This window comes from Argentina silus (assembly GCF_951799395.1).
Source record: "Argentina silus genome assembly, chromosome: X".
Lineage (NCBI taxonomy): Eukaryota > Metazoa > Chordata > Actinopteri > Argentiniformes > Argentinidae > Argentina > Argentina silus.
Window position 1 is genome coordinate 19,058,947 of NC_139653.1, and position 72,089 is coordinate 19,131,035.

Consider the following 72,089-nt stretch of genomic DNA (forward strand, 5'->3'; position numbering starts at 1 on the left):
CCAAGGCCAGGTCTGACGCAGGGAGTCAAGGGCCCCGCAGGCTGGTACAGAGCAGGCCTCTGTGCGGCGAGCCAACCACAGAACCCTGTCACCTCTCAGGGCCGCATGGAAACCCCTCTGTGGTGCTCGCGCTAACTGCCCCTTTGGAGCAGGGTCACACACCAGCAGTCAGAAGGACATGTTTACTTTGTTAATTTGTAAAGCATCACCCTAATTTTGTTTGCAGTACATGTAAACATGGGTATGGAAAGATGGATGCTCTCTCTCTCTCTCTCTCTCTCTCTCTCTCTCTCTCTCTCTCTCACACACACACACACACACACACACACACACACACACACACACACACACACACACACACACACACACACACACACACACACACCATTGAGGTTTTAACCTTCAAGCAGATGGGAGTCACCTAAAAGACAATAAGAAATTCTTCATGCAAGAACAGTAAAGTACAAAACTGTGAAAGAAAATGCTTTCATAGCTGCTGCTGGATACTGTCACCATTCAGATAAAGGGACAATTCAGAGTTTCACAGTTAAAGAAGCAGGACAGACTGCAGGCCAAGCTCAGATAGAATCTGTCACATGTTCAGACAGCATACCAGAGACCATGTGAGGTCTGACCCATCAGAGATTTCTCTGATAGTTTAAACCACCAGCACTGATTAGTTCCTATCAGACCTTGGTGTGATAGTGAGGTCTGTAGTGAGTGCCCTGGGTATCTTTCTGGGTATCTGAGCTATGTAAACTCACCACTGTGGGCCATTGAGCAAGACCTGCTGCCCGTCTTCCTGCCTGGAAAAAAGATGGCATAGATGGAGAATGACACATAACAACTAGAAAAAGAAGTTCCAGAAGAAACTTTGTGGGCTTGCAGTCTTATTTTAGTAGAACAAGAAGTTTCAAGATGGTTAACTGTGACAATAGATAGATAGACCGATTAGCTGGGTAGTTGAAAGAAAGTGAGAAAGTAGGATGGACCAAAGATGGCTAAAAGATGGTCAGATGGTAAGTAATGGGACAGTGATTTGGCTCTAAACTTTTGGTGGCCTGAAATAGGGGGAATATGTCCAAAAAGTGTTTTTTCTGAATGGTGAAACCATTATACACACATAATGATTTCAAATCCAAACTTTTGGAGTGTAGAGCCAAAAGAAGAAAAATTGCTCCACTGTTCCATGCAGGGCACTGTACATACTGTAGACAGACAGATAAGTGAAGGTTGGACGATAATTAGATAGATAGATAGATAGATAGATAGATAGATAGATAGATAGATAGATGGATAGATAGATAGATAGATAGATAGATAGATAGATAGATAGATAGATAGATAGATAGATAGATAGATAGATAGATAGATAGATAAATAGATAGATAGATAGATAGATAGATAAATAGATGGATAGAAGAAATGATGATGGCTGGGTAGTTGAAAGAAAAGTGAGAATAGGATGGTCGGACGGTCGAATAGAGAGAGATGAGAGAAGGATTGTTAAGGTAAGATCGATAGAGAGAGATATAGTGTAAGGTTGTAATCACAGAAATATAATGAGTAGAACGGACATGCCCATTTAAATCAACATTCCATGGTGGTTGTACTGCAGCCATCTTTTGCAGTATCATTTGGAAGTTTGATTTTACAGCTTAATTAACAACCAATTCAACTCATCTGACATTGTAATGTTCAGTCAAATGATGCTTAGTTGCTATGGTTCCACCTCTGTCTTCTACACATGCAATAACAGTGATTACCATGGCAAGATGCCAAACAAGCACACAGCACTGTAACACCAACATGATAATGCAGATATTTGTCTGTAAAACTTCATCCCATCGTAATAACATTTACTAGTGTTCATTGTTTTGCTTTCTCCATCATCCCAGAAATGGAGCCAGTGTGAAAAACTGCACAGATTAGAAAAAATATTTTCTGATGTTTTCAGCTATATTAGCGACTGGTCACTTTAGCAACTTACTTTTACTAGTACACATGATTTAGAATATCAAAATACAAATATTTGATCATGCAAAAAGTGGTTAAAAAATTCCATCTTTTGGTTTCCATAGACCTCCATGTTAAAATGTGCACATTCAAGTTTGAATAGTATTACTAGTAGTAAAAGCAGTTTATGTAGTAAAGTAGTAAATGTAAAATGAGTTTGAAAAAGTTGAATACAAGCAACGCAAGTTAGACGTCACTGCACGTTTTGAAGTTGGATTGGTGTAAATCTATTAAAAGTTCTAGGAGGTGTTGCGGTGGAAAAAATCTGAAGAATTGGAACTAGAAAAATATGTTTCTAAAGAAACATTGTGGGATTGCAAAGTCTGATTTTGTCAGTTGATAAAGTATAAAGATGTGTGCCTAATTTGGACATTATATGAATCTGTCCTATTACTTTTGGTGCCCTGAAATAGGGGGACTATGTAAAAAAGTGTTGTAATTTCTGAATGGTGAAACCAACACATAAATGCCCTTAAATAAAAGCTGACAATGTCTACTTTAACCACGTAGTAACTGCTTGATGCTTATGTAGGGCACTGTAGATCAATACAATGAATCATTATGGGTTTTGAATAAAGCAGAAGTTACTGGTGATAGGAAGAAAGAATGATGACTAGGTAGTTGAAAGAAAGTGAGATAATAGGATGGACAGACGGATAAAAGATGGTTAGAGGGTAGGATATCCAGATAGATGAGAGGTTAGATATAGATAGACAGACAGACAGACAGACAGACAGACAGACAGACAGACAGACAGACAGACAGACAGACAGATAGAAAAACAAGCTGAAGCAAGCCCACTAATTATTATGTATGAGGAAAAACCATAGTTGGACTTGTTGAAGAAGGCCACTAACTTATAGATGGACTTGCTGAAGCACGTTTTTCATTAGCACTAGTGATATTAGCTGTCTTCCGAATAGCAGTTCTTATCAGTTAAAAAGCAATTGTAAGACTATTGGCAACATGAGATTTTGAATTTATAATTTTATTGTGACAACATTTGCATAATTCAGCTTATAAAACAAACTAGAAAAATAAGTTCCAGAAGAAAGTTGGATGGTTAAGTGGCTGAGAGTGGTTTCAGTATGGTAGAACTGGTAGCCAAGAGAGTGCATTGTTGTGTAATCATTCTAACAATGGAGTTAAAGTTTAAATAGTATAACAAATCTAAATGAAAGTTCTTTAAGTGTAGTCAGTCTACACATTTTACATGTTTTCATTCAAAGCAAATGGCTATAGGAATTAATAGGAATTATGGCAAACTATAGCTCAAAAAGTATAATTAGCATGAAAAAGTTATTTTCAAGTTAGTAAAGTTACACAAGTCTGGGATTTAAAAGTTGATTTTAAGTGACTTAGGCTGTGCACGCGGTGGTATAGGCATGATTTCATGCACATTTGAGTAAAGCTGAGAAAGTGTAAATAGCATCAAAAAGCTTCTATATGTGGAGTAAGTCTACACTGTTTTGATGTGTGTTTTTAAAAAGTATAAATGATATGAAAAAGAGAGAAGCTCATAGGATAGATAGATAGATTGATAGATAGATAGAGACGATGGATAGATGAGAGATAAGTATAGATAGAAGTTAATCAGTATGAGTTAGTTAGAATGTTGTAAGTTTGGGAAGTTCAGTGGAGTGGGTAGAGCATTGGTTGGTTGAGTGGTTGACAGTCGTAGAGTTGGTAAAAAAAAGTTAAATATATATCAGAAAGCTTTTATCAGGTTAAAAGATTTTCTGGGTAGTTGAAAGAAAGTGAGTTAGTCTTATTATGGTAGTGGATACAGTTAAAGATGATTTGGTTGGTTGGTTGGTTCGATGAATGGATAGATGAAAGAGAGGATGGATAGATGAGAGACAGGAGGTATAGACTGGAATAGTGACTGGTGAAAGAAAGAAAGGATGATGGCTAGGTACATGTAATTAACATGTAAGATATATTGTATATAAAGGTTGGAAAGATAGAAGGTTAGATAGATAGTATGTTAGAAGGTCAAAGATAGATAGATAGATAGATAGATAGATAGATAGATAGATAGATAGACAGACAGACAGACAGACAGACAGACAGACAGACAGACAGACAGACAGACAGACAGACAGACAGATAGATAGATAGATAGATAGATAGATAGATAGACAGACAGACAGACAGACAGACAGACAGACAGATAGATAGATAGATAGATAGATAGATAGATAGATAGATAGATAGATAGATAGATAGATAGATAGATAGATAGATAAGCAAGCCCACTAATTTCACAACTCTGAGGAAATGACTTAGAGGAAATGTTACTAGGTTAATCATATGCAATACCGTCATTCTGCCGAGACAAAGGGAGAGTTAAGAGAGGTGTTGCTAAAAATGCCTTGTTTGCGCAACTACTTAAAGATGTAGGAATGTGTTAGTGAAATATAGATGCAATCAAAGAGGTGGACCCAGTCCCATCCAAGTCAAGCATCTGTTTGTAATGTCATTAGAGACAACGTGGTGGTTATGTGGCATGGCTGTAGTATGAGGAACATCATTATCTTCATTGTCATCATTGTCAGACTTCATCAAAAGGACATTACTTAGGTTTCTTGTCTATGTAAATGAGTAGCCAGATAAGAGATCTCTACCTCTCTATGACAATCTCAATTGTTTCAGCATTGAAGTCAAAAGAAAGACCCCTCCACCCAAAACTATTTATAATCTCAGACAGAGAAAATTAGTTCATGCACCATATGAGGTCAATTTGAAGTATAATGATGTATTTGTGTTTGAGCTCTGTCAAGTTGCTAAGAGAGGATCTTGTTTGTTGTGAATTACTGATCCTAGTCCAAATCACCAGCGCAACTTGATATACACGCCCCATGCCCTGTGGCACTGGGAGGTGACGTCACTCAGCCAGTGACTATATACAGCAGACAGCTACATAAGGTTTAGGAGTGAACTGTGTATAGGTGAGTACTGTGATGAATTCAGTCTTGGGTGCTACAGTATCCACCATAGTTACTGGACATGTGCTGAAAAGGACAATACCCTAATTTACATTAAGCCGTTTTTACATTTACATTAATGCCTACTCCTTTTCTCACTCCACTAGACTCTCTGGTAGAGGGGGTGGCACAGGGCTCCTCGCCTCACCTAAGTGGTCACATAATGTCCTTCTCCTGTCACACCTGTCCATATCCACCTTCGAATTCCATGCTGTTCTGTCACCTTTCCTGCCAAACTTCACATCTTATCTATCGTCCTCCAGGTCAGCTTGGTGACTTCTTGGAAGAGATGGATGTCCTTCTCATATTCTTCCCTGAGGACACCACACCACTCACACTACTGGGTGACTTCAACATCCAGTCAGACAAGTTTCACTTGTCTGGCCTTCTTAACCTTCACTGCTCGTTTGACCTTACCCTTTCCCACTCTGTCATACTTACCTGGCAAGGGAGACACCATGATCAAGAAGGTGGTTCACCCAGGGCGAGGCTCAGCCATTGCACTCCGGTTGTGCTGACCCCTGCGAATTCCCCAAACATGGGAATCTCGATTGCATCATTTCTGGTAGTGGGGGACTGCGTTCGCGCTCTCCCCTGATTTTTTTTTTGGGGGGCGGCAGGTAGCCTGGAGGTTAGAGAGGCCGGCCAGCAATCGGAAGGTTGCTGGTTCGATCCCCCTCCAGGAGGGAGCCGGATGTGAGCTGGTGACTGGAGGGTTACTGGCATCATATCCAGGTGCCTACCACTGCCGTTGTGCCCTTGAGCAAGGCACTTAACCCCTAACTGCTCCAGGGGCGCCGGAATATGGCTGACCCTGTGCCCAGAGCCCAGCGCTCTGTTCTCCCTGGGGGTGTGCACGTGTGTTGTCTCGGAGGGGGGGTGTGCAGTGCGTGTGTGTTGTCTAGGGGGGGGGGGTGTGCAAAAAATTACATTCCAACAATTGATGACAATTGATTGCATGGCCAATAAACTGTCTTTGTCTTTGTCTTTGTCTTTGTCTTGTCTGACTCATAAGGCAGGCAATCAGCTTGACCTTGCCTTCACCAGATCCTCCCATGCCTCCAACCTTACTGTTACCCCTCTTCCAGTTTCTGACTATCATTTTGTATCCTTCTCTCTTCCTCTCAAATGCCCCCCCTCCCAGTCAGACTCTACCCATACTGTATCCATTCGTCACAACCTGCAAACCCTCTCCCTCACCTCTCTCTTCCTCTGTCTTATCCTACCTACCCTCTGTTGAATCATTCTCCTTCTATCTACTGATGCAACCTCCTCCACCCTCCTGTCCACTCTTTGCTCATCCTTTGACTCTCTCTGTCCACTGACCACAAGGCCAGCACGATCCTCTTGCTCTTCTTGGCTGTCTGAAAACCTGCGGGCTTGTAGATTAGGGCTCCAGGCAGCTGATAGGACATGGAGTAAAACCAGCCTCCCTGATGACCTAAAACCTTATCTCTCTCTCCTCAACTTCTTACTACCATTCCAAAATTCATCCTCTGCCTCTGACCCAAGGAAACTGTTCTCTACATTTTCCTCACTCCTCAACCCCCCTCCGTTCGCTCCCTCCACCCTGTCTGCAGATGACTTTGTCACCTACTTTGAAAAGAAGGTTAATGACATTAGCAGCTCCTTCACTCAACCTCTCGCCAACACTGCTACCACTCCTCCCAAACCCACTGCGCTACACTTGGTCTCTGGTTTATCAGCTCTTGCCCACCTCTCCCCTAATGATATACTAAAACTTGTCAAATCCAAGCGGGCAACCACCTGCCCTCTTGATCCTCTCCCTCACCCTTTCTCCAATCCATCTCCAAAGACCTCCTTCCGTTCCTCTCTATCCATAGGATCTGTCCCAGCTGTCTTTAAGACAGCCAGAGTCAAGCCTATTCTCAAGAAACCAACTCTTGACCTGTCTGCTGTCCTTAACTACAGACTGGTATCCCTTCTCTCCTTCTTATCTAAAACCCTTGAACGTGCTGTCTCTAACCAACTGTCTCACTATCTCCTTCAGAACAACCTCCTTGACCCTCACCAATCCGGCCTTAAGGCTGGGCACTCTTCTGAGACTGCTTTCCTTGCTGTCACAGAGACCCTCCACTCTGCTCAAGCTTCCTCCCACTCCTCTGTTCTCATTCTTCTGGACCTCTCCGCTGCATTCAATACAGTAAACCACCAGATCCTTCTCTCCCCCCTCTCAGAGCTGGGCATCTCTGGCTCTGCACTCTCCTGGTTTGCATCCTACATGGCTGATCGCTCTTATCAGGTGACGTGGAGTGGGTCGCTGTCCTCTCCATGCGCCCTGACCACTGGGATCCCACAGGGATCCGTTCTAGGGCCCTTACTGTTCTCCCTTTATACCAAATCTCATCTCATCCAGAATGCTGCTGCCCGTCTGGTGTTCAATCTCCTCAAATTCTCCCATGGCATCCCCCTCCTCCGCACCCTTCACTGGCTCCCAGTAGCAGCTCGCATCAGATTCAAGACCCTGGTGCTTGCCTACCGGGCGGTAAAGGGAAGAGCCCCTCCCTACTTGCAAGCAATGGTCAGCCCCCAAACCCCTGCCCAATCACTCTGTTCTTCCACCTTGGCTGGCCGCCTGGCATTGCCACCTCTATGAGGATGCAGCGGTCACGCTGTTCAGTCACTGTTCAGCTTTTCACTGTCTTAGCGCCCCGGTGGTGGAACGAGTTTCCCACTGCTGTCAGGACTGAAGAGTCACTACCTATCTTCCACCATAGACTGAAGACCCATCTCTTCAGGCTACATCTTGGCTGTCCCTCCTAAAGGCCTCTTCACCCCCCACTACCCCTCTGTACTGTTCCTGTACTCTACTGTACTCTGTACTCTACTGTTAATAATAACAATAAAATAATAATAAAAAAATAAAAAAATAAAAAATAATCCTTCCTTCTTCTAGCATTGTGACTGCCAATGGCACCTGTTCCTAGCATAGATTCTTGCTTATGATGACTGATGTATAGATGATTCACTTACTTTAGACAAATGTACTTGCTGTAAGTCGCTTTGGATAAAAGCGGCTGCTAAATGTCAAAAATGTAAAATGTAAATGTAGGGTCTTTAGGGCCGTACAAAGCTGTACTACATTGAAAGAAATGTTTTCCTTTCACATTGCATTTTTCCAGCACAGTTCGGGTTGTTAAAACATACAACATATCTGGTGTCAGCCCACTTGTCCCTGTGTTGAGGGTCAGGCAAACATGACAATGGCCAATCAGGGCTGTAATAGTCAATGTGAAATAAAAGCAGGCTATTCAATACCAAGCTGTACTCAATGAGGAACGGGACAGAATAGCACAGCTCGGGTCTGCCCCATAGTGTGTAATAGAATTTAGAGAGCCGCACCGAACTGAGTGATGCTGAGCTGTACTGGGCTAGCCTGGTTTCACTGGTTTCAATCCACCATATTAACAATGCTGAAAGTGACAATGTAAAAAGAAAATACAAGTCAGCACAGCACGGTTCTGGTCGGTCCTAGTCTGTGTAAAGCCCCAATGTTAAAAGGAAATATCCGAGCTAGCACATTTTGGTTCAGGTCGGCACAATAGTGTGAAAAGGGAGTCCGCATGCCTCATGCATTTCCTTCGTCAGAATGTTGTCAGGGATCAATGACATGGCATTTCTTTCACCCTGTCTCATTTATATAAACCTAGACCTAACACAGTTACTACTGAAGAGTAAAGAGTTAACATTGGCTGCTTTAAGCAAATAAAATAAAAATGCTAATGAAAAAGTATTAACGAGATGCAAAGACAAATATCAAGATGCGGGTTGGGGAGAGGAGGGGGAGCCACACATAAATAAATCAAATATAAAAAGCCAATAAAAACTCAGCAAAAGGAGGCATGAATGCTTTCTTTTGCCATGAAATACGAGATTATGTAAGTAATCTTTTCAGACGGCGACGGCTTGGAATTTGTAGTAGCACTGATGGCCAAGTTGTGTCAAGTCGTCAGCTCCTTTCGCCAGCTCGTCGTTGTGCGCAGCCTCTGCTTGTCGTGATTGATGACTGCGGACCATAGTTGACCCAGTCGGCCCAGCAAGTACCGAATACTGACCAACACTGCCCGAACACTGCTCAATTCTGCACAGTCTAGAGGTGGAAACCAATCATCCAGAGAGAGTATTTATGTGTGAAGGAATTAGGCGTACGTGTATAAATGCTGACAACATTCCTAGCTGCAATCCAAGGAGTAATTAAGTCCACACATAATTCATAGGTAAATAAAGTGCTCAAACTGATTTCTTTTTACTGCTGTCTTTATTTTCTTTTACCAACATGTCTTTTTGAAGATTAAAAATCTATAATAGGCTTAAATGTTTTCAAACCCACACCTGTGTATAGGCTACATACAGTAAATGCATATGAGGAATGCATTAGTGTATGCCCCTTCAGGCCACTGTTGTCCACTTTTGAGAAGTTCAAAATGTAGGCCTTCAGTAGTTGGCCTTCAGTTGTGTGGCTTGCAGTCCATTTGGACCAGGTGACCGACCATAGGCATAAATCATGGTGTGCACATTGGTGGACATAGCACCAAACCCAAACTTGTCTGATGTTGTCTCAACCAGCTCAATGACAATTACTAACCCTACTGAGAGAGAGAGAGAGAGAGAGAGATGATTCACTTACTTAAACAAATGCATTGTTGTATGTCTCTTTGGATAAAGGCGTCTGCTAAATGCCATAAATGTAAAAAATGTAAAAGAGAGAGAGAGAGAGAGAGAGAGAGAGAGAGAGAGAGAAGGGGGAGCGGGGGGTGGTGTTGGTTGGCCCTCATAACAGGCCTCTTCCCTGAAACACCTCGCTGTTATTGACAACTGTAATGATTACATTTGGTTCAAATACCGCAATCAAAATATTGTTTTTGTAAAGCTAGTGCAAGTGTACAGAGTAGGGGCTAAACAAAACACTCCTCACAAGAGAGGGTTTGTAGATGGATATCTTGTATGTTTGCAGTGCAAATGTTAGCTTTAATAATTATTGTAAGCACAGCACACCATGCACATTTTTTGCACCAAATCAATCAGTCTGAGTTGACAAATTGCTCACAGAAGAGAGAGAGAGAAAGAGAGAGAGAGAGATGCTTCCTTGTGTCCAATACACCTACATTTTAGTGTGTCTGCTTGTGTGTAGTTCGGGATGTTTGAAGACTGAATTATCTGCATTGTTAAAAATCCCCATTCCTCATGTTCTTTGGCAGACAGTACACGTCGCGTCTGTGTGGGTGAGTGTAAATGAAACATTCCGCACTGGGTTCAGGACGGGGTTTCCCTTGAGTCATTGTCAGTCATTTTTTAAAGCTTGCACTCCGTTGTGAAGCAGCCCATTCTTTTGCCATGGCGAGTTGGGCAGTAACTTCCCAGGCCCCTTGTTGAAAGCTCAATCACCTCTTCTCTCTAAGACTCCACCCCCATCCCTTCACCAACATCTGCAGCCACAATGTACACTGACAGCCTCCGCTCAACTGTGGCTGATGTGTCCATGTTCACCTAGGGAAGGATTATCTCTTTGTGCAATGTTGAATTTAAACTTCAGCACCGGGAAAATTATGGACCTATGCCATTTTGCCTGATAGAAAGGCTCCCCTGTTGATCAGTACTGCTTGGTATTACACAGAGGAGAGATTTGAGGCAAGATTATGGAAGTACTGGGATTTGGTATATATATATAAGGCCTTCAGTATGTGGTGTATAGAGAGCTGCACTCTCTGTTTAGTACACTACATATGCTTGTGAGGGACTCTCTCTCTTTCAATCTCTCTTTTGCAGGTGTTTACAGTACCCTGCGTACGTAATGGGACAGTGAAGCATTTTTCTTCTTTTGCCTCTATACTCCAAAAGTTTGGATTTGTTTGGAAATCATTAGTATGAGTAAAAATATAGATTGTCAGATGTCAGTTTTTATTTAAGATTATTTTTTTATATGTTGGTTTCACCATTCAGAAACTATATATATTTGTATACATCTTCCCTCAATTTCAAGGCAACAAAAGTAACTGGACAGATTCACATAGTCCAAATTAAGCACACATGTTTAGTATTTGGTCTACAATCCTTTGCATGCAATGACTGGTTGAAGTCTGCAACCCATTTATCCCATCGGATGCTGGGTATCTTCTCTGGTGATGCTCTGCCAGGCCTGTACTGCAGCCATCTTCAGCTGTTGATTGTTTTTAGGTCTTTTTGTCTAAAATCTTATCATCAGGAAATTAAATGCATGTTCAATTGGATTTAAATTTGAAGATTGCCAGTCAAGAACTTTCCACTTTTTGGCCCTGAAAAACTCCCTAGTTGCTATGGCAGTATGTTTTGGGTCATTGTCTTACTGTATGATGAAGCGCTATCCAATGAATTTGGAGGCTTTTGCTTATACTCAAGCAGACAAGATGTTTCTATACACTTCAGAATACATTCTGCTGCTGCCATCAGAAGTTACATCATCATTTAAGACAGTTGTTTTCGGGTGAACATTCTTCAGTCATCCACTGAAGAAGTCTTCCTTGGCCTATTAGGCTGTTTGTGATTGCTAAGTTCACCAGTGTTTACTTTCTTTTTAATGATGTTACAAATTGTTGTTTTTTGTAAGTTTAAGTCTTTTTGGCTATATTCCTGATAGATTTTATTCTGATATTTCAGCCTCATAATGGCTTTCTTGACTTTCATTTGGTCCTCATGTTGCCAGACAAGAGTAGCAGACACCAAAGACAAATGCAAATGCAAGCCTAGAATCAATACTAGACATTGACAGCTCTGTTATGCCTGCCCAAATGATGTGATGGAACACACCTGACTAACCAGAAACCCATCAAGACAATTGTCCCGTAACTTTTGGTGCCCTGAAATAGAGGGACTATGTGTACAAAGTGTTGTCATTTCTAAATGGTAAAACTTCAAATAAAAGCTGAGAATATCTACTTTAACCTCATAGTATAGTAATGTTTGATTTCAAATTCAAACCTTTGGAGTGTAGAGCAAAAAGAAGAAAACATGCTTCACTGTCCCATTACTGACGCAGGGCACTGTATGTGTCTCATTCACCATAATGCATGGCTGAGAGGAGTGAAAAGCTCCCCTTGGGGAGCACATGGGCCCCCGTTGCCCTCACATCTGAAGAGGGGGCTAATGGGAAAGCAAACATGGTGATTACCACAGCCCCTTCACCAGGAGCAGGCGCATACACCTGAATGTGTGTGTGCGTGTGTGCACACATTTTTCTGACTATGCATGTGTTTGTATACAGTATATACAATGTGTGTCTCTCTGTGTGTATGTGTGTATGCGTGTGTGCGTGTGTGCGTGCGTGTGTACATGTGTAGAAAGGGTACTCTATGTTTGTATATGATTATGCATCTGCATAAAGATGTGATTATGAGTTGGATTCAGTCTGAATGCCCTTGAGAATGTTATGTAATGTATCTACAAGTAAGGGGCATTCTATTTATGCTATCAAATTCATGATTAAGCTGTTTCCCTGTGCAGAATATCTAACATTCCATGTTTACAGCTGTGTCTGCCATCCTAGCATCTCAGACACTTTCCCCAAATGCAAAACATTCACATCTATATCCTCTTGTGGTGGCAGCACTGATCATTTTAATAGTGGGACATGTGGTTATTTTTATATACAGTACAGTATGTATTTATTTCCATCTTTTTGTGTGGCAGTAAGGTGTCCATTTCATAACCTTTAAAGCGGTTCATGTCTCTGGTTTCCCTCTCCTCTCTCACTCCCTCCTGTGCTGGGGATGTGATTCCCAGCATGGCAGTGGTGTGCCATGTGTCCACTGGGATAGAGGCACAAACACACTGGGGCTTTCTCTGCTGCACACCGGCCCTCTTCAGTCTGTGTTGACTCAGTAAATTACCTGGGATGTCAGGGCCTGACCACAGCTTATCCACAGAGGGAAGGGAGGGGAAGCATGAAGAGGCTGTGAAAGAGCGTGAGAGAGACTGAGAGAAAAAGAGAAATCCTCTGCTTTTCAAACGAAGCCAGTCTTATGAGATACTGATATATTTTTTTCATATCATTTGCAGCCCTGCAGTATATTCTGTTACTGAGTACTGATGAACATTGGAGCTCGTTGGGAGGCCTGTCTCAGATATGAGCTCTGAGGTGGGTCATGGAGATGATGGTCAGTGATAAACAACCCTAGGTCAAGCCACTTTCTCCATCTTAGCCAGTTTTTTCATTTTATTTGGTACATAGCTCATTGTAAGTTATGGGTGATGGAGATGGCTGGAGAGGATTTGATGATTTCTCCAGTGCCTATCCAGATTGGAGGACACAGGTGGTGTAACCACACAAATGTCAAACTCATATGATGATAGAATAAAATGATACTGTATAAAACATTAAGGAGAGCCAGGTAAATGATGTAGGTAAGTGGTGAGGGTCCTGTCTGATAGTAGGCTACAGTATTTATGCTGTGCGCTCATGAGTGTCTTTGCTGGAGCCTGTCTGCAGCTAGGTGAACGCACTGCACATTCCTGTTTGCTTTGACACCCTGGATGTTGTCTCCATCAACATGACCACCTTTCATCATCACAGGCATTGTCATCAATCCATTTGACGCTTTCTCCTGTTTCTCTCTGTGACCTCAACAAAAGGCATGGTCCACTTTTTTTTTTTTTTTTTTTTTTTTTTTACATTTCTCTTAATTTCTTATTTTCTATGTTTCCCTCTGGCCTCCCTCTGAATTGGAAAAGGGTGAGAAAAGAATGCCAATGCTTTGCTTAACCATTTCCCCCCCCACTGTGTGAATTATTTTCTCACAATCCTTAGTGCCATGGTCCATGAATTGTACAGAGTTATGGGCGAAACATGCCTTTGTTTCATTCTGAACGAGTTGATTCCATTGGCACTCATTTGGCAATTCCCTATTCCCTATTCCCTCACACTTGCATTCTTGCATTTTTCCTTTTAATTTTTTTTTCAAATCACATTTTTCTCTTCTGTTTGCAGATCACGCTAATCCTTTGATAGGGATGGTGGTGGTGGAGCATGGATGTGGGGGAGGGATGATGGGTGGTTGTGGGTCGGGGTGTCAGTGGCTGCCCAGGACCTCCTTTGAAAGGATATGACTGAATCCCAAGCCAAAAGAAAAAAAAACACTTTCAAAGAACTGCTTTGTGTGAAATCATCAAGCCATGATATTGCCACAATCGTCTTGTCTAATTTGTCATAACATGCTTTACCATTTGTTGACATACCCGTCCAGTTTTAAAGGGAAGTTTCATCACCTGACTACACCTCTGCACGTCTTTGAACCAAAGTGATGGGAGCAACACTGTGATTTTTCTACCAGCCTTAGATGCATTCTCAAGCTTTAGATCTACAGTAAGGTAAAAAGATCCATGGAGCTGGTATATTTTGTAGAATGCGCGGGTCTTTGCGAGATAAGCAGGCCCTGATACAGACATTCAAAACTAATGCCATTTAAGCAACCCTCTGACAGAGGACACACACATAACCTGACTTCTAACGTTTTCCAGGGAGTGGAGGGAAGGGGGGCAACAAGAGCCTCTTTCAAGGGCTTTTCAGCGCGGATTACAGCGGCTGACTGCTCGCCGAGTTTGAACAATGTGACCATAAGGCCTTCATGATTTGTAGCTTTGCTGGATTCGGCAGATCTAATAATTCATTAATTCACCTTATTCAAAAACCAAAAGGAGGGAAAAAAAAAAGATTAGAGCAGCATGAGAACTGTGTACAAAGACAGGGGAAGGGGGGCAACAGACAGGGGAAGGGGGGCAACAGACAGGCTGAACTGCAGCTTAGGGTGAGAGCCATGCTTTGTAGGACATGTCTGTCAGTCAGTGGAGCTGTCCCTCACATACATGTAACATTTCAGTGTGAGATTTCAGAGACGCAGGGATGAATATTCTTTGAAGATTGATACCCTTACATGTCTACATTGTTTTTGCTCTGTGATGTGATCATTAGGTCGCCCTTGCTCTCTACCTTACAAATATTACCAATGTGACTGGTATTCAGTGCATGATGATATCAATCAATTTATGTGATGCACAGACATATAGACATAGTTATTTATCCCACTAAAAGATGAGATATTATTCAAATGTGGGCATTATTACATGTTTGTGTGTGTGTGTGTGCATGCATACATTCCTATGTGCACGTGTGCTTGTCTGTCTGTCATTATGTGTGTCCGTGTGTCCGTGTGTGTGTGTGTGTGTGAGTGTCTAAAAGACTAAATCTGTAGGATATACCGTAGAGCACACAGCTACCTTTTTATAGTTGATTAATTCAGTCTTGTATTCATAGACAGTAAACAATTGGGGCTGAAGTATCTGACAGGGTGCCACATTGCCACATTGAACTTGTTTGAAGCCACAGCTCAGTAATTAGACAGACTGTGGTGGAATGGAGAGTGCCTGACTGTTGCTCTTCCAGGGAAAGTACAAAGCCCTGCCTGGTGGTCTGCAGACATGCCAGTATGATCTCCCCATAACAACTGGATGGTAGGGCTACAGGGACACACCTGCTTTGTCAACACCATCCTTCCTCATTACAGCGGCCAACGGAAAATCCATCCTGTATGACTGGAAAGACTGTAAGGCACTACAGACAACAAAGTTAACTGTATTCTTCCTCAGTGTATGTCACAGTACATCCAGCGATTCAACTGGGATTTGGGGGTGATGGAAGTGTCCACAAAGCGTATTGCTTTTCTATGATCATTTCTGGACAGATATAAGACTTGAGTTTGAGATTGATTTGGCACAGCACATACTCCCCTCCCCCATTACAAACTCAGGTCTTAATTTGAGCCTAAGGCAGCTTCGACACATGATTCACTAATACATGATTTGCTAACTCTTCAAATCCAGTGCTTCCACCTGGATTCCAATGTGACCTTGCTGTGTCACCTTTAACCTCTCTGTAACAAAAGTCAGTGAACATGAGTAGGATGTTGTCCCCAGCCTTCAGTTGATGTTATGATAGACTACCTTGTCCTGCAAACAAGGGTGACCTGATGGACAGGTCACCCAGGTAGAGGGAAACAAAGATTCGGATTTCACAACCCTTCTATCAATCAAACATCTTAGGAGCACAATCAGACGTGCACTAACTAAAGGGATCCCCAGAGCTTCAAAGGCAAGTATGTGTGGGATTTATTTTGCCTTGAGAAGATGGCATCAAGTAACAGAATGGTAGAGTTTGTGCTACTTTGTTGTCACCTAACCTGATATTAACTGAAGACGGTCATGAGACTGTGGCCTATACAGACTAAACACAGCATGGAAATGGAGAAAAATACTCTTTTGTCTCCTATTTCTGCAAAGTAATGCTTGACATTGCCCCACAAGCACAGGCAAGCTCTTGTACATTCCCAAACATAAATTATGGCAAGACAAATGTATTCACCTCCTGGTGTCTGTTACCAATGCTGCCATGTATACTTTGCATACACCACACTGATTAAATGATTTGGCTAAAGTATGTACTGTTCACCTACCACTGTAAAATACAAATCACAGAGAAGGAATTGAATGAATTGTTGAACTCTGGACTTGTGATATGTCTGACTAACACAGTAGGTAGAGGTACCTAAACAGCACCAGTGTTTCAATGTTGGGTCTAAACATTTACCAGTCCATAAATTGCACTCTTTAGGATAAATCTCTTTTGGAAGGCATTCATGACTGTATCTGCTCCATTGTCTATGCCACTGAGGTGTGCATATACTCCGAGGTTGAATTCTGGATCAGCCCCAGACAGTATAAACAACATGCCTTTGCTCTACAGTGTGAGTCACTGTGCCTATGATATAAGCCATTGTAAAACTTGAATAACTATTTGTTCCATTCATTCTAGATTGGTCTGTACTGTGTTTACGATACTCTCTCAGTTTTTATTCTCAAGTCGGGACACAGATTCGCCTATTGTAACTAGTGGTAACCTCTGGGTGAAATGGATGGCCCAACCCTCCCTCAACAGGTTGAGGGACTGTTTGCTTTGAAATGGTTGAGAAGCATCTCAGCCAAATTGTTTATTCATATACTCATCAGTCCATGTCTCAGTGTGAGGGATTGTTTTCTCCCCCCCCCCCCCCCCCCCTCCCCTCTGATCATCCGCCCCCCCAGCTCAGCCGTGCACCTGTCTGCAGCAGGCAGCTGTGGGTGGGCGGGCCTTGGCTGTCAGTAGAACATTCCAGAGAAGAAGTCACCCCGTTAATCCCCTGAGTTGAGGCCCGGGCCGCCCCGCCAGCACCCCACCCCTCTCTCTCCCTTCGCCCCTTCCTCAGCACTCTCCCACCCTATCCTGGTCAGGCCCAAACGAGACACCGCTATGCTAAAGGTAGACATTGTGTGAATGAGATTAAAGGACAACCCCACCTCCCCCCGACAACCAGCCCCAGAGGTTTTAATCCTCACAAATATTCAAGAATGAAAGCAAATATTGTTATGCCCAAATCTGAAGGGCCAGTTCTGAGGGTTGAGGCTGGGGGGCCAACAGGGAGAAGGCACAGTGGGTAAGAGTTACTGTCTTACCTTGACTGCCTTGAGCTGTATAACTGGACTGATAAAGTATGGCAGATTATTTCCCTTGTCATTGGAGGTTTGCCACTGTATTGGCCTCCTGAACAATTTTTTAGGAAATCCTTTGCATGCAATCAGTCAAAACATTTTTTTTTTCACAATAGCAGCTGTAACTTGGTGTGAATCACTTACAGTAACCATTAAAGAGAAGTTCAACTCTTTGGTGTGGACATTTCACATGTGGAAGATAAAAAATAATTTGATTACCCACAATAACTTTGCCGTCACACCAAGAGAGTAATCATTTGATTTATCTAATTGCAGTGTAACTGGAGGGTGTGTTTGTGAGCGTGTGTGTGTGTGTGTGTGTGTGTGTGTGTGTGTGTGTGTTTGTGTAACTCTGTTTCATGTCCCATGGAAATGTATATTGCTCTAATTGCCCATATCTTTCTCTCTGTATCAGTCAAACCGGGTTTTTTCTCCTCCGTCTTTTAAATCTGATTCAAACAAGAGGCTCTTTATCACCCTGGGAAATTCTGATGTCAGGCCAGATTTTATACTTGGCAGTCACCACATTCAGCTGGAAGACATAAATGGAAAAAAGCTGCACAATTCGTCCTACAAGCAGAGAATAGATGCCTCGTTCAATTTTTTCTGGCACTCATTGGGCGTGCTTTTTCGTTTGCTCCATCAATACCTTGGCCAAGTCTGCCAGCCTTGATGATGTGACAACCACCTCAACCTATGACATACTATAACCCAAGAACAAGACATACTGTATGTGTGGAGCTAGAGTGTCCACCTGTATCTGTTGTATTTGATACAAAAAAAGAAGAAGCGATGTGTCAGGCCAATGCTGAAAGTACAGTAACCTGCACTCCTCTGTGATCCCCACAGCCTGTTTGCGACCATCGATCATGTTACAGTATAATGTATGGGGTTAGCAACATGGTGCAGTTGTGTTTGCATGAAGTCACCTTCAACAAATAAAATAACTTGGGGGAGACATGCTAAAAGGAGTCGTTGTGAGAGTCGCCCTAATTTCATACCAACACTTAGCACTGAATGTTTTTCTTTTTCACTCTATTCTAAAAACTCACACCTCCTCAGCAATTAATGTGCTTGAGTGTAATGACTGGCAGTGTCGCTCCAGTCCAAGGGAAGCCATGAGAAAAGCTCCCAGAGCCCACGCTGTCCTGTGTTTACCCACAGAGCAGCGCCCCTCAGAGGGAAGGGGGGAAATCTTGGTCAGGCCAGAGGCCATTAAAGACCTGATGGGTTCTGACAGTAATTTCTTCATGAATCCACAGCCCGAGGGGCCTGCCAGTGGTGAGATCGGGTGCCTCCTATTACCCATTAAGCACACAAACTGTGCCCACAGAGCCCACTCAATGGTATCTCTGTGCTCTGGGGGAGTGTTTATGCATGTGTGAGTGAGGGGAACGGGAGGAGGGGGGAATGGGATGGGGAGAGACGCTGCTATAGTGATACTCTCTTGGCGACAGGGCAAAAACATTTGGACATACTTCTAGTGCTCCTCCACTCCTCCTCCAGATTACACGCCTGTTCGGGAAAAGCAAATGTTTTTCTGGGCATCACTCTAAGATCACCTCCATAAGGATTCAGTCCAAGGGAGCATGGAAAAGGGGAGTGTGGCAAACCTAGTGGTTCTAACGTCAGTTTGCTTCCATAAAACAGAGAGGACTTGGGTGCTGAACAATTCTTAATCCGTCAATTCTTAATCCGTCATTTTAGAACCAACAGTTAAAACCAGACCATAGGGCAGGATTATATCACAGATGTGAGTCCAACGTGCTAATCATAAATATCAGGCTAAGCTTGAGTGAGCAGGTCAGTCTGAGGTCATACCTCAAGTCCTGTGATGGGGGTTCAGAACTTAACAGCCCAAACTAAGTCATGTTAGAACATTGTAACTACACAAGCCACCACAATAAACATTTTCTCATCCTTACTAACAGCTACTATAGCCCTTTGCTCACACATGCATAGGTCCAACTCAACACACATATTGTACACATACTTGACTGCTCCATTTATCTGTCTTAAGTCTACCTGGGGAATGAAATGTGTGATTAGAGTAGAAATTAGCACCAACACATTTTCCAATTCAAAAACTTTGCCTTAGGGGTTGGCAGGCTGTCTGAAAATGGCGATGATACACAACCTTTGCTATGCATGACTAATACCTGGCTCCTAAAGACAGTGTGAACAAGGTGTTTTATTGAGGACAGAACAAGAAAACACAAAATGGCAAAAACATTACTCTCTGGCTCTTGGACCTCCTTTGTCAAACTGAAAGACCCACAAAACACAAAGATGTATAAAAGAGTTCTTTATTTCTAATAAACATGAATACATTGTAAACAAATTGATTTTGTGAGAATCCATATTTAAAACACTCATAAACTGCTGTACAGAACTCAGACAGGGATGCTAGGTCAGTACATAAAAGATGTGGAGGTGCCTAAGTTATTTTTCAGCCATGTAACAAACTATCCACACATCTGTAGTACCATTAACAACAATGAAGGAACATTAAATTGGGGAACACAAAATGCAAAATAACACATTGAAAACTTGTACAACTCTGAAAAGTATACTTTTTAGACACACAAAGGACACATACATTGTATGTGTTAAATATTTGTTTTCTAAGAACATAAAAAAACAACTATCTACGTCATTCACAGATTCAGCAGTCTGTTTAAATACCTTATTTCTACAAAGTGAATTTACATATCTTAAAGTACAAAGTGCAAATACTATGGTTTCCATTGCCAGTTGATGAGGGCAGAATCTCTAAGGGGGAGGGGAAATCTCTGTTGCTGGCCTAGCCTTGCTTCTTTGAGGGATTCTGAAAAGAGAAAGAGCAAATGACTAAAGAAAACAATATCTCACTTGTCTCACCACTGAAAATAATATGCTGCTTTTCAGTGGCAGTGTAATAGTGCAAATGCTGACACAGCTTGGACCTTAACATTCATATTATCAGGTATTCTGTTGACCCTATTAGTGCACCATAACACACACAATCAGACAACTAGTTACAGGTGTATAAGATGACACAGCTTGGTTCTTAAAGACCCACTCCAGAGGGGTGAAAATGGTGGTGTGTTATGTGGTATCCCTGGTAATCTGAACTTTTCAGGTAAATCATCACTCTAATGAATATGCAAGACAGTGGGCGGCACGAACCCCATCCGTGGTCAGAGCAGCTCCTACAGTGTTGATATAGACTTTAATTATTTTTACATTTAAGCATTGTTAGAATTTCAAAATTTGCCAATTTACCTCCAAGTAATTAGAACATTGGTTTTCCCCAAACGCAAATATGTGTTGATTGTCACTGATGGTAATGCCATCGAAACACACATCAGAACTGTGAAAAGTTTGTTGTTAATAGGCTATTATCTAGGAGGACATAGGGAGATAAGGACACCTTCTCCCAACTTCGGCCAGGCCCCGCAACAAAATTCAGTTTCACATAAACATACTGTAACACTCTCACAATACTCAACCCAAAACCGACCTGGCCCATAGCCTATCAATTCTCAGAAATTCAAGCAGACCCAAACACCCAGTATTGGAGAAGGACCAGGAGGAGGATACGCGTGGATGAACACTGGTGCCATTGCGTGAAAGGTGCATAGCCTGAGGCCACAGTAGTGTCCAATTTTATCAACAAATAACTTAGTATGTATTTAGGCATCTATTGCTTGTCATTATTGCCTCACTAGTTATCAAGCGATGTTGGCTCTTCTATGGGTGCCCTGGACAGGTGAACTTGCAGGTTGAGGTAGCAAACGTTTGGACTTCTCTTTATAAAAAAGAAGCAATTACTGCGATACATAACTGACAACGACACCTACAATGACGGTTTAAATTAATGCTTAGGTTGACTGTAAATAACTAGATCATCATATCCCTTTGGTTATAAGCAGCGTGTAGAGACCTGCTTGTAAAGGATGGCCATGGAGCAGCAGATATGGGACATATTTGGGACCTCCACCCTCTGTATCATATCACTATCATGTATCATGTCACTGTTTCACCTCATTATCTACAATGTTTACTAGCTATGCTAGGTCTCATACACAGCCCCTACCTCCCTCCACCAGCCTGGACTAAATGCACTTTAAAATAGTCCATATTTATGTAGCCCGTATTTAGTTTTTAGTATTTAATGCTATAATTGCACTGTCTGCCTTACCTTTTTGCACCTCACCTAACTGCAAAGACATTTACAACTGCACCTCGCCTGTATAAAATGCTGCTAATGTTGTATGTTGTATGTGTATGTTATGTGTGATACCCCTATGTCTGTATGCTACTTGGAACCTGAATTTCCCCCTGGGATAAATAAAGTTTCTATCTATCTATCTATCTATCTATCTATCTATCTATCTATTTATTCCATCTGTGCTAAAATGTATCCTCTCCCACAATGCTGTTGCATTTTCGCTTCATGAAAGAATAATAGGGTAACATTATATCGCTGTTTCCTAATCAGTAGATTTCCTGTTACCCTATTGAAAATGCATTTTTACAACGTAAACATATAGTTCCCTTGATCAATGTCTTTCACAAAATCATTCGGTTGTCTTCATAGGAATTTACTGTGCTGTAGCATAATCACCTTAGCTGATTACTTAGCTGATGCTGATACTGTTAATATTTAACAAATTAAGCAGGCTATAATATAACAAAGCCTTGTGAGCACAGTGGTGGCTCTGCTCTGATCTTAAAGGCTAGCAACACACTACAAACCTCTATTTGAGGGGGTTACCTTTTTCTAAAAAAGGTTGGACGGGGCGAGCAGAGAATTCACCTGGATGATTTCAGATCATTGCACGTCATCAAAAGGACATATCTCAGATTTTAAGGATTTTTAGGATTGTATATCTATTTTTCTGAACAAAATTACTTACTTTGGACCAAAATTGTTAAAATTGTATATTGATATATTTATACTTCAAATGTCATCTTAAAATGTTCGATTTTGACTGGAGGGGTCTTTAACATTCCATATTGTTAGGTATTTTGTTGACCCTATTAGTGCACCATAGCACACTCAGACAACTAATTACAGGTGTATAATTACTGGGTGCTGTTGTTTACTTACCGGTTTACTGGAGGATGTGCCTTCACCTGTTTTGGTCCCTGAAGAAAAAAGTGACATAACATCATCAACCTCACATGATAAGGGCAATGTAAAATGTTCCATTAGCAAGACCTGCCAGGCAGTGTTCCTAGGAGCCAATCAGACTGGAGACTGAGACTCACCTTCCTCCTTGGTGACCCCCAGGCAGCCCATCAGCTCCTGCAGGGACAGGGCTTTGTCGTTGCTGATGTCACAGTACTCTACAAACTTCTTCACACACTTCTTGGGCTTGGACTTCTTGCGCAAGAAGCGTTTGAAGGGCTTGATCTCCTTCTTACCGATGTCACCACTGGAGTTTTTGTCCAGCTGACTGAAGTACCAGTGCACCACTCTCTCCTCTAATGTGTGGCTGGGGTCGGGCTCTAACATCCTGGGGATCAAGGAACGACCATTCAATCCATCAATCAATTGATCAATGAACAACCACTATAAATCAATAGATAACCCTATGGGTTACAGTTAACATTAAGTTGCCACTATACCTGCGTAGTAACACTGTAACTATCCTGGTAGCAAGATTTTAGCACAAACCATGCAAACACAAACCATGCAATTACTGAATAACCATGTAATAAGATAAGACTAGAGTAATTACAGCATTAATATACAAGTATAGGGGCAACTTAATGCCTCTATAACTTAGTCTAACCTGCTGACGGATGCTGGATCTGTGACAGCGTGCACCATGTCTGTTGATAGTGCGTCAAGAACACTTGTCAGAAACTCTGTTTTCTTTGCCCCAGGACATCCTGGAAAATAAACAAAAGGTACTTAAATAAGTGCATATTCATCCATTCCGTGTTTGATTTGGAAACACAATCTCAGAAGGCATTAACACAGAACAATTGCTCCTCATTCAATGTCGTGACAACAATTCTGAAGACGGCCACCATAGGTGGCCCAATAAACGTCTGTGGAGGGAGGTGAAATAACAGAGAGTGTAGTTTTAACAGTTTATCTGTCCCATAAACAAACTGGAGCGACTATATGGCAGATCATCTTCAATATGTCTGTAATGGATTGAGAATCCATATTTGAACCATTGAAGGATATAAGAAATTAACTAATGAAAAGTTGGACTAGGTAGATTGACTGTATGACTGGGTATATTGGATTGGAGTATGGTCCGCCATTGAAAACTTGTTGTGAAAAAGCCTCTTCAATATGCACACAAGGGATAACTGAAACGGAATGACCCTAATGATAGTAATTGTGTGTTAGGCCATATAGTTTTAAGAATGAGGGGCCAAGGTTGTAGAAGAGCTAAAGGCTACAGAGGCCTGGATTCCTGGATTCCTGGATTCCTCCCAGAGCTCCCCATTTTCTCAGTCAGTCACCTTCCCCCCCAACTCTGCCAGAGGAAGAGAAATTCTCCAGGGTTGTTTTTTTTTTATGGCCCGGGCCTGCAGGGCCAGATTCTCCTGTGCTAGAGATAATAGCATGCTTTGCTCTCCTCTAACAGGTGGCGACCAGCGCTGAGGTAAACACCCAGCACCCAGCCTAATCTCCTCCTTTCCCAGGTAACAGAGGAGAGAGAAGCAACGGTTTATCAGCTGAACAGAGGGTTGAGTCTCAACTGAAGCATGGTCTGCTATTGCTAGGACACTAACATACAAATCTTAGTACTGTAGGCCCTCACAGGCCCAGACCCAATAAAATATCTGACCCACCTGTTAATGGCTACGCTGGTGCCTGGCAGCCTTTTTTCAGTGTATTTAGTCTAGACGCTTGCACAATTACACCTTCACAAGGAAAAACATTTTTATCAAGCTACTGACTGAGGATTTGTTATATAGTTGGATTTATTTGTTGGTTCATGTTTTTCATGGAGTGTAAATGTCGTTTCTGTAATCCTCCAGGAATTTGCATGTCCCTCCAGTTCATACAAATGTTAAGCCATCAGGTAACGATCCAGCCACACCCTCTTGGCAGTAGACATTTGCGTGGGGGCGGTACAGATCAACTCCTGTCTGGACACCATTTAGCTAAGGGGCAGGACACAAATGTTCTTGCTGTCATTCAAAGGAAATTGAGTCTGGACGTTTTCCGTTCAGTCTCAAGCTAAAGTAGTAAATGGTTGCTGCCTGAATCAGTTAATGATTATAATTACGTAATGCGTGACTTTGACAGATACTTTGACAGCAAAATAAAACTAGATAAAGTTACGCTCCTGTCCTGCGCAGAACGTCTAGATAACTTCAAATGGTTGGGCTGTTTAATGTTGAGGAACTTGGTTCTCCCATCACTATTCATTATGGTCTGATAGCCATGTGTCTACTGCATATCTTTGCCCTGTGTGAGCAAGCAGAGGGTATATTTGTGTGTGTGTGTGTGTGTGTGTGTGTGTGTGTGTGTGTGTGTGTGTGTGTGTGTGTGTGTGTGTGTATGTCTGTTTCTGGAGGCAGTATGTAGGCAGTGTTATTTCATAAACCCACATGGGGCTGAACCCTGTCAGCACTCAGTGCAGCAGCTCCCGAGCCCAGCCCCAATGGTATCCAGTGAGCCCCTCTCCAGAGAGCACTGGCCAAATACACCCCTCCCCTCCCTCTGCCCTTTCAGCGCACGTTGCCCTCTTCTCCCTTCTCGCCCCATAAACCTTTCAACACCAGCGCTTCAACTCCAAATACACTGCCGTGATGTGAAATCAACATTTATAATTATCACAGTTTTATACACTAACAGAGTTTACAGCCACTGATGCAACACCTCATAAAAATAACAAGATGCTGCATTTGATTACTCTCTGTCCTAACACATTTTATAATTGGAGAGTGATATGGAACAGGGTGCCATGACAGATCAAATTGTATGAAATTGATTGCAGTTTAGGGTCTTCCTCATGGGATAGCTGATAGTTATTCTTCACTCCATTGATGCCTCCTCAAGCACACCATTGTGGTCAGCTACACATATCTTAATAATTCCAATTCTCAGCTTGTATTAGACAATATTATAAATAGTTTACACCTCCTTATGCCACTTTAAAAAATATATATCTTAATACAAATGTTTCTCCTCCTAACTCAAATGATCTGCAGTGCTGGGAATGCAAACTTTGGGATGAATGTGAATTCAGCATTCACTCTGTGTAATAACCCTACACCCGTTCTCCATGCCACATAATAAATGGCCTGCTCCATTCTGGACCTGTTCTGAAAACCCACCTGCGAACACAGCTCTGGCCGGGCACGGCGTTACATAAACAGTAGTAGACGGGCTGGGGAACAGTGGCTGCTCTGTTCATGGAGGCTGGATTATTAACATGTTTACTAACCCCCCCAAAACAGCAAGAGACAGCAGGCAGGTCAAACACCTTTTAGATGAAATCTCCTCATCTGTTGTCGATTGGACATAATGCTGTCTCCAACCAAGAGCACACTGACCCGCCACTCTGTCTTTGAGTATCTGTTGAGAATATTAGCTTGATTATTTTAATTAGTTTTCTCCGGACAGAGTGTGAATAAGAAGGAAAGCTGTACTCAAGACAGACGTCTCAATTATGAAAGCTTTGCCAATCGGCTTTCCTACAAGCAGCCTATTAAACAAGATCAGGAGATTAGGCTGTTTCACATCATTGTTTCCCTTAATCTGCCCAACACCAACATTACCACTGACCCCCCTCCATCTGAAACCATGTTACTCTCACACAATAAATGGCTGTCTGTAGATCCAATAGGAACTGGTTTACAATTTAATTAAGTATCATTGATGTTTTTCATCAGACCCAGACCCAGTCAGTTACTTTAGGTAACAATTTGAGATGAGTATCACTGGATACTTTTATGGCATCTATACTGATTGGCATTCCAGGAGATGCAACCAGTGCCTTAAACCAACCAATCACACCCAGAAATCCAAAACCCCCATGTCCATACATATCAATCCCTGTTTTACATCCCTATTCATTATCTTCACCTCTCACACATGCTGTTTCTCCTCCATCCTCAGCTGGCCATCCCTGTCACCTCCATATCTCACATCTCTCCCTGTCAGCCTGCAATTACATGCCCCACTAATCAGTCTCTGGCTCTCCTCTCCAGGCTGGGAATCCTCAAACCATTATCAAACATTTCCTGGACCAACACTAATGATGTCAACAAAGACACACACATGCACTGTTATCACCCCTAGGGCTAGGATCTAAAGAACTAACAGTGTTGGGGGTGGGTGGGAGAGAGGACAGAGACCAAGCACGTCCCTAGACCCACCTTGAAGATGTCTGCTCCTGTAATGGTCCTTTGGTTTGGTAGGATGGGCTCTGGCATTTCCATCACATTTGGGTTGCTCATATCTGTGATACACAATGAAGAATGTACAAAACTAAATCATTTTTCTATTGAGTTTCCTGGATATATTAAGCATGTTAAACTTTATTTGGAAGAACATCATAATAGTGATATCAAATAAAAACTTTGTCACCCATATCCCCCATGCAATAACATCTAGATGTATTTCTCTGGCTAAAGAGAGGATGAGGAATCTGCTCCCCAATAAAGGGTGTCAGAGTGAAATGTAGTGAGAGAGTGAGTATGCAAGTGAGAGAGCGAGACAGAGGGAGAAAGAGAGAGAAAAAAAGAGACAGAGAGAGATAGGGAGGGAGCTAGAGAGAGAGATTGAGCAAAAGACAGAGAGAGGAAGAGAGAGGGAGAGAAAGAGAGGGAGAGAAAGAGAGAGAGAGAGAGAGAGAGAGAGAGAGAGAGAGAGAGAAAGAGGGAGCGTGGGACACTGGGATGCTTTCATGGCCTCCCTTGGAAAGAGAGCGGAGCCCCGAGTGCTGCTGTGCAACCTGGCCAAGAACAGGCCCAGGCCGCGGGAAGAGAGGGGGAAAATCTATGCTTGTACATGCACTAATGTGCTGTCTGGCGCTTTGCCTGGGGCCTTGTTAATCCGATACCCAGCTCTGCATCATTCCCCAGGCTCATTAAAACTGTACCCGCACGCACAACTGCCCCCTCTCTGCCAGCCTCACTGACCCCTGACCCTCCCACTCTCACAGCAGACAGTAGAATCAATAGGCCACTCTCCTACTGGTCACTCTGTTTTAGATTTACTCAAGGAAATGTTGATCAAAGGGCTTACTGCATGGGAGTTAGGATTTATTGGAATACTTAGCAGAGTAGTCTGTGTATAAGTTGTCATAAGTTCTCACCTGGTGGAGGTGCCAGGAATGGGCCGCCCAGTGTCCACCAGCACACACCAGCAGTACCCAGTGGAGGGGTGGCACTGGACTGGCTTGTAGAGGCCCCCGTAGGCACAGTCCGGCACAAACACTGCCTCGTTCTTGTGCTGCCGTGCCTCTTCCTGGGCAGTCTGTTGCTCCTGGTCACACGATGAGGCTGAGGGGTCAGAGGTCAGAGGTGAATAAGTAGGGGTGATGACTGGAGGGAGAACAGTACCGCATATCTGTGAAGATTCCACCAATGTGTCACAATATGTCAATGTACCATGCTTCATCCATATCTATGTACTTAAACTACCATCAACTTCTACAGTTTGCATTGTCTAAGTTAATTGTCTTATGTTAAGTGTACAGGCTCACACCAGTCTTTGATTTAAATGGAGGCTAAGAACAGTTTGGGAGAGGGACACATGTACTGGATACACAGGTAGGACATGCTGACAGTTTTAACATAGAAAGGTTTTCTTGTTTTAAAAGCCTTTTTTTTGCATGGTCTATTTGATACTGTTTTAATCTCATCCATTTTAAATATATATATGCACAAGAGCCATGGTGGCCTCAGGTAAGGGCACTGATAGGCAGGATAGTCATCACCTATGTGGTCTAGCTTGCATGGCACCACACATACATATACACATACCCACACACACACAGAGGGCCATGACCACTATTCTTTTTTTAAATAGAGAGTTGGATTCACCAGACCGAAACTGATACATTTCAGAGCAATAAAACAAGCGGGTGGTTTCATTTCTCTTGTAGCCTGAGTCAAACACTTCCCACTGTTATCCATATGCCCTCTCTGACTGCATCCTCCAGAGGAAGAGCCAGAGGGCAGCAGGAAAAGTGACAGAGGAGTGTTTGTTAGACCGTGTGTGTAGCCTGCTTTATCAGCCCTCCACAGCACTGTTTACGGACATTAAGGGGCTAATGACTTAAAAGAGCTCCCTGTACCCAGGTTAAGTAAATATTTAGACACCCAACTGCTCTGTGTTTGTGTGTGTCTCTGTGTCTGTGTGCGTGAGTGTGTGTGTGTGAGAGAGAGAGACACACAGACTAAAGGGGAATAAGTGTATTAGTGTGTAGAAAAACATTGGTCAGTTCTATGGGCTCTTGTCCCATAAGCCTAGTCTCTAAAGGCCTCTACATGCTTCTACGTCACTTGTGCGACTAGTACACGGTTCGTGCTGCGCAACACTTTCGCAAGCACTCTGTAAATCATACTTTGGTGTAGCCTACACGCAGCCTGTGTGCAGTGGTGTCATTACAACGACGAACTTCATCGGCTAGTCTCACCTCAAATTGGTTCATTTCACCATCTCAAATTGATCGAATGATGAATTCAATCTTCAATTACGCTACCAAGCAACCGATAGCTACTAGCTCGATGAACTATGAACTTTGCCATTTCAACTACTTCAGCTCTGCCTCCATTCACTGAACCAACCAATCAATGGTGTACAACATCTACGCGGCCGGTTGCTCACCGCAGCCGGTCGCTCACCTGTGCAGCCTCCTCTGCAACAGTTGGGCGACCTTCGCAAACCTATGTAGACCCCTGGTTGCGTTGTTGTCGATGAAGCATGAATGGGCCTTAAGACTAAAACTTAGTCAACAGGGTGACTCATGATTTTAGACTCCAGGGGACATTTGTTGGTCATGTACACACACACAAACACACACACACACACACACACACACACACACACACACACGCCCGCTTGCTCTGTGACTTTTATGACCTGTGTAAAGCAAAAATGATTTTCATATTCAAATGTTTTCAAAAACAGTGGAATGCTCTCTGATCCATTAACTAGTCCATATGTACTAAAGCTGGCTCAACAGAAAGATGTCTCTCCAAGAGTTCCACCAGGATTCAATCAAATCGCTCTCTGTAGCAGGCCTCTACCATGCCACACAGCTCTCCAGCAGAGCTTTGAGCATTAAACTCTTACCCCAGCTAGGATAAAAAAGAGCTCCTCTGGCTATTGAGACTTTCATCGCTTCCCTCTACTTCTCTTCATGGCTTCCCTCTGGGCTCGGAAGCAAGAGTGGGATTACGCATATCCCTTTGTCTTTGTTTATTTTCATTATAGAGCTTTGCCCACACAAAAGATCCAAAATGAAATACATCCCTGCTCTTCTTTCTCCACTCTCATTCACTCCCTCTGTGAGGCTCTGTTTGATTCTTTTTTTGTTGAGAGGACTTTTTAATAGAAAAAATTCATACCAATACCCCAAAGAGCACATGGGTAATCAAAACCATCAACACTGCGTTTGCAGTACTTTTATTGGTCGTAAATCAAAATGGAGTGATTCACACACACACACACACACACACACACACACACACACACACACACACACACACACACACACACACACACACACACACACACACACACACACACAAACCATATTGCTACATAAACACCAAAAATAGCATCGTTTTATGCAGCATGCAGTCATTTTCCCCAATGAGTAGATGAGAATAAATAAAGAGCCCATTGATCCATGCAATGAGATTAGTGTGTGGAGGAGGAGGATACAACCAGCCAGAGGAATGGAGATGCTGCATGTGCTGATAATTACAGACACGCGGCAAAGACCCATGGACCCATGAATCTCAGAGCTCCAAACCATCATCAATGCAAAATTACAGGAAATAAACGTAATTAACACACGCTATACACCAGTGTATCGTGTAAACAGGTCACTCAAAGTCCTGCTTACTGTAAAAGTCTACTTTCAATTTATAGATGGATTACATTCTCCAAGAGTTTTCACTCTCTCTTACTTAAGTGCAGAAGCTGTATACAAATTTGTCCACAGGTAGTTCTGCAGTTTGTGCATAAGACCAATTTCACCTGATTAATACATTCAGTTGAACAAAGCTTTGAAGGTTTGCCTTCAGAACTCACACTGTGTTCTAGTCCTGTTGTTTTGCCGGCTGCGGACCTGTTCTGTCCAGAGGGTGGGGTACTGCGAAATCATGTCTAAAGGAAATCACAGATCTTATTAGGGAACATACAGAACAACAACAAATCAAATCAACATATCAATACATTCCATCGAAAACTGCCACATGGTCTCTGCTGTGTATTGTGAGCAGGGAGGAGGTTCTACATATGGTATGACCCCCATGGTGACTTAGGAGTTTCTGAGTGAGGCAGACGAACTCACCTTCCTCGTCTGTCGGGCTCTGTGGCTCCACCACTAGGCCGGCTGACTCATCTGCATTTAGAATGGAAAAGATTTGCAAGGAAACTACCATTATGAGAGTAAGCTAGATTTTACAATAGTTACAAAACCATTCAAGATTTGCACATTGCCCGGCATAGGAGGAGTAGAAGTTTGAGAGAGTGGAGGCTTGAAAAGAGTAAAAAAGGAGAGACACAAAAGTGTCAGTGGTCAATGTCAGTGGTTGTAGAAACAGTGGTAGTTTGACATCTCTCGTAACAGCTGTGTCATCGTAACTGTCATCATGTTTCATCCAGTTAAAAGAATCTCAACAACAAGGATAAAAACACAAAACATTTTAGGTAATTCAGTCAGTGGGAATTCATTGATATAGGGCTGATAGCTAACTTGAGATACAAACATACAACCTTGTCAATGGAAAATGTGTAGTTTAGGCTACTTTATACATGCCCTTGCATCTCAAGTTAGGATTTGCCAGTTCAGACAGTTGGTAGAGAATGACAGTCTCCGTCTTCTCCATCCGTCCTCTGCATGTGAGGAATAAAAGCACACTGAGGAGTCAGAGGAGGAGGCGTGCGAGGGCCGAACAGAGAAGAATGTAACATCCAGACGCACACATGTTTGAGATGAACCAATTAACAGAGGGAGGGTTGGGCTTGGTGTTTGTTTGGGCTCTGTTTGTTTTTTTGTTTATTTCATTTGAGGTGTGTGTGTGGGGGGGGGGGGACTGCTTGAGCTCAGGGTGGTTAGTGTAAAGCCAGAGCCGCAGGTGTGGTTAACCTCACTGAGGGTCACTGGCTGCACAGAGGAAGACTCAGCTACTGCAGAGACCAGGGGGAACAATCTGAGTGTATCCTGTACCAGCCCCCAGCAGGCCTGCTCCTATGGGAACTACACACACTGAGAAACTACCAATCTGAACAATCAGTCTTCCATTGGAAATTGCTTTAAAATACATATAAAGTCATACTATGGAAATGCAATTTAAAAAACCCCATTTATGACTTGGGTATATAGTTAATTTCTAATAATTAAAGGTAAGAGTACTTAGTAGCCTTTTACATGCCTGTTATTAATTTTTGAATATGTGTAAGGAAAACCTCATGCTATTTGTGGTCATATAGTATCAATTACTATCAGTCTTTCATTGTTTAACTATTTAAAGTCATCAAGCCCCATGTTGTTGTTTCTGCTAACAGAGAGTTGAGGAGGCCACCTAAGAAGGCGTAGGTATTGATGCAATCATCTCTATTTTCAGAGCTGGGACCACAAATCTATAGTTTATTCTGGTTTTAACCATCCTGTTTATTCAACCAATTCAGAGTGAACCACACACTCTCTGGCCTCTGCATTTGCAGTCATTGACTCTCGCAACAGTTGATCTATGGGTAATGAGCTGGCTGGTCCCAGAGAAGCTACACACTCTGGGTTGAGACTGTTTACAGAGGCGTCACATACATAAGCGTCACATAGCAGAGAGCCTGGAATCAATCTGAAACCTCCCCAATTATATTATCCTTCACAGGTTTTCAAATCATGCTTACAACAAATCAAGTCTGAGGATAAAATGTAATTGATGACTTCATTCAGGATTAGTAGTTGAGCACAGAGGAGGAAGAGTGGAGGAAAAGTGAGGGGAATCAGAGAGGCAAACTGTTAATGAAGAGAGTAGCACTGTCTCTGAGGATACTGCTGCTGAAAGAGAATATGGTTGTGTGATTAAGTCAGCTCTCTGCTGCTCTGATGGTCCTTCATCCTGGCTGGCTGACTGCTGGTAAAGACAAGAGGCAGTTACAGGCCCTGGGGGCTGATGGTGTGGCAGCTGAGTGTGTGCAAATCCTACCACAGCCTCTCTCCTTGACCTCGTTATTCAGTAACAGGCTGCCTTTTTTCAGCCCTCAGGCTACTCTCATTCAATTGACAAAATATTGGAGAGGCAAGCCATAACAGGTGACTCCCACATACATAAACATAATACACACACACACACACACACACACACACACACACACACACACACACACACACACACACACACACACACACACACTAAAGTTTTTCTCTCAAAGTACTTACCTGCTTTTCCTGGTTCTCTTGCACTAGGCCTCTCTTGTTTTGACCCTGAAATTAACAGGTTTTAGGTGCTAGTTGTACAAATTCTACATTTCAACATTTACTGTAGATTAACTAGGGTTTTAGAGGCATTTAGGATGTAGCCACTTGAAACATTCACAATGATCATAAGTCGTTGTTCATCAACCAGTGAGCCTTATATTCATTGACAATTGTCATGCTCTCAAGCATTGGCCACATATTGTTACATACAGTGCCCTCCATAAGTATTGAAAAGAGGAAGCATTTTGTCTTCTTTTAGCTCTATACTCCTACAGTTTAGATTTGAAATCAAACAATTACTATGGGATCAAAGTAAAGATTCTCAGCTTTAATTATATGTTTTCTTTCGTTTCACCATTTAGGAATTACAACCCTTTTTATACATAGTGCCTCTATTTCTGGGCACCAAAAGTATTGGAAAATTGGCTTGACAGGTGTTTCTGGCTAGTCAGGTGTGTTCTGTCACATCATTTGTGCAGGCATAAGAGAGCTGTCAATGTCTTGTATTGATTCTAGGCTTTGCGTTTGCCTTTGGAGTCTGCTATTGTTGTCTGTCAACATAAGGACCAAAGAGACGTCAATGAAAGTCAGCCATTATGAGGCTGAAATATCAGAAAAATCTATCAGAAACATAGCCAAAACCTTAGACTTACCAAAATCAACAGTTTATAACATCATTAAAAAAGAAAGGAAGCACTGGGGAGCTCAGCTGGTAGGGCAAGGGAGACTTCTACAGCATATGACCGAAGAATGATCAAGAACACTCTGCAGGAGGTAGGCGTGTATGTGTCAGAGACTACCATGCGCAGAATATGTCACCAGCCGAACTAGAGGCTTCACTACAAGGTGCAAACCACTAGCTATCCTCAAAAAGGATGGTCAGTTTTACAGTTTGCTAAAAAGTACCTAAAAAGGACTTCAGAGGTCTGGAAAAAGGTCTAAGATGAATACTATCATGTACCAGAGTGATTGCAAGAGAACTTTGGATAAAAAATGATCTGCCCAAGATTTACATCACACCACCTCATTTGTGAAACATGGTGGAGGGGGTGCTATGGTTTGGGCATGTATAGCTGCCACAAGAACTGGCTAAATTGTCTTAATTGATGATGTTACTGCTGACAGCAGCAGACTGTATTCTGAAGTGTACAGAAACATCCTGTCTGCTCAAGTACAAGCAAATGCCTTCATATCCATTGGATGGTGCTTCATAATACAGTAAGACATTGACCCCAAACATACTGCCATAGCAACTAGGGAGTTTTTCAGGGCCAAAAAGCGGAAAGTTATTGACTGGCCAAATCAATGTTCAGATTAAAATTCAAAATTCATTTCACGATAAGACTTTAGGCAAAAAGACCTCAAAACAAACAAACAACTGAAGATGGCTGCAGTACAGGCCTGGCAGAGCATCACTAGAGAAGATACCCAGCATCCGGTGGGGTCAATGGGTTGCAGACTTCAGACAGTTATTGCATGCAAAGAATTGTCGACTAAACATAAGTACTTTATTTGGACATTATATTATTTCTTTCCAATTCTTTTGGAGCCTTGAAATAGGGGGAGTATGTTTAATAAATGTTGAACCCAATCTGAAAAAAAACCCATTGAATTAAAGCTGAGAATCTCTACTTTGACCCACAGTAATTGTTTGATTTCAAATCCAAACTGTTAGAGTATAGAGCTGAAAAAGAAGACAAAATGCTTCCTCTTTCCAATACTTATGGAGGGCACTGTACATCTGGACAGTGAATCTCTGAGTACTCTGTAGCTTCCCCACATCAGAAATCACATTGACTTTCAATTGAGCCCCAAAGAGAGAAAATACAGGGACATATGGCATTGGTTATTTGATTGCTTGGCAGACGCTGTTATCCAGGAACGCTTGCATTCCTTACAGTTTAACTTTGTTGCTCAACTCTGCAGCAGGATTTACTGCTAGGCCTATTTACACCACAACCCAACCCTTGAGCAACAGTCCTCGGACTTCTAACGCTCAGACCCCAAGGTCTGCTAAGTCCTGAGTTTCCCATAGGGCAGTGGATTATGTGGTGCTCCACAGAGATATGTTTTATGTTCGAAGGAATGTCAGTTTAGTTGGTTCACAGTGTAAGTGGCTTGAATAACCATTGTCTTTATTCAGCTTAATTCAAATATGCATCAGCCATGATCAATCAATCAACGTAAAAAAATAAATGCAACGAAAAAGTACAAAGTTGGATCCAGTTACCATATGACAACCATATATTTCTAAACATAATGAACCAAAAGACTACAAACAAATAATAGAAATTACCCATGTTGGAAAAGTTCTACCTACCTTGGCATCGGGGTTTCTTATTGGCCACTGCTGAGCCACTTATAGGGCGGCCATTGGGTGTAACACACCAGCAGTAGCCTGTGTAACTGTGACACTGCACCTGTGGTTAACACAGCACAGTACCAGAGCTCAACATGGTGCAGCACAAATACCACACACAGACAAGATAACCAAAACACTGAAATCATAACTAATGCAGTAAATGCATCATCATGCTCCCATATCTCACCTCACTGTATGTGCCGTCTGGGTTGCAGACAGGTACAAACACCTGAGGGAAGAGCTTCTTGGCCTGCTGCTCTGTGTACTTCTTCTCTGCTACACACCTGGATGTATCTGGAGGGGACCAGAGACACCACAGAAATCATCATCATGTCCAGGAAGTTAACGATAGACCCATTTCATAGAATGTACTGCCACTGACCAAAACATCAAGGGCAATAAATATTTTGTTAAAAGACAGAGGGAGATGTTGAATCGTATTCATATTTAAGCAGCAGAGAAAGAGGGAGACAGAGAGGAAATAATTCAAGATGTTTCGGAAGTGGCAGATGCTCATGTGGCTGGGAATAGAATCCCCATCTTATTAGGAGCAGGCCTACACCAGCCCAATGGCCAAGTGGTAAAACCATTACAAGGCTGGGCAGCAGCTTGCACTCTCCTGGAGAACATTCCAGTCAGGCTCGGAAAAGGGCTGATGCACGGGAAAAACAGTCTAGGACAGGACGTCCATCTCTCCCTCTCTAAACCCCAGTTCTCCTCTCTCTCCTGCCCTCCAAGGTTTTGTGGATGTAAAAGTGGGTCAGATTTGTTCTTCTGCTGCATTGCCTTCTTACATGTCCCTGTCAAAGCCATGGATCATCCCTGTCCTCGGCTCATCAGATCTGGCCAGCTCAATTCTGACTCTAGGCCAGGCAGCCGCTAAATGGTGATGCTACAGCTGACTATTACTATGTATGACACATTACCCACAATCCAATGCCTTGCTGGCTGTCTCAAGTCAAGTTAAAACAATGCTACATTTTGAAACTGTCTCCAGTCTGGTAAGGAGGCTCTTTGTCACTGGCATACACTACGTTGTCCATTAGAGAGGGAGAGGGAGAATGTGGGCTGGTTTATTTCAGCCTGTGTGTGTGCCACTGTCACTGGTGTGGAGAGGGTGCAGGACGCTCGATGTTCCGGATGGAGGAAAACAGGGACTTGAGAAGCTCTAAAGTTAGCTCCAGTGGAAAAACCCAAACCCTCGTCCTTCTCTAGGGGACTACAACCAAAAACCCGACTGGAAAAAATGACAGGACAGTTGAATCATCTGAGCACTGTGATAGAAAACAAATGTGGTGCCAGTTTTGCCATCCCCGCACACAAACCCATCTCTGTGTGGCTGGGCCGCCAACCTGGTTTATTTCTGGTCCCAACTGGACTGCAGAAGTCACTCTGTGTCTCTCTGTGTTCCAGGAAAGGGGGAAATAACTCAGCTTCTAAGTTATTGGTGCATACAATGCCACTTTCATGGACTCTCGTCCCTTTCAGCCTCCTAGCTGGAATCCTCCATTCTCTCCCTCTCTCTGTCGGCTACATCCAGATGTCCCGCTCAAAGAAGTTGTCATAGCGACCCAACACGAGCATACAATTTTGCAAAGTTTTTCCATCATATGGAGGTTCTTTTTCTGAAGTCCTCCATTTTCTCTATTGCTCCCACTCTCTCTCCCTCCATTTGTGATCTAATATTGTGGTGGGTAAGAATGGAGCATTGTCCCCAGTCTGTGGGGCGATGAACTGCTAGTATAGAGAGTTAGTGAGCAGGGCAGAGGTGGGGATGCTGGGATGTATGGGGTCTTCCTTCCACCACTAGCACAATGAATGAGTCTGTGAGCTGCCTGACCCTGTTGGCTTCCGATTGCATTACGCTTTTCACCCTAAATCCTTCATTGGTCACATATGCACATGCTTCTCTGCTTGTATGGATATGCTGTATGAAACCACCCCATTCATTCTTGTAAAGGCATTTCATTCATCTTCATATCCCTCTCCCATAATTCATTATATTCCTTCAGGTTGAGGACAAAGGTCTGTTTCTAATCAATTAGGTGATTTGATAGAAAGAAGACGAAATCATGCTCAAATAAACAAAATCTAAGAAAAAAACACCTCTCAATGCAGCAGTAACCAAGATTTCTGAATTTTCCTAAAATATTTGCATGATATAATCCTAACATAATAACACATTGCTATAGGCCTATTATAGTATGCATTTTAACAAAGTAATGCAATAACTAGGTTAAACTTTTATAATTATATCTGTCAAAATGTTTACCCTTCTTGTCAATAATAAGTATATCCAAACCATGAAACAGAAAGTTTCTCAGACCCAGATTAAAGCTAGTTGTGGACTAAAGACCATATACAATGGGGAATCTCCATTAATAGTTCTTTATAGTCCAGGACTAAACAATCTATGTTGAGGAAACTGTCCTGTAATGTACAAATATTTCCGTAATGCATGGCTACTGTAAACCAGGATTTTATTTCACATTATACTCTCTACAGGCCTGTCTGTGTCAACCCCAGAGCTCAAAGAGTCAACTATGCTGAAATGAATTAAATGCAAGTTTCTGCTGTGACCCGCGATGCATTTGGGAGCGTCAGGCAGCACTGAAGCGTGACTCGTGACCTGACCTTTGCATGGCCCACGGTTGACCTCCAGCTGGGGGTCGCGGCACTTGGCACGGAGGAACTCGCAGCGTGATGAGAAGGTTCTCCCATCTGAGGCACACAGGGGCTTCCGAGGACCTCCAGTACACTCCATGTTACACTCCTTATCCTGCTCCACTCGCAGAAACTGCAGACCAAAGAGGGGAGAAGGAAGGGAGAGAGATGTTGTTAAACGTTAAAACGTGTTTAAATAATCATTTCACTGAATCGATGACCTCTGCACCAAAACAGTTTAATCCCCAGAGTAGCAGGTGTGATTCTGAAGGGATTTATGAATCCTAAATACAGGGTTTGATTGAAGCTCGAGTAGGGGCATATGCCTCAACACAACAGCATATGCCAAAAAGTCACCAATAGGACAGCTGTCCATTGTCCATTGAGTCTTTATTGGAGATTAAGAAACAAGTGTAACATCCTCTCGTAAGTGTGTTAAAGAGCATTGATATACAACACACAGACACCCAGATGAGACCATGCCATCACAAGCCTAAGAGCTGCTGTCAGTCCGTCAGAGCACAGCCATGCTGTGTCTTGTCTCAGGTTTGGGGGCAGGGGCGGAGGAGGGCAGCTGGATCAGACTTGAGTGATGCTTCCTCCCGCCTTTGTCCGTGCCAACACCTGTACAGGTATTCACCTGAAATCCCTCCTGAGGATGTTTGACTCAGGCATGAAAAGAGAAACAAGGATGCAGACTCCCGGCTGAACGCATCAGATCACCTGTGTCAATGCCACCATTGTGTCTGCCACCGCAAAATGAAACCCCCACGCTAGGCCACACAAAGGAGCCGGCAACAGGTTCTGACTGCTACAATGAATGAATAGACACTGAATGAGAGAGTACCTGACTAGATGTCTGTTTTTTGTGTTCCTATAGTACAAATATATGGTTTTCATGATTCATGCATGTTCTGCATTATACTCAGGAAGATTCAATGGTAAAAAAAACGTTACGATTTTTACCCTCTCCATAACGCACGCAGGTGCTGTTTTCAGTAATATCCAACAGTAAATACCTGTCTGTGTACTTAACTGTCCTCCCTTGAAGCCTGAACTCTTTTGTATCAAAAGCAATGTAAATATTGGACTGTTTGAAATAAATACTCTGTTCAAGATGTCAGTGTATGCACGCAAACACGTACACACACTGCTACCCACCCCCCTCCCCCCTCCCTTCCAACATTCTCGGACAACATCAACCTCAGCCACAGAGCAGAAAATCAAAGTCTGCTAATACCACACTCTAAGTTACCTATCCCATATGAATCCATTGTGAGGTATCAAATGACTGGGCAAACCTGCCTGGAGAGGAGAAAAGGCACATCATCCATATAGAGGGGCGGGATGATCACTAATAAAAAAAATTAGCTGTGTCTGACATCTTACAAATGAACTGAGAGATAAGCTGAGGATTGGTAGCAGCCCCCTGTGTTCAGACGAGGAGGGCTGGAGAGCTAGAGGCTACGCTGCACCTGGAAGAGCATTTGGTGGTATCATTGCCCTAAGCCAGGGGAGACAACCCTCTCTGTCATCTCTCATCATAAATCTCCCGAAGAGGAAGAAGAGGGGAGAGGCCGGTTGGAACACATCGGAAGAAGAGCTGTGAGGGAAGACTATTTGGATTCATGAAATGAAATTTGTAAAAAAAAAAAAAAAAAAAAAAAAAAAAAAAGCCCTTCATGAATCTGAAAAGCAAAGGAAGGAGATGAGATAAACATTCACATTCAACGTCTGTTTCACAAACACACCCTGTGTCTGAGTCAAACAGCATCATCTCTCATAGCCCTTCCCCTTCTCTTCTCTCTCACCCTTCTTCTTCTCATCCCCCCATCTCTCACCCCTTTTGAGCATCAGTATCTTCGAATTGAGAGATAAAAGAGTGTCCTTTCCCTTTTGTCTTGATTCTTCATTTACTGATTGAACTATGAACATCCGAAGGCATTTATGAATATCAACTTGAGAATAGAAGAGTCTCATTTTGTTGCCCATTTCTGAGTGTGTTGGGGGTCTAACATCCCCCTCCTGTCTCTTAGTTCTTTGGATCATCTGCACCATTGGTTCTGACTGACAGTCTCCCACAGGCTTGGGTCAGAGAACCCTCTAACCCCCACTCCCTGCCTTCCCATCATACAGCAACAACATCTCCAGTTTGGGCTTCCCCCTGCAGTGGTGACCTCCCTGCACTCGTCGCTCTCTCTTTCACAGCTACCCGTCACATAAAGGCCAGGAGGCATGAAAGACTGGTCAGAAAATGACTTCCGCAAAGACCACAGCAAAACAAGACTAAGATCAGCTCTGATGATGATCAGTGTGTCCAGCAACCAGCCGGGGTAGGCAGGCAGTCCTACCACAGCCCACACTGCCCACCCCAGAGCCCAGACCACCATTATCACCCTCAGCCAGCCAAGAGGCTGACAATCCAAACACAGCCAGTCAACAGCCCAGCATCCATTTCGACAGCCAGTTCTGTACTGTACACCACAGCAGGCATTCATGACCCTGCTACAGCACTATCATCCAGAGATGCAGCACACCAAACACTGTTGTCCATGAGATCAGCCCACAGTACACAGTTATCTAACGCCACATCCACTCAACGGTTAAATACACTCCACAGGAGATGAGGAAGGGAATAAAGAAGGAATTAGAAAAGATGTAAGACAGTGAGAGAGAGTGAGAGATAACTACAGACTGTTGAAGACCTCTGCCCTTCTGTCCTCCTAATGGCAGCTTACTGTCTCAGCACAGGTCTGTCTCTGTTTTGCCTGGGGTGATGGATGGGAGAGGCAGCAGCAGCGGCCTGACACTCCCCTGACATCTCACTCCAACCTCACGGCACCATCACGCACTGTAACAGGGCACGGATCAGCAGACATGGCCGTGATGGATGTCCACTCCCTTCGCTACAGTTAGTGCATGCCTCCACTATGACTTATGACTTCTTCATAGAAACCCCCAGAAGAGGACTCACACAAGACAGACCACTTGTTGTGGTTGAATCCTTTTCATGTGCCCAGCTCTCTGAGTCTTTCCCTCTGTCTCTTTCTTTTAGGCTCTTTGCTTTATCGCTGTCGGAAGATCAATTTTGCATCTGCTAAAATAATACAATAAGAGGTTACCAAAAAAAGAGGGGAGAGGGAGCGAGTGAGAGAGAGAGTGTGATTTTTCTTCAAGCCCAACCAGCATACAAATCAAATCCTATTACCTCCCCCTGGTTCTGCGGCATTGTGGCATTGAATGGAGTGCTCTGGAGGCGAAGCTCCAGCAGAGAGCACATTGTAGCCTGATGAGGGCCTTCTGAGCTGGGAGGCCCCCTCTCCCAGCACCCTGAGAGGCCCCTCACATCACGGCCCCGAAGGGTCAATGGGGGCCCCAGCTGAGAGTCGTGGCAAACGTGTTAAATGGTCTTGGCGGGAGTTTCCTGCGTGGACGCTGGGATGCAAAGGGGATCATTAGTTTCCTGCACGGTGGAAAGAGAAGAAAGTGACAGCTTTTAACCAGGCTATTAACTCAATCAAAGGCAAATGTGTTTAATTGCTCTGAAAGATGTTAAAAAAGCTGTGAAAGGCTGCTGGTAGTCATGTGAGAAAAAAGAATGTCTCTTTTTTTGTGCAGGTGCACAATTTTATGAATGAGCGGGGGGGCAATAGAGGCCATATGTTATGCTTAAGTGTGTTTTTTGTACAGCTTTTCAAATGCCAGTCATTGTTCTACACACTCTTATCCTTTTAAAACACAATTCCAGACAAGTACAAAACCATTAACAGTCCCCAAAGTGTGCATCAACTAAATATTAAAATAAATATTAAATAAGAGAAAACTGAAAAAACCTTCAGGTTCAAACTTTTAACAAAATCATTCACTGTTTTATATCATACCACATTTTGACTCCAACAATAACCCATGGTCTACCATACACAACAATAACCCATGGTCTACCATACTGCCTCAAAAGTATGTATTCTTAACATTTGTTCACTTTCTTTACCTAAACAGCAAATCCAGAATTAATTGTTATCTCAGTAAAGGACTGTTAAACAGTGAAGGAAAAGTCTGTTCCAGGGTCACCAACACCATTCAAATAGACAATCATGTGATGAAATAGTTTTGTGTAACACAGAGAAGTGGTCTCATTGTTAGAGTCATATACAGCGTATGCCCCTGCACCATACCCACACACATTCCAAGCACTGCTCTATTCCTCTGGGTGTGCCTGATACTGTAGATATCACCATCCATGCCCAACTGTTCATGTTTTTGGATATTTCACATTTATTTTTGGCTTGCCTAATCATAATCAGTCATATGCACTCCAACAAATACATTTGAGGAGAGAATAATCTCAGCATAGGATACCAATGTCATGTTCTAACACCCAAAATTGACACTCATTTTATTTTCATTTCAAGTATTACGGTGATATTGAGAAGAACAGACATAATGCTTTTGCCATATTTACAATGTAGAAACAATGTCAATGTAGTATTTATCAATATCATGGTGGTTTGTGTGTATACCCGCCAACTGAGCCATTTTAGTGCGATTCTGGTAAAAAATCTGTCTACATTTGTAACTAGTTTTACATTTTTTGTTGAAAGTCATGATTCTATAGAATATTTCAACAAATATTCGACAGAATACTCAAAATTGTCATAGTTGCATCCCTAGTGTGTGTGTGTGTGTGTGTGTGTGTGTGTGTGTGTGTGTATCATTGAGTGAAGATGCAGAGGTGCGTCTGCACAATGCAATACTTTCTCCCACATTCCACAAGCCCTTCTGCAGGCAGGGAGAGAGGCTCTGTGACCTCTAACCCCAGGTTAACAACCCATGGCCATTTGTTTCCAATAGGATATTAAGGCATCTTCGAACGGTCCATAAATAATGGCGCTGGGGGCGGCGGCTGTCACATCAACCTCTAAATCACAGGGGCAAGGCTCTGACATCGGGAATTCCAAAGTCGCTTTGACATTCACTCTCTACAACTTTCTATCATTCCTCGCTTAGTACCATACGCACTTGATTGCGGTCATAAAATACCCTTCATCCACTCAGAAGGTGCTCTGAGGCTGCTGGATAAATATGGATATGGCAAGGTGCTCTGGTTTATTAGGGTGTGAACCTGTCCACTCTAAACTCCAAGGTTGCCAAGGGGACCAGCATGATGTTTTCAGGGTTTAACTAAAGTCTTGTGTGAATCTGACCATTATTCAGATATGGGGGGGCTTTTGTGTTTTACACATGTAAACAATAACATGTGCTTTGTGATTGTAAATATACAGATACAGCAGGCAAAATAGACCCCATCCAAGTGCATTGTCATCAATGCACTTGGATCCAGCCCATGGCTGCATATTTGGCTTCGGGGCCACTGGCACAACAAGAGCAGACAGGATAACTAGGCAGACACTGGATCCCAAAGCCTGCTGCTAACAGGCCCATCAGCACCACACAGACAAGCCAGCAGAGATAACTACTCCTGCCATCTGGAACTGTCAAACTATAACACAGATACAGAGAGCCTGCAAACCAGACAGAATTCACCCAGAGATTCCACCAGCCCAGACGGAGTTTATCCAGATTCCATCAGCCCAGACAGAATTCACCCAGACAGAATTCACTGAGAGATTCCATCAGTCCAGACAGAATTCACCCAGATTCCTGCAAGTTTCACAAAACATTTCTCAAAATTATTTCAGACCAGGCATAACAGTCACAGCTAACTAGCTAGGTTCCCACATCACCAAATAGATTATATTGTACACTCAATACTTTCACAATAGACGGCTTCTCATATTCAAATATTTCCCACCATTCTCCCATCAATCAAATCAATTGAGTAACTGCTATATTCCAAAATGTGACGTTAATTTATTCCCACTCTATATTTTGATTGAAATATGTTAATTTCCAGCTTACTATCAGCTCTTATAAAAGAAAACCATGTATTCCTCTACTATTTGTGGACATTAAATATTTTATTTGTATTAACTGAAATGGGGTTTGGAAAATAAGATGGCATAAACAGAAGCTGAAAGGTCCTCAGGTTAAGTAAACATTTGTTTTTCAGACAGAGAATGAGTAAAGTAGAAAAGTCAAACAAGTAATGACATGACATGGAGAGTCCGACCTCTAAACAAAAAATAATAACAGCCACATTTATGATTCATAAAGAAGCTAGAGAATCAGATCTTGACAATATCTTATCTTAGAAATTGGTCACAGAATCAGATGAGCCATTACGCCTGGAAATCGTCACCTAAACCTGTATTAAACAGCATCGCAAACATGGCTTGATGTTTTAATGAAGAAGGTTATGGCAATGGTATCCTACCGTGAGAGCGGAGAACTTCTGAGCGCGCCCGACGCAAAGGAGGCAGAGAAGGACCAAGAGCGGGCAGACGCGCATCTTGATGGTGGTTCACAAGTAGAAGTTACGCACGATCCAAAGTGCAGCCTAAAAGTCTGGGCTTTACCGAAACCAACTTGGTCTTGAGTATCCCAAATCTTGTCTTCAAAAAGTTCTGGCAATTAAATTCCCAACATGCTCATCTCAACAATTGACGTGATAAAAAAGTTGGTGTGCAGATTTATTTTATCGCACGTCTCTTTTGCTCTGCCAATTCCGTTACGTCAACAACCTTCAACAGAAACTCCTTATTTCTCACAGTGTAATATAGGCTACCCCCTGCTTTCTGACCTTTTCCCTCCCTCAGTGTCTCTCTCTCTCTCACCCACTTCTTCGACTTCTTCTTTTCTCCACAGCCCTCCCTCTCCTCGTATTTGTGGACTAGATCCCTTATCGGATGCAGGCAGTTCCTTGCCGGTAGGTAGGTATAGACTACGTTTTAAAGGAATCTTTCAGCTGCTGGTAGCTAAGGCAAACACCACGGGTATTCTTTTCTTTCCCCCTCTTTTTTTCTTCTTTTTTCCCCCCGTAAACCACAACAGGTAATCCTTTTCTGTTTTGTGCTCTGCCGTGTTATGAGACTCGCTCGGCAAAAGAGAGGACCAGAGGACCCACCTAAAATGCGGAGTAGGGATTGCACGTGCAGTCGTCTATGAAAGGGAATCGGGATGAAAGAGAATAGGGACGCATACAACGCAGTGCGCCCTGCACCACGCACAGCCTTGAATTCCTTCTCGAATATAACACACACACACACACACACACACACACACACACACACACACACACCCCTCTGATGGCTTTTCAGAAGGCCTATAGTTGCACTATTAGCCTACTTGATATACTGATATGATTACCTACTTGATATGATTAACTGACTGAAAAGCGTTTCAACAAGTGAAAAAGACGAATAAACATACTAAATAATTTTAATAATTGCAGATTTTGCATTTGACCAAAGTGAGCGTGGTCTGAGGACATCTCAGGTGACATGTGATGGAGCTTAGAGAAACACTGAAGTAGCCTATCATGATTTGTAGCCTATCATGATTTCTATGATTTCTACGATTTCTATCCAGTTAGCTGGATAGTCTACCCTAACCGCAGGGTCTGGCAGGCTGCAAGACGTGAGACAGTTTGCCATAGTCTGAGGGTGCTCAAAATGTCATAGGGTGCAGAGAAGGCATACCGGTATATATAAAACATGTTCTTAATACACCAAATAATGCAGTGTTTCAAATGAAATGTCGGGTTGCAGGCTTAATTTTGGGCGTACAGAATATAAAATGTGAATTGTTGTGACATTTTCTACATCTAAGCTCCACACATTTGATTGATCACTCTTCTATATGATGTTATTGCCGTGCAACAGATGTCAGAAATGTTTCAATCATATGGAAATACAGTAAGAAGGAAGTATGCTATCTGGTGGTTCAAGATGTCATTACACCCAAGGTAAAGAAACGATGATTTATCAAGATTGGCCTAGGACTACAAAACAAACGATAGTTAACAGTTTATCCCACAGTTTATAAAAGTAAACGCACGAATATCACAATATGGTAATACATAGGCGAACTCACAGAAATTATTGAGTCAAAGTAACAACAAACAAAAACAAGCAAGCATTGAATCAAATTGTAGTCATTCTGTTGAATCAACAAACAATCACCTTTCAAATCAAACAAACAACAGTAAAATGATATAGGCTAATTATAGGCTACTTAATTTAAATAATGGAAAACCAAACAGTTGAATGAAATGCACACGCATGTAAGTTTTAATCATTATAACAAGGATAGGACTGTGTCAGTGTATTCAGGTCTAGTGGTTATCATTCAAGGACTGTCTGTTTCATATGATCATTGTGAGTTTCATATGAATGGTGTGAGTAAAATCTGCAAAATCCTATTCTAAAGTGTGACAATTTAATCTGTGCATTTCTCGCAGTCGCATCACTCGGAAGAAATAGAGTTTCAACAGATATTTAGAGACAGTCTACTTTAATCACTAGGCTTCTACACAGCTAAGGTAATTTAAGTCTATGAAGAGGGCAATGAATTGCAGTAGCAGCAAAGATCAGTGTTAGCAAGCTGGATAATTGTTTGCATCATTCCACATGTGTTTCATCACTATAAAACAGAATGTAGTCTTAATTAGTGGGCTTGCATCAACAAGTCCAACTCTTGATATTCCAATTGCTTATTTTACTTATTAGTTGGCTTGTTCCAGTCCAACTATTGTTCTTCGACATACTTATTGTAACACCCAGTTAACTATTATAGGCAGGTTCTGGACCTCTTGATAGGTAAACAGCCAGAGTCAGAAATATATAAACAGTAACAACGTTTATTTTGACACTTAGATTACAAATCTCCAAAAAGGCAAGTTAAATTCAAAAGTAAAGTATAATAAAGTGCATTTGTCACTGGACAATATAACTGTCTGTCTCTGTCAAGGTCACTAGTTTTGCAAATATCCCTTCTTTAAAGTGATTTCACTACAAGTCAAGGTTGAAGGCACTTTAAAGTGCGACAGTGCTTTCAGCTTACAGAGTACCCATTACTATAAGGCAGAACTAAATAATCTAAAGCAGGGGCCAAACACACACAGCAGTGCTACACACAAGGTCCAATATAGAAGGCAACACTGCTCTCAATTGGCTCTTTACACTGGCCCAACAGCAGACAGGCACTGTGTAGTACTGACCCAAGCATACCCTGCCTATCAGTTTGCTCCTTCACCAATTAAGGTTACTCACGCTACACACAGGATGCAAGAGCCAGGCTGACAGTATCTTAGCGTCTCAAACAATGGACGCATGTGAAGGAAAGATATCACCTGTTCAAAGGCTGTGTGCCACACCTTATGCTTCCTACCTGACATGCCAAACACTTGGCTATATTCACCCCCCTCAAATGTAACTTCTTTAGACCTGCAGCAAGCCCTGCAAAAACCTCTCTTAGCACTACAGTGCAAGCATGTTGAAGTTGAACTGCAGCTATGAGAACGGCCCCAGTATCCCCACCTTGTTGACCAACTGCTGATTTTGGCAGGTGGAATGGGTTGGAGTTCATGCCCACTGTTACGTCCCCACATTTGTGTGTGTGTGTGGTGTCATTTGTTCTGTCTGTTTGTTTCTCCCTCTGTCTCTCTCCCAGGTATTGGTTCATCCCCCTGCCAATCATCGTTTCGTCCGACAGTCCCCTTGTTGTCCTTCGACCTATGGTTTAGTCTGGCTGTCATTTGTCGTCCAATTAGACGGGCGTGAGTCTATATTTAAACCTCTTTAGTGTGGGTGGTGGCATTGGTTAGCGGTGTCTTTCTGTCATTGTTTCTTCGTAGTGTTTGTTCAGGGTATCCGCTGTTCTGGCTCTAGTGTCTGTCTGTTTGTCCTATTATTGTGTTTGTCGGCACACCTGTAGTTAGCCCCAGGGGAGGGCGAGGTAGGCAGGTAAGACGCCCATGGGCTTACACCACCATCACGCAGGTTTGGTTTTGTCTATATACATTAGGTTAGCTTCCTCAGGCGAGCGCCACCTCTTATATTTTGGGTTTAGGGTAGGCGGGTAAGACATTTAGTTAGTCAGATAGCAGACTTCGTAGTTTGAATAGGTAGGGTGAGAATTATAGCTTGGATGTTATTTTTTTATTTAGATTTCGTTGGTGCCGTCTGGCGTCCTCCCCTTAGTCCCCCCTCTGTGTTCCCCCCATGTTGTTTGGTTGTTTGTTATTTTTATTGTGAATAAATCTTCCTTGTTTTTGGCATTTTATAAAGTCGTCCTAGTAGTTTGTGTTGCACTACCACAGCACCAGTGGTTCCCAACATTATATGCACATACGGCATGTTACGTACCCCCCCCCCCCCCCCCCCTTTCTACTCCTAGACGTGCCATCTGGGGGGATTCGTAACATAAGTAGGGGATCATCCGGAATCTGTACGTTCTTGTGTCTGCATGTGTTGTTGAGATTTTTTTGGTGTGGTGTGTAGTTGTGTCGTTTTGGTTAGGGGTAGTGTCTAGTGTTTGACTGTGTGCTTTAGTTGGCTTTGGTTATAGCTACCTCTGTGGTGCAATTGTTTATAGAGGCACCGTCTATAGACTTGTTGGACCAGTGTCGTCAGGTAGACCTATTCAGTATTGCTGAACATTTCGATATCCCTATATTGAGGAAGCTAGTGAAGGCAGAGCTCAAACAAGTAGTGTTGGCCAGATTGGTGAAAAGCGGTGTGCTGGAAAGTCCAGTGCTTGCGTTTCCTGCTCTGAGTATCCCTGTTGAGAGTGCGGCTGGTAATGCCTTAAAAATGGACAAGAGCAATGTGATGGTGCCGGGTGGAAGTGTTACTGCCGGGACGACGGAGGCCGACCCTGTTGTATGCCCCAGAACCTCAACCACGTTTTGAACCGCTCTCTTTTTCCCTGGTTGGGCATGGACACTCGCTAGCACGTCTCCAGTTGGAGAAAGAGGACAGGGCGCACACCAGGCAAATCGAGTATGATCACAGGCTGAAGTCAAGAGACTCGAGATCGAGAAGGAGGATAGGATTCGGCAGCTTTAGTTGCAGGCTGGAGAGACAGCCTTGACTCCTGTTGTGCGATCTTCCTCTGGAGTGTTGTTACAACCCAGCTCATTAGGGGAAAGGGAAGCAAAGTAACAACAAACATAGAACCAGATGGATTTGGTAAATTAAAGTTATTTTATTTACAAGAAACTTACATACATATTTTTGGATTAAACATGATTAAACAGATGTTTTTTTTTTTTTTTTCTATCACACTAGCCCTCTATCTACACTCTAGATAGGGCATCTACTAACACATTGTCTAACCCATTTTTATGACAAATTTCTAAGTTGTAATCTTGCACAATCAGCGCCCATCGCATGAGTCGCTGGTTGTGATTGTACATGCGTGACAGACAAAACAAGTGGGTTATGATCTGTGAAAACTACAACCAGTAAGGGACTGAACCCGATATACACCTCAAACTGTTGAAGTGCAAGGGTTTCCTTCTCAATAGTCAAGTACCTAACTTGGTGCTTGTTGAATTTCTGAGAAAAATAACACACCGGATGGTCAACTCCATCTGCACCCTTTGGGCCCCTTAGTACCAATTGAGCATTGTTCAAATGCCACAGCCTACCTGAGTATTGTTTCTGACCATGTCCATCCCTTTATGACCACAGTGTACCCATCTTCTGATGGCTACTTCCAGCAGGATAACTCGCCATGTCACAAAGCTCACATCATCTCAAACTGGTTTCTTGAACATGACAATGAGTTCACTGCACTCCAATGGCTTCCAGTCACCAGATCTCAATCCAATAGAGCACCTTTGAGATGTGGTGGAACGGGAGATTCGCATCATGGATGTGCAGCCGACAAATCTGCAGCAATGATGCTATCATGTTAATATGGACCAAAATCTCTGAGGAATGTTTCCAGCACCTTGTTGAATCTATGCCATTAAGAATTAAGCAGTTCTGAAGGCAAAAGGGGGTCCAACCCGGTACTAGCAAGGTGTACCTAATAAAGTGGCCGGTGAGTGTAGTCTGGGGTTACGAATGCAGAGATTCTGGAGGCGCGCTCAGTTTTTACAAGGAACTTAGAAAGTATTTTTTAAGGTAAAAATGGTAACAATACAAGAGGCAAAACTACAAAGGAAAAAGGGCCTGTGGGTGCTGTTCAAATCAAACAAATATAACCAAAAGAGAACTCTTAAAAGGCAAGGTACAACTAAATTATCTTTGTTTAAACAAAACCAAAGAAAATAAAACCTCAATGTCCTTGTGGGGGGACATGCAGCGTTCGGCCTGTTGGACCGGCTTGGTACGGCCAAGTACTTCACGACATTGGATTGCACGAAGGGATACTGGCAGATTCCACTCTCGCCGGTGTCCCGGGAGAAAACGGCATTCTCCACTCCGCTCGGGCTGTTCCAGTTCACAGTGCTCCCTTTCCGGTTGTTCGGAGCCCCAGCCACTTTTCAGCGCCTCATGGACCGTATTCTGCGGCCGCACTCTGCCTATGCTGCGGCCTACCTAGATGACATTGTCATTCACAGTGACACCGCATGTGCAGAGTGTGGCTACTGTTCTGCGGTCCCTGAGGCAGGCGGGGCTGACGGCCAACCCGAAAAAGTGCGTGATCGGGCGGAGGGAGATCCGGTATCTGGAGTACCACTTGGGTCGGGGGGAGGTGCGGCCGCAGAATGAAAAGACTGCGGCCATCGCCGCCTCTCCTCGACCCAAGACGAAGAAGGAGGTGAGGGCCTTCCTGGGGCTGGCTGGCTATTACCGGCAGTTCGTGCCAGGGTTTTCAGAGCTGGCCAGTCCCTTGACGGACCTCACCCGGAAGGGTGCCCCGGATCCGGTCCAATGGTCGGGCCAGTGCCAGGGGTCGTTCGAGGCCCTTAAGGGAGCTCTTTGTGGAGAAACGGTCCTGTATGCGCCTGATTTTAACCTCCCTTTCTCCCTACAGACGGACGCGTCAGATAGAGGGCTGGGAGCAGTGCTGACCCAGCGCGTGGAGGGGGCTGACCGGCCGGTGCTGTACCTGAGCCGTAAGCTTTCGGAGAGGGAGGGCCGGTACAGCACGGTGGAGAAGGAGTGCCTGGCCATCAAGTGGGCGGTCAGCGCCCTCCGCTACTACCTGCTGGGTCGCGCTTTCACCCTCTACTCCGACCATGCTCCCCTCCAGTGGCTCCACCGCATGAAGGATGTGAACGTGAGGATCACCCGGTGGTATCTCGCGTTGCAGCCCTTCAACTTTTCGGTCGTGCACAGACCGGGGGCGCAGATGGTCGTGGCAGACTTCCTCTCCCGTGCAGGGGGGGGGGAGTAGGTTGTCGGCCGTCGTGTCCCCGGCCTGTGTCGGGCGGTGGGGATATGTGGGGGGACATGCAGCGTTCGGCCTGTAGAGGGAGCTACAGGACCGTGGCCAGGGTGTGTCGGCGAGGTTTCGTTGCACACCTGTTGCAAATGAAACCTCGTTGGCTAGTGCTTAAGATGTGTGTGCCTTTGTCATTTCAGTAGGTGAGCTGGGAACGGCGAGACAGGAGAGTGAGAGAGTGGAGGCTGGAAAGCCAACGGACAGAATTCCCCAGAAACTTTATGAATAAACGGGAACATTCCCTTGCCATTATACTGCGTCTGCCTCTGTGTACGAACAGACTTTGTTACAGTCCTACTACAGCGGTCAAAAACTTAAATACATTCAAAATAGCCACCTCTGCTCCTAGTGGGTCTAAAGAAAGTAATCTACTACGTGTGGGTGAAAATCAGTAACACAACTATGAATCGCTATACCTGGCCCAGTTTTCCAAACAATAAGCTAGTGCCTCGTTCACAAGACACAACACAAACCGAATCATCCAACATAGGATGTCAACTAACAAAAGTCACCGAAGGGAACTTCTCAACAGTACACAGCCCCCCAACTGACAAGCTGGCCAAACATTTATGCTCCCGGCGCCCGGTCCGGATAGGTGCGCTTGACGGAATGTATCGCTCCAATCAGGATCCCGGATGACGCCAACCAGGAAGTGGCCGAAGCCTCTGAGCCCTGGAGCACACAGCCTGCTTTACAACAAAGAGAGAAAGAGATAGACATGGGCAGGCGTCGGCTGCGGCCGTAACAAGTGTCTATGTCACCCGTTCTGCCATCCGACAAATTTGATCGAAGTAGAAAAATTGCGTTGCTCCATTCAGGGAGACTGAAGTGGCTTCCTACTTTAGTGTGTTTGAGCGCACTGCAGCTTCTCTGTGCTGGCCTAAAGATGTTTGGCCTATCCTTTTGCAATGTAAGTTAGTTGGTAAGGCTCAGGAGGTCATATCTGCTCTTACTCTTGAGGATAGTCTAAGTCATGATGTGGTTAAGGCTGCAGTGTTACGCGTGTATGAGCTGGTGCCTGAGGCTTATAGACAGAAGTTCAGGTATCACAAGAAGTCCCCAAATAGGACTTATGTTGAGTTTGCTCGAGAGAAAGAGGCTCTCTTGGACAGGTGGTGCTCAGCGAGTAAGGCGACTGAATATGTTTCCCTTCGCAAGTTACTATTGTTGGAAGAATTTAAGAACTATCTCAATGAGCAGAAAGTGACGTCTCTCTCTCAGGCAGCAGTGTTTGCGGACAAGTTTGTGTTAACCCACAAGACTGTGTTCTCAACACCTCGCAACGATAATAGGAGTGTAGAGATTCCTTCTACTTCCCAAACTAGTTGGGGTCCAGGGGTGACTCGAGGCTCGAAAGAGGAGCATGCGTGTTTTTATTGCCATAGGGTAGGACACGTTATTGCTGACTGTCTCACTTTGAAAAATAAGCAATCATCGCCTCCGACCTAAAAAGGGGTTGGCCTGATTAAAACAATTAAGAAACGTTTAAGGAAGTACTGTTCTGACTCCAGCTGTGTTCCTGTCCCTCCTGATTCCACCTATCAGCCATTCATATTTCAGAGGTTAGTTTTTTCAACAGATCAGAAACCGATTCAGATTTGAAGAGACACTGGTGCTGCGCAGTCCCTGATTCTCTGGGATCTGTTGCCCTGGTCTGAGCAGTTTTATTGTGGTTCGATTGTGTTGCTGCAGGGCATTGAAATGGGTTGTGTGCCTGTGCCCCTACAAGCAAGTTCATTTGGTCTCTGATTTGGTTAGTGGATGTTTCAGAGTAGGCATGCAGCCACAGCTTCCCGGTCATGGTGTGTTTATGATATTGGGCAATGACATAGCGGGAGGCAGAGTGATGCCTGTGTTGGAAGTATTGAATACTCCTGATGCACACTCTTGCCGTGACGTTTTAGCCGTGGAATTCCCTGAGGTTTTCCCTGCTTGTGTGGTGACGCGTACTCAGTTACGTCGATGGAACGTTATTGGTTTGGCTGACACGAAGCTTGCCCCAGTCTTCTCCTGTGAGAAGGCTCAGTTTCCCACTCTTGTGTCCCCTGTGTATCCCGACACAGAGAGTGTTGTGAATCAGGAAGTGCCTGATAGTAGTGAGCTGAAATTACCCATTACCCATGTGAAGCTTATCGCTGCACAAACTGAGGATGTTAGCCTTGTGAAATGTTTTGCTATTAGTTTGCTATTAGTTTTTGCCACTATTAGTTAGGACGACGAATTAAGAACTAAGAATGTAGCTTACTTTCTCGAGAATGGACTCTTGATGCGTACGTGGAAGCCCCGTGCTGGTATTGATAATATCTGGAGCATGGTATTTCAGATTGGCGTTCCTACAGCATTGCGTCAAAAGGTGTTGCCCCTGGCCCATGATATCCCGTGATCTGGTCACTTAGGGATTACTAAAACATCATTGCATCCTCCATTATTTCTTTTGGCCTGGTATGAAATCAGATGTAGCTCAGTACTGCCATACTTGTCATACCTGCCAAATAACCGGGAAACCAAACCAGGTCATTCCTCCTGCTCCTTTCCACCCTATTCCTGTTATCGGAGAGCCATTCAAGCGAGTAATCATTGATTGTGTTGGCCCGCTACCAAGGACAAAGTCTAGTAATCAGTTTTTATTAACAATTTTGTGTTCTGCTACTAGATACCCAGAGGCAATCCCCATGTGTAACATCACCACTAAGGCTGTGGTTAAAGTGCTAATTAAGTACTTCTCCACTTTTGGTCTTCCAAAAGTAGTCCAAACGGACCAAGGAACTCATTTTCTCTTGCAGTTATTTGAGAGTGTTTTACAGTCTCTTACTATCTCTCACAAGATTTCCAGTGCCTATCATCCTGAAAGCCAGGGTGCCTTGGAAAGGTGGCACCAAACACTGAAGTCCATGCTGCCTAAATACTGCATGGACACTGAGAAGGATTGGGACTAGGGTGTGCCATTGTTAGTGTTTGCTATCCGTGAAACGGTACGAGAGTCGCTTATTTTCAGCCCCACTGAATTAATTTTCGGACATACAGTCCGAGGTCCCTTAAAAGTGCTGAAAGATCAGATAATGTCGACTGACACCAAAAGCGTGTTGGACTGTGTTAGTCAATTCAGGGAGAGGTTGCATGATGCATGCGCTCTAGCTAAGGAAGTGCTCTCTTCCTCCCAAAAGAAAATGAAGTGTCATTTTGATGAAAAAGCTGATTTTGATGAAAAGTTAATCACTCCTTACAATCAGGTAACCAAGTCTTAGTGCTGTCTATCCCCGGATCCTATCTGCACGATTTTCAGGTCCCTACTTGGTTGAGAAAAAAGCTAAGTGACACTAACTATGTTGTGCAGACTCCAGATAGGAGACACGTGTCTTGAGCCTGCCATATTAACATGTTGAAGCGTTATTCATGCCAGAGATGTTCCACCTGTACACTCCACCAATAGATAAGATGGCCCGCTGTCTCTTCGGTGGCCTCAGCAGTGCGTGTGTTTGTGCAACACTGAAATGCTATTGTCTCTCCCACCTCACCTGGAGCAATTGGATAATGAACAAATAGCCAATATTTTTAGCTTTAGTGAATGAATTTCCCTGTCTTTTTAGTGATGTCCCCAGTTGCACTACTGTCCTGGAGCACGATTTGGACGTTGGTGATGCAGCATGCCACGTCAACATGTCCAAAAGGTCGGTCATGAAACAGGAGGTGACTTATTTATTTTATTTATTTACTGGAGAATAATTTGGCAGTTGCCCAGCTCCTGTCCGTGGAGTGCTCCTTGTATTTTTGATCCCTAAGCCTGATGGTACAGTTAGGTTCTGTACTGATTATAGGAAAGTGAACGCTGTCACGGTGCCAGAATCTTTTCCTTCCTAGTTAGATGACTGCATAGATACTATTGGTGAAGCTAGATTTGTCAGCAAGTTAGACTTGCTTAAAGGCTATTGGCAAGTTCCACTAACTCGTGCTTCTGAGATTTCTGGTTTTGTCACCCCTGACAGTTTCTTGCAATATACCGTTATGGCTTATGGAATGCGCAATGCACCTGCTACGTTCCAGCGCGTGGTAAATATTGTACTGGCCAGTGTTCCGAATTGTACCGCTTACTTTGATGATTTAGTTGTCTAGTCTGCCACCTGCTCTGAACATTTGAGTTCTTTGAGAGCTGTGTTTGAGTGTTTGGCCAAGGGGTCATTGACCTTGAACCTCGCCAAGTGTGAGTTTGGGAAAGCTATGGTCACATAAGCACGTGGCGCGTCACGTAAGCACGTGGGGCGAGGTGAAGTCCGTACTCTTACTGCCAAGGTCTCAGCTATCACAGCTTTTCCTCCACCCACCACCTGATGTGAACTGCGTAGGTTTCTAGGAATGGCTGGATATTACCACAGTTTCTGCAGAAACTTTTCCAGTGTTGTTGCACCTCTGACTAGTTTGCTCAGCTCGTCTGTCTCCTTTTGTTGGTCAGCTGAGTGTCAGAGTGTGTTTGAAGCCTGTGGTGGAAGTCTAGGATTTACCACTCTGTACTTCAGCTCTTCGGAGGTAAGAATCAAGAAACAAGTCCTGAGTAGCCACAATATCTGAGTCCGGTATTTATTGCTTGCGAACAAGAGACAAGAGCGAAACAGCAGCCCAGCGTAGATCCGGGGGTCTGTTCAGCACAAGTCTCAAGAGGCGATTATCAGGGTTGTCTTTTATATAGTTTAAACATAATGGCTTGTGCTTACGTGAGAGAGGGCGGGAGAGAATTAACAATGGGGAGACTTTCTTACTGATCAATTGGCGTTCAACATTTCACACCTATCTGCAAGATATGTCTGTCCCCCCATTACTGCTCTCCATCACCACTCCCTCCGAAACCACCACTGTTCATATGGTAAATTATACAGTGCTTCTCAGAACAATGGGTATAGAGGTGTGGCAAGAGAAAATGTAATCACAGTATTTACACAAGTTGTATCAGTCATATGAAAGTGTAGAACCTGAAAACAGTTCTATCAATGTATTTTCCATAACAATCCCTCCTTTTAACATTTAATTCCTTGAATGTTAACAACACTTCAGCCTAAATATCATATTTCACAGAATGGAGGTTATCATATCCTCCTCGTCCACATCAGATAAGTTGTACCTGAGAAAGGGATCCAGGTTAGAAAGGTCATCCCCTGTCTCCATTCGTTCGAGTACCATGTTAGTTGTCATTATGTGGGTGGCCGCCCTCCTTGTACATGCCTTGCAAACCACCGACATCACTATACAACAGGTCATCAAGAAAGCGATAATTGCACATATGGTAACCAGCAACTTAGCTATAGAGGCCCCCCATGGTCCGAGCACTTACCCATTGAGGTGAAACCATCAAAGCCATGGGTTTGGTGGAGCTCCTTTATACCATATTAGCATATGTGTGTTCCCTCTACCAAATCCTTTACCTGGCTAGTGGCATCTGTGATGTATGTACAACATTCGGTACCAATAATGTGGCAGACCCCCCCTTGGGAAACCAAAATCATGTCCAGAGCTGTTTTGCTGTTCTGTTTTGCAGGGCCATCGTTCTAGTCTCATCTAGTTCTTTTGCTACTGCCGAAATAGCCACTGTGGTAAGATTCTTTGGCCAAAAGAGAGTGCTGATTAAGGGCATCAAATATGCCAAATAGCAAGTTCCACCTGCATTTTTAGGTACACAACTGTAAGCTTTTGGACCGCAGACTAAGTACACTTGCTCTGGCAGTGGTTTAGCTGCGGTGAGGTCGAATTGGATTTGGTTTCCTACGTTATCCTACGTTATCACTCTTTCCCAGATAAACTTGGCCTCTTGTCTTATTAGAGAAACAGTATGTCACATTTTGTAGCTCATATACAGCCACTGGGGATCGTGGCACCGAACAGTTCCGTGGTTTCAGGGGATCGTGAGGAGGCAGGGATGTGTTGGCAGATCCAACAATCAGTCATGTTACCTTGTCTAGCGTAATCCACCATTATTCTTAATGCCAGATTGTCTCTGCTCGCATGTGTCTGAGCCTCTCCTCCAGGCTCGGCTCCTCCAACAATAATGGCAATAATCAGAAAACCTCCAATCACCATCCTCACCCCTCCAGAACCCCATTCCGTAGGCTGCAATTGTCTCAGCGGCTTCATGGTGTTTCAATTATGTTGGAATCAGAGGTTACAAGCATGTGATTCTTGTTGGAGCCCTGCGGTGGCTCAGTGTTGTCCTTGTCTTGGGCCTTACTACTCCTCTCCTCCTGGTCTGGTCACTCCTCGTTCTGGGCCTGGTCCTGTCGTGTTGTCCCTGGGCTGGCCGCTAACGTCTAGTCTCGCTGGGTTGCTCCTAGTCTGCCCGCTGACGTCTGGTTTCGCTGGGTCACTCCCGGTCTGCCCGCTGATGGCTGGTCTTGCTGGGTCACTCCGGGTCCGGCTGCTGACGTCCCCACTGGTCTCTCCAGTGGTGGTGCCTTCTTGCAGTGTGTGGCATGTACCGACGTGCCTCTCTCTGCTACTTTTACTGCAGACTGCGTGAGGAGATGTACCTGGAAAGGCCCCAACCACCGTGGACTGCTCCAGTGTTTTCTCCTGCAGTTCTTGATCAGCACCCACTCCCCTTGCTGGATGTCGTGGAGAGGTCCCCCTAGTGGTGTGAGGAGTGCCTCCTTCACGGTTTTGCGGATGCCTCTTAAAATTCTGGTCAAGTTAGCATAGTATGTTAGCATAGAGTAATTTGCATATTCAATTGTTAGTTCACACCCATTATGTGTGAATTATTATGTATAATTATAATTATAATTATATTATTAATTATAATTAATTATTAATATTATTACCCATACCTATTCCTGTGTTCATTGGTCTACCAGTCAGGATCTCATGAGGAGACAGGCCGTTCTTTGCCCTAGGCCTTCCTCTCAATGAGAGAGCTTTAACTCAGTTCAGTTCGGTTTCTTCACACACTTTTGTCAGTTTCATTTTAATTGTCCCGTTCTTTCTTTCCACTGCCCCTCCACTCTGGGGGTGATAAGAGCAGTGACTTTTTTCAAGTCCACCCCTAAGTATTCAGACATTTTGTGTGACCAATTGTCACTCGACAATTTCCTAGGGAAATTGTAGCACTACTTCAGTTACCAATGCTTTCGCCATTGCTGAGGAATCTGCTTTTCCCGATGGAAAAACCTCAACCTATTTAGAAAACATGGCCACAAAAACTAAACAATATTTCTTTCCCTCGCAGGGGTTTAACTCAACAAAGTCCATCATAACATGATCAAATGGGCCATCAAGGGGACGATGGCTTGATTGGGTGACCATTTGCCCTCTTTCTGCACTATGCCAAATTCTGTGAATAATTTGAAAAGCCTTGGGTGTACCAATGCTTATTTACAATATCCGTCATCCCCCCTTTTGACACATGATCTTCTCCATGTGACAACACTTCATAAAAATAAAATAAACATTTGGTAAACATGGGTTATCATTTAGGCCACCCCAAAACAAAAAAAAATAAAAAATGTTTCTTAGTACTTATCTTAGGTATTTTAGTGATTGCGTCTATTCTGTTTGTACTCTGGCTTTTGCCCTCCCTGGTGAGCTTATGGCCCAAAAACAAACAACAACAACAACAACAACAACAACAACAACCTTTACAAATAGTAATATCTGCCAAATATTTTAAGGGTGCCTACCCCCTTTCAACACCAAATTCTTACTAAATAGATACTAAAGTTATCTCTTATAGCTGCCCAAATACTGCTGGGTTTTCAACATAGCCCCTAGGGGCTCTAGACCATGTATATATCTATCCATCTATCTATCCATCTATCTACCTATCTATCTATATATATGTTATATCATATCATATCACTTATCCTTAAAGCGAAATGTGAACCAGAACTGGGAATCCTTATGTACAGGAATACTAAAGAACGCATTAGCTAGGTCGACCACTGAGAAATATGTAGCATTACTTCGTATATGTGTAATTAGTATATGGATCCGTAACAATAGGGGCGCGCGCTTGGACTGCTTCATTAACCTTTTTAAGATCCCGAACAAAGCGCCAGGTTTGTGGTTGGCCTTCCTGTTTGGCCTCTTTTACGGGGAACATGAGAGAATGACAAACGGCTGTCAGGACATGGAACAATAATACCTTTTTCCAATAACGTATCAAAAACTGGTGTAATACCATCTACGGCTTCCTATCTCAGGGGATACCTAATAGCCTGTATGTTCAGTAGTGGTGTACATGTGTGCTTAAGTATTGGTTTTATCTCACCGGGTACCGCCGTTGATGGGACCTCTCTCGCCTCCTCTGACCGTCAATATCCTTCCCACTCCGTTCCCCTCAGATTGTTGACCGTAATCCCTTGTTTAAGGCTCCGTTTCTCTCGCTCGGGACAGTCTCTCTGCCAGTGGTCCTCTGCTTTGCAGAGATGACACCCACCTTTGCGCGTGTAATCACCGTTCCTGTCACGCTCGCCTCCGAACTTTCCTCGCCTTCGATTGCGTCTGCCTCTGGCTCCGTCGTAATGACTCAGTTGAGCCAACTGCAACCTCGTTTCCTTGTTCTCTTTAGTTTTCCCTTTTTCGGCCTTCCGGTTTTCTCGGCATGTTTAATGTATGGCCAGACCTCTCTCATCCTCCCGGTTTCATAAATGATGCAATTTTTCTTCACGTAATTCTGAATATCCGGCAAGAGTCCAGCTATAAAGTTATGTTTGCACTGTTGTTCCCAGGGAGTGTCATCCGCCCCATTGGGTCTGGCCTGGCCACTATGATCCCCAAACACTTTCTCAAAGCGCAGTCGGAATTCGCTTACTTTTTCGCCCGCTATCTGATGGCAGTCTTTGATTTTCTCCCAGTTCATTCGCAAAGGGAAAGTCTCTCTGATCCGATCATACAATGCGTGCATGGTCGTTCGGTAGTAGTTCCCCTCTTCGTTACTCCATATGACAGAATGCTGGGGCCAGGTCCCCTTTACTAATGTCCACCTGAGCATAAGGGCTTTCATCATTACCATCTCGATTTCGGCGGAGTTGGGTTTGTATTGGCTAATTAGCAGTTCGAGGGCTGTGACAAGCCTCTCTCCCCCTTCCTTGTCGGGGTTCGGGAGTGCTGCCGCCACCTCTCTCAGATCGGCGGGCGTCCAGGGGCGATACACCAGGATGGTATTTGGCTGACCGTCCACCCTGGCTTGTGGATTAGTCACCTCCACCATGGGGAAAGAGCCCTGGCTGTCCGGGTCGCGGTGGTGCTGTCTCGTTCTCGAAGATATAGGCGAGGTCAACGCTAGGTTTGGGCGAGCCGTATCTACCCGTGGTGCTGTCAGGGGTCTGTAGGGTGGAGGACGGACAGAGGAGCAGTCGAGATCCGCATCAACCTGTTCGGACAAGAATACTATAGGACACTGGTTAGAAAGCCCTGGCCTATCTGACTCAACTAGTGGTTCCTTTCCTGATTCAACTGGCTTTACCTTCTCTAATTCGACTTGTTTTACCTTCTTAAGCTGTTCAGCCTGTTCTTGTTGTGACTGTCTAATTGCCCGCTCCGTTTTCCTTGCCCAAAACGCCTTCCAATCTACTCGACGTGACCCTTTTTGTAACTTCTTTATTTTACCCGCAGCATAATTTTCAAGCCTGTCTTCTAGCATGTTAATCTGTCGTTGGCTAAAACTCCCGTTCAATGGAAAACCCAAAATCTCCCACATAGGCAATTGTTCACATGTCCATCGACCATATTTTTCAATCATTATCTTGGCGCATCCATCCATGCTCGAAGGCAGCGGGTTTGCTTTACTGGCCGCTTTCCCCATTATCAAATTAGTATATCAACTTTTTTTAGGTATTTTTAGAAAGGTTAAGTGTCGTCAACGACAATAAGTGAGTTCCTTACCTTTTATCCACTTGTCTCCACACGCGTTTCATACAAATTCTAATTATTAGGTATACCAAAAAATTATAATAGAAAATATATATATATATTCATATATGTGTGCCTTCCACACGTTGAGTGTCCCTGACACCTCTTCGCGATTAATGTGTTAATCAGCCCGTCGGCTCTCAGCAACAAGTTTATCTAGATTAAAAAACAAAAACAGAAACACACACAAACAACAAACTGCAGACCTAAACCTGGTTTAGGATTTTCAACTGTTCTAGACAGCCGACCTAGCCCGCTAGGATTTTCTCAAACTGTCGACCTTGGTTCAACCAAGGAATTTACCCACAGTGACCTAACCTGGTTAGGGATTTTAACTCTAACATACAACACAAATTTACAGGACTCGAACCTGAGGGGAACCCAGAACAGAATTTACAAGACTCGAACCTGAGGGGCTGTTAACCCAGAACAGAATTTACAGGACTCGAACCTGCTGGGTTGTTAACCCAGAACAGTATTTACAAGACTCGAACCTGCGGGGCTGTTAACCCAAAACCGCTAGCACCTAGGCCACGGGACATAGGATTTTTTAATTCACAAATATTGTGGTCTTACCTCTTCCGAGTTCAATGTCTTTATGGACTCGCCGTGCCTGAGAACTCCGTCCCTCTCCTTTCAGGCGCCTTTCTCTCAACCTTTGTGTTCTGAACTTTCAAAGGGAGGATTTCGGCTCCAGGAATATATCCTGACTTCTTGGCAGAGAGACGACGAACTCAGGGCAGGCGATCCTGGATGAGCCCCCAAATTGTGGTGGAAGTCTAGGATTTACCACTCTGTACTTTAGCTCTTCGGAGGTAAGAATCAAGAAACAAGTCCTGAGTAGCCACAATATATGAGTCCGGTATTTATTGCTTGCAAACAAGAGACAAGAGCGTAACAGCAGCCCAGCGTAGATCCGGGGGTCCGTTCAGCGCAAGTCTGAAGAGACAATCATAAGGTTCATCTTTTATACAGTTTAAACATAATGCCAGGTGCCTACAAGGCTATCGGCTGATGGGCTTGTGCTTACGTGAGAAAGGGCGGGAGGGAATGAACAATGGGGAGACTCTCTTACTGATCAATCAGCGCTTTCGTACTTATTAATCGCCGTTCAACATTTCACACCTATCGGCAGGATGCCGATAAAAGAGTACAACAAAAGGCTGTCAGGACATGCAAAAATAATGCCTCTTTCCAATAATGCCTCAAAAGCTGCTGTAATATAATCTAAGACTTCTCTCTGAACCAAACTTTTCCAACACTCTCATCCTGAATTTCAGAGACCTTAGCTGTACAATAAAAATTATCTTTATCTGTGAACGTACAATCTCTAATTCTTAGCTCGGCTTCTGCCAACAATTTCTGTGCAATTAATCTCAGCCGAGAGATGGGCAAGTTCCATCCGTAAAAATAATTTAGCGGTGCATTACCCAACAACATATTTTGATTGGTTTTATCTCACCGGGTTGTCGTTGATGGGACCTCTCCCGCCTCCTTTTTATCAGCCTGCGGTGCCGTCAGGGGTCGGTACCGTGGTGGGCGGACAGAGAGGCAGTCGAGATCCACATCTGAGATCCTGCTCAGACAATAAAACTATAGGACACTGGTTAGAAGACCCTAGCCTACCTAACTTGCGGTTACTTTCCTGATTCAACTTTGCGTCTACCTTCTTGATTCAACTTGCTTTACCTTCCCTGGCTCCCCCTTACCTTCCTCTTTCATCGTTAGCTGCTCCGCCTGTTTCTTGTTGTGACCGTCTAATTGTCACCTACGATTTCCATCCCCAAACCTTCCAATCTACCTTACGCGACCCATTCCGTAACTTCTTTATTTTACCAGCAGCATGAGTTCCAAGCCTATCTTCTAGTATGCTAATCTGTCTCTTGCTAAAACTCCCGTTCAATGGAAAACCTGAAATCCCCCACATAGGCAATTGTTCGCATGTCCATCGACCATATTTTTCAATTATTATCCCTCCATGCTTGAAGGCAGTGGGTTCGCCTTACTCGCAGCTTTCCCCATTATTCAATTAGTATAGCAACTTGTTCTGGGATTTTAGAAAGGTTAAGTGTCGTCAACGACAATAGGTGAGTTCCTTACCTTTTATTCACGTGTCTCCACACTGGTCTTCTACGCGTTTCATGCAAATTTTAGGTATACCAAAAAACTGTGTGTCCTCCACACATTGAGTGTCCCGACACCTCTTCTCGATTAGTGTGTTAATTAGCCCGTCGGCTCTCAGCAGAATTTTACCTAGATTAAAACAAAAAAAGGACTGCGGACCTAAACCCAGTTTAGGATTTTTCAACCGTACAAACAGTCGACCTAGCTCGGCTAGGATTTTCAACTGTCGACTCGGTCCAACCAGGGATTTTCGCTAGCACCTAGTCCTACACGAGGCCTAGGATTTTTAATTCACAAATATTGTGGACTCACCTCATCCCAGTTCAATGTCTTTATGGACTCGCCGTGCCTGAGAACTCCGTCCCTCTCCTTTCAGGCGCCTTTCTCTCAACCTTTGCATTCTGAACTTTCAAAGGGAGGATTTCGGCTCCAGGAATATATCCTGTCCGTATACGAGTTTTGACTTTCTTGGCAGAGAGACGACAAACTCAGGGCAGGCAGATCCTCCAAATTGTGGTGGAAGTCTAGGATTTACCACTCTGTACTTCAGCTCTTAGGAGGTAAGAATCAAGAAACAAGTCCTGAGTAGCCACAATATCAGAGTCCGGTATTTATTGCTTGCAAACAAGAGACAAGAGCGTAACAGCAGCCCAGCGTAGATCCGGGGGTCTTGTTTCAGCGATGCTTCGTTGAAGTCGTCCACCACAATAAGAGCGGCCTCTGGGTGTTTTCAGTGTTGCTGACAAAGTCATAAAGTTCGCTGAGCGCTGTACTTGTATTTGCTAATGGTCTAATGTACACCGCTATTGCTAAGTCTTAAGGGTATGAACACTCTCTGGTTTGCACCAAGTGTTATTGATCATAAAACACACCCCACCTCCTTTGCTTTGCCCAGAAAGTTCTGCTGACCTGTCCGTGCGGCAGACGGAGAACCCCGGAGGAACAATCGCCTGGTCCGGTGTTTTTTCCGTAAGCCAGGTTTCAGTCAAACAAATGATGTTACAGTCTCTGGTTTCTCTCTGGAAGGCAATCCTTGCTCTTAGCTCGCAGAGCTTGTTGTCTAGTGACTGGACATTCGCTAGCAGAACACTGCAGAGGGGAGGTTTGTTTCCACGGCGTCTCAGCTTCATCAGCACTCCAGCCCTGTGGCCTCTCGGTCTTTGTCGCCGCCGCTAGCGCTTCTATTGTTGTTGTGGTCCGGCTATTGTTGTTGTTTGGCCAGCGTCTGAAACGAGCAGCAGGTCCCAGTGAAAACACTCCGGTTTTGGGCACGGAGTCATCAATTCTCTCATGTGCAGTAATGCATCTCTGTCGTATCTAAAGTAGCAGGCTACGTTAGAAGGTAAAATAACACAAAATAACAATAAAATAAGCAAAAAGCTGCATTGTCGTTCAGGAGCCTGAAGCACAGCAGTCATACTCGGCGCCATCTTGGGTGTTTCCGATTACCTCCAAGGATCTTGACACCAGCAAGCTTCCCATGGATGTCACAATCTTCTGTTGTGGGGCCTAGGAAACAATGCATCTCTCACTTACACAAATCCTCCACATCACTATACATACATGTCCAGTAACAAGCTTAAAGGTTCTTTCAATGCCCTGATGCCTGTGCCCTGCATGCATCTGAGCAAGCACTTCCTTCTGCAGTGAGACTGGCAGAACCTCTTGTTTCACTTGCCCCTCCTTTTGATCCTGTCCCTCTCTGTACAGGGCACTTTCACAAGCCACCATTTTTTCCCATTGTCTTAACAGCTCCAAGGTCCTCTGCTCCTCGATTTAGCTTCTGGCCTCTGGCCCAGTACTTCAAAAAGGAAGAGATCACAAGTCTGGCCGTTGCAGTGCCGCCAAAGACTCCTTACTATAGGAGGGAAAGCTGGAGGTGGAAACTCAGTATGAGAGGTGGAAGCCTCTACTTCACAGGAAGCAATCTGGTGAGGGGCAGAAAGGGAACTTTGGGTCTCTTGGAAGGTCTGAACCACTTTATTCTCTGGGGATTTGACTTCAGTGTATTGCATTGACAGAGCGTCAGCGCCTGCATTCTGGCTGCCAGGTCAGTATAAAAAGTGAAGAAACTGAAAGTCAAACTGAAAGTCAAACACCCAGCACTGCTCCACAGCACTTAACTTCGCTGTTTTAAGATGACTCAGTGGATTATTATCCGTAAATACTGTGAACTTGTTCCCGATTATATATTCCTGGAACTTATCTGTGACAGCCCACTTCAACACTAGCAGCTTGAGCTTCATAGCAGTATAATTCTCCATATTTCTCTCTGTTGCTCAGAGACCCCTACTGGCAAAAAAAGGACTTGGCTGGCATCGATTTCAAGAAAGAATGGCTTAGTGAAGTCAAGGTATCCTAACATTGGGCGGAAGATTTTTGTTGTTCTTTGATAGGGCCAAAGCAGAGAGCATGGAGGGTGGCAGCCAAAGTTCTTCACAAACCTCCTATAGAAGCTTGCAAAGCCCAAAAAGACTTCTTCTCGGATAGGTTCTGAGGCCGTCTTCACTCTGCCACAGCACAGATCTTCCCTGGGTCAGTGCAAACTCCTTCGGCTGAAATGACATAGCCAAGGTAAGACACTTCAGACTTGAAGAACGAGCACTTACTTAACTTGACTTTGAGGTTTAAGTGCTCAAAATGAGACAAGATAAGCTCAAGATGTTTGGTATGTTGTTCAAAGATAGACGAAAAAACCCCGACCTACTATCATTTAGATAAAGCAACAAGGACTGAAACCTCTGATCTCCAAGAATCCATTCCATCAACTTTTGAAAAGTTCCCGGTGCATTACACAGGCCGCAAGCCATTTTGGTGAACTCATACAGGCCAAAAGCAGTACGGAGGAGTACTCTCTTGGGCCGATCCTGTTCTACCACCTCCACTTGATTGTAACCACTGGCCAAATCCAGTGTAGAAAACCACTTAGGGTTTACTACACTTTAATGCGTGGGAAATACATAATTTCTTGTCTTGGTGTTCCAAGTGTATAACAGTGTATAATCGACACACATCCTCATTGAGCCATCCTTCTTCTTAACAATCACCAAGGGGGAAGAGTAAGGACTGCAACTCTCCCTAATCACAGCCTCTTCCAGAAGCTGTCTAATGTGGCTCTTTACTTCCTCATATTGATTGGGGGGTATCCTCCTATACTGCTGACTGACAGAGGCCGCGCCTGTAAAAGGAGAGATCCTTCATGCCTAAAAGGCCTGGAACTGCCTGTTTACGGGCCTTAGCTGTGGGGTCTGCCTTCAAAGCAAGCCACCCACAGTCTGTTAACTGTTTACACCCTTTTGACAGAAAATGTTGTTTGAAAAATGTCTCCATAATGGTAGTGACCATCGAACCAATATCTAAAAGGCACTGTACTCCCCCCATTGAGACCTCAACAGTGACCTCTGTCCCACAAGGCATTTGTACAGGTTTACCAGAGGGGTTGAATTTAGGCTCCTGTCTACAGTTGCCTGTACACCTAGCACCCATCCCCTGCATACTGGAAAGCCTTCGATGAATCAGATTTACATCATCACATCTAAACCAAGAGAAAAGTCTGATGCACTTATGTTGAATATATGTAGCATGGGAATCTTTTTCTCATTGGGCCTCTGTCGGTAACGCATTAGGAAAATTGCATCTTGAAACTATATCGGTCTGGATAGAATACATTGGATTGGCCATAGATTTTTTAGGGGAGGCCAGGACCATAATTCATGACATGACCAACATGAGAGTTTTATGTTGCTTAAGGGCAAAATAGATAGATATTGGTATATTCCATCCAACGCACAATCCCCTGGAATATCACTCAGCAGGCAGGTTATGGTGTTTTCTATTATGGCTTCTATGTGTTAGTGATGAGATTTCTGTTTAATATTATTTTACGCATTGATCATAATTGCAAGCCAGTAGGCTGCTGGTGTCACTTCAGCTAGAATAGTTTTTTCTATCATTCTATCATTTTGCTGATGCTATACTAACAGGTGAAATGCACAAAATGTTTACATCATTCCGCTGAAAATATGACACATTTTGCTGATGCTATATCGCTGGGTGACATTCGATACTCAATCTACATCATAGGGATGAAATTCTTTCTGCAATTCTTTCCTGATCTGGTCATTTCAGTCAAGATTGGGGAAAACATTGGGACACTTCCATAGCAACCCGGTCAAAGTAGCCTGAAATCACACATTAGCAACACATGTTTATAAAACACTTGTTTAAATTATAATATGATTCCAGTATGAATTTTGTGCTTGACATATTTGCTAGCTGGCTAGTAATGCTACCAGTCTATCATAATGGCTGTTAGCATGTTAGGTCATATTTTCTGCATCTGTGGTGGCAGTGTGCCCATGATGTACAATGCTTTTGTTCAAATATGTTCTTCGCGACACCCTTGGAACTTTGCATGGAACTTTCAGGACTCTTGACTAAAAACAGCATGAGACCTGCAGAACACATTCTTAGAATGATTATGCAACAATGCACTTCCTTGGCTATCAGTTCTACTCCACTGAAACCACTCTCAACCACTAAACCAACAAACTCTACCACACTCAACCACTAACCACCCAACTCTCTCTATATCTATCTATCTATCTATCTATCTATCTATCTATCTATCTATCTATCTATCTATCTAACCTTCTATCTATGACCTTTTAACATACTATCTATCTAACCGTCTAAGACCTATCTTTCTAACCTTCCAACTACCTAGCCATCATCTTTCCTTCCTTTCACCAGTCTCTACTGCTTCACTCAGTATAATCCATACTAATTAACTTCTTAATTTTATTTATCTATCTATACCTCCCATCTGTCTATCTATCCATTCATCCAACCAACCAAACTAAACCATCTTTAACTTCATCCACCACCATAATAAGACTCTCACTTTCTTTAAACTTTCTTTCAAAACTCTACCTATCTATCATCCAGACCATCTTTAAACGTCTTCCACTACCAAAATAAGACATTGCAAGCCCACAAAGTTTCTTCTGGAACTTCTTTTTCTAGTTATTCATTTTTAATATTTCCCCTGCTACTCCTGTTATTACTTTTAAGCTATTCACACCAATCCAACTTTACTACGTGCAGAGAGGTCTAACTCGCGTTGCTATGACTTTTGGCTTTTTTGACTTTTGACTATTCAGCTTTTTGTAACTCAAAAACTCCTATTTTAACATGGTGGAATGTTGAACCAATTACCAATGTTGGCCAACTCTCTACCCATCTATCTATCGCTCTATCTATCTACAGTGCCTTCTGTAATTATTCACCCCCCTGGAATTTTTACTTGCTACAACTTAACTTTAAAATAGATTAAATAGATTTTTTTTTTGTCACTGATCTATATTTTTTTTTTTGACAAATTAATAAAAAAATAAAAGCTGAACGTCAATAAGACATTCCTAAAATAAGCTCAAAGGCAAACATGTCTTCAACAAGTTATTCAATAAGTTCAGTTGAGTCCATCTGAGTGCACGGATAATAGTTAATGTGATTTCAGAATGCATATCTTTGTTTTTATAGGGTCTCTGATTTGCATAAGAATCAATTACACACTGTGTGGTCAGATTGACATTACAAACTGAGCAAATGGAGAGGAACAAAACTGCTCAGGAATGCTACCCTGAGGCCTGGGGAGACTTACACAAATCTACAAAGACTTAAATTGCAGCAAACATGTGACCACATGTAGACCTCTTTATGTTTTTTGTTGTTGTTAAATTGTTTTATTTATTTATGTGTGTATATGTGCATATGTATGTGTGTGTGTATATATATCGATCTTTTGTTATATCTCTTTTCTTTCCTTTTTGTTTATCCTAAATATTTTTCTCTATTTAGAAACAGACACTGAGATTTAGCGCAAGCTAACGTGTTATGGTGCAATTCATCTGGCTCGTTTACTACTAAGCATTAGAGCAGATTCTGAAAATCAGATACCCTATAAAAACAAAGTTCATTAAGAAATCACTATTATCCTTGCACTCCGATGGACTTAATTCAACTTATTGAGTAACTTGTTGAAGACATTTTAGCATATTAGCTAATTTTAAGGAGTGTCATAGCCAATAACTGTAAAGGAATGGACACATTGAAGTCTGACGTCACCTGATTCATTTCAATAGTAGTAGTTTATGAAGCTAATCCGCCAACTAAATTCCTCGTCGCCATTTTGGTGTCCACCCACAGAACGTGCTCAGTATTCGCTCTCGTTTAGAACAAGGTGAGAATAATGTGTGAGCCAAAGGCAGCCCCTGGGCAGCCCCCTACCGATCGAGCATGCGCACTGGGTTACCAAGACAAGACACACAGAGACCCACCAAACCCCTCAGCCAGCACATTATTCATCTGAACAATACCTGCTATAGAAGTCACTTTTCTTTAACCAACGCTAAATCACATATAGATAAAAAGAAGTAACCTTAATAAGTAGCCTACATCATAATTGTTGATCGTATTTATTTTGTTCTGATGTTTATTAATTGATGCCCTATTAGGAACAAAGACTGTAAAAGAAGGATACCAGTAGTGTCATTGATTCCAATTCTGTGCAAATCCTTTTTTTTGTATTATTTATGAGAAACTCCTAATCTGCCAAGGTAAAAAAAATATACCAAGCGATTAGTTTCAATATGGCCATGATATTTCATGTTATTTCATCATCAACCAATTTATTGTCAATCCGATCTAGCATACTAAATCTAATTTTATTCTAGTTTCACTGTAATTGTGTCAACAGGTATGTAAATTCTATGGACATGATGTACTGCATAACTAAAAGAGTATTTCAGAACCAAAGGGATGTAGAAAAAATATGAATTAACCTGTCATAGAATATAACACCGGGAGACTGGCAAACTCATAAGTCATTAGAGAGAAACAATGCGAGTCCTCAGCGACGTGTAGGCTAATGTACAGTAAAATATGCCTATGCCTACAATTTGAGATGCAAGACTACAAAAGCTCACGTTGGCAATAATACTAGCACAGCTCATAAACATCAAGGTGCAAATAACACGCTGAATTAATTGCATTATAAGAAGCCAGGCCATAGATCAATAGGGTTAGTTTGTCCAATAAAAATGCATTCCAATATAATACTTTAATGAAAACCCTTGGGCTCCTTACACCAGTACGATTAGTATAATTATAAGCACAGCAAGATGCTATTTTGACACACAACTGATCAGTTTGAACTATTGAAAGAAATTGGTGCACAAATTCATTATTGCTTACCAATTAGAAAGAATGGCCTCGCTGATGGAGGGAATCTGGTCCAAGAATAACAGAATATACATAGACTACAGTACTGTATGTACTGGGATACAGGAGAGTTTATAGCACAATTACATTCTTACTTGCAAGCCCTACTCTTCGCAATAACACATGATGGCAGGAGGGCATGCTATATCATGGATATTGGAACTGCTGTGTTGCGGTCATAGAGCCATGGAAATCAATTGTGATGTTTGATGATTGTTTTACCAAAGTGACTTTTAGGAACAAATGTTAGAATCTTTGCACTTTGACTGTTCCATGACAATTCTGACAGACAGTTGAAGGCTTACCGTGGCAATGTTTCCACTACTGATTTCGCAACACAATATACGCACCATGGACAGTGGTCAAGAATGATAGCACTATGGACAAAACATTATTTTGCATATACATATTTCTGTGCCTGTGGTTTAGATCATTTCATCAAATCAATGTAAACGTTTATTGAAATGATAGAGAGGACACACACATGTTGCATTGATTTGAGGATCCCCCTCAAGCACAATTAATCCCCACATTAGATGTTTCACGTGGCAAACTTGGCACATTATTCTCCACAATTCAAATCCACTCCAAAACAGGTGGGCTATGGCAAAGAACATTTAGTTGTTATTTAAAGCCTAGGATGAGATTCCAGTTTTTCTATTTCACTATCCAGAAGGACTGCCTTCAAAAGAAAGGTTTTATAGCCAGTCATAGGACATAGGAATTCCTCAATCGATCTTGAATTGAATTCATACATGATTTCTCTTGGCCATCAGAGGGGTGGGATTTTGAGATACAGTGGGGGAAATAATTATTTGATCCCCTGCTGATTTTGTTAGTTTGCCCGATTACAAAGAAATGAGCGGTCTATAATTTTTATGGTACTTTTATTTTAACAAATAGACACAGAATATGAACAAAAAAAGTCCAGAAAAACATATTATATAAAGTTATAAATTGATTTGCATTTGATCGAAGGAAATAAGTATTTGATCCCCAAGCAAAACATGACTTAGTACTTGGTGGAGAAACCCTTGTTAGCAAGCACAGAAATCAGACATTTCTTGTAGTTGGTCACCAGGTTTGCACACATCTCAGGAGGGATTTTGGTCCACTCCTCTTTACAGATCCTCTCCAAATCCTGAAGGTTTCAAGGCTTTTGCTTGGCAACTCGAAGCTTCAGCTCCCTCCACATATTTTCTATAGGATTAAGGTCTGGAGACTAGCTAGGCCACTCCATGACCTTAGTGTGCTTCTTCTTGAGCCACT

At 43.3% G+C, this 72,089-nt stretch overlaps 1 protein-coding gene across 1 annotated transcript; it reads right to left on the reverse strand.

The window, feature by feature from the left end:
- Positions 1-19,907: 19,907 nt before the first annotated feature.
- Positions 19,908-44,973, reverse strand: smoc2 (SPARC related modular calcium binding 2). Its single transcript, XM_083695498.1, has 13 exons — positions 44,563-44,973; positions 38,199-38,361; positions 35,752-35,858; positions 35,523-35,622; positions 33,164-33,208; positions 31,070-31,120; positions 30,808-30,882; positions 27,857-28,043; positions 26,916-26,998; positions 23,357-23,456; positions 22,830-23,077; positions 22,669-22,706; positions 19,908-20,400 (listed from the first exon to the last, which is right to left on the reverse strand). The coding sequence occupies exons 1-13, from the start codon at positions 44,635-44,637 to the stop codon at positions 20,377-20,379; spliced, it is 1,296 nt and encodes a 431-aa protein (XP_083551624.1). The 5' UTR covers positions 44,638-44,973; the 3' UTR covers positions 19,908-20,376.
- Positions 44,974-72,089: the final 27,116 nt, after the last annotated feature.

Bases quoted from the DNA above. Each gene is read 5' to 3' on its own strand.
- smoc2 (XM_083695498.1), bottom strand. From the start codon at position 44,637: ATGCGCGTCTGCCCGCTCTTGGTCCTTCTCTGCCTCCTTTGCGTCGGG. The intron at 31,121-33,163 runs GTAAGTACTTTG...TTCTAAATGCAG, and splicing joins AAGAGAACCAGGAAAAGCAG to ATGAGTCAGCCGGCCTAGTG. The intron at 23,457-26,915 runs GTGGGTCTAGGG...TTTATTTTCCAG, and splicing joins CAGGAGCAGACATCTTCAAG to GATGTCCTGGGGCAAAGAAA.